Raw genomic sequence first — 52,088 nt, 5'->3', positions numbered from 1 at the left:
AGTAGTCCAGATTAGCAGGAAGAGACATGGATAGACTTGCTCAGACCTCTGCCAAATTCAGCTTTTCCTGCATTAACACCGACAGGAACAGAACAAATCCAGCTATGTTACTCCAGGTTTGTCCAACTGTAACTACAGAAGCTAGTGGATTTCATATTGCTGTATTAAGAGTTAGTCATATACCCCTATTTTTCAAGGAGGGGATAGCTGATAACTTGCATTCTTCTTGAGTTAGGAAGAAGGGACTCCCAGGTACCATGAGGCTCACACCATGCTGCAAGCTGACTGACAGGGTTCTGGGAGCCAGGAGACTTCACAGCTCATCTCAGTTCTGTCCTGTCAGCAGCCTCAGAAGTCACTTTCTCTATGCCTCTATTTTACTACATAGAGATGGCAGTAAAGAAACACTATCTTTTGTAAGATGCACTGAGGCTTGGAGGCAGGGAGCTCTATCCAGGTCACAGGAGTTATTGTCAGTCACAGAAAAGGCTTCTGAAGTAGCAAACAACCTTCACAGCCAAACTAAAGGTTATTTCTTATCTTTTTTTTCCTGTCACCCTTCTGGTCAATATTATCTTGTCGTTGTTAAAAGTAAGGACTAAGCTTGTAAGGTACGATTTTTAAATGTTTTCCATAACTAGTACAAAAGGGCTTAGATTATGTCTGGTCTTAAGGTTGGTCATTTCTGCCCACACAAATTTGTAAAATGATAAAAAAGCATTTGTTCTTATTAGCAGAGTGAAACTTGAATATTTCAGGTACGGAGTTGAAGAACAAAACATAAATGATCAGGATCCACTGTAGGACACACACTTCAGATTTCTAACTCATTCAGGAGAGCTAGGAGTTGCTATCTCCTGAAATATTTGAAGAGAACTTATATGGTAAATCACCTTTTTTGATCTGATATACCAGAAAAAGACTTAAAGACTTTTCACAGGCTTTACATAGCAGGGCAACTGCAAAAAAAAAAAAAAAAAAAAAAAAAAAAAAAAAAAAAAAAGTATGATCCAGCATCTAAACCTGGAATTCCTACATTTAAAGGAATAAGACCCAGGAAGTCCAGAGCAATAACAGATGACATCAAGCGATATGCCCTACTGGTCTGAGAGTTTGGGCACCTGGTTTGCCTGTCATCAACTTCCAGTGCTGTAGATTCTCAGCTCAGTAGAGGCCCAACATAGGAACATCACTTTGTACACTAATCCATCGCAGGGCAACAAAACAGAAGAAGTAGTAGTATATGACAAGGTTTTAAAAAGAGACAGGTGGTTTCCCATTTTGAATGGGTTCAAGTATCCCTAACCTGCAATTGAATTCCTCATAAATGCCCTCAGACTGAGGGCCAGCAAAGCTATGAAACAAGACTTGGCTACAAGTGAATCCATGCATGTTTGGCATATGCCTCTTTCTCCTTCATGCGTACCTCTTTCAGCAGGGAATGGGGGTCATAGATTTTAAAAACAAGACAGTGTTGATGACAGAAATCACCGGAAAGGCAGACGCAGACAGGGTTATTTATCAGAAACAGTATTATTTTTAGCACCAATAAGAACTGCCAGTTCAGCATCTGTCTTTTTAGAAATAAATTCTGTCAACCATTGTTTCAAAAGTGCCACAAAACGCGATGACTGTTGCCACAGGAAAAGAGTGGGAAGATTCCCTGTGAGCAGGAGTAAATAATAGAGTCTTGGAAGAGAACGCTGCAGCAGCACATCAATTTGCTTACTCAGGAAAACTTAATAACATTAATGACAGATGACAATCTGATACAAGCTCTTATATTTCAGGTCATATTCCCCTCCAAAAAAAACCCCATACATTTCCAAATGGTAATTCAGTATGTTGTTTGTAGTAGGCACACATAAAATTCACAGAATTTATTCACATGATTCCCAAGGGGAAAAAAAAAGAAAAAAAAAAGTGAGAAATTAGATGCCTTCACTAGTCACATGAGGGAAAATAATAGGCAGAAGATAGGCCAGTGAAAGCAGAAAAAGCATATCTACCCAACCTAGGAAATGCTTATGCCCTGTAGGACAGGGATTTGCAGATAGCTCTACACCATTGCATAGGAGCCTGTGGGAGCTGAGCCTAAAAAAAAAGAAAAAAAAAGAAAAAATAAAAAATGGGGAGTTCCTTGAGTAGCCTTAGAATTATGTTGTAAATCAGCCAGGATTGCATGGAAGATCAAAGCCATGTATCCTCCTGCTAACAGTGTAGCCTGCCCTTTGGGATCTGCTGCCAGCCACAAAAAGAAGCTGAAGTTTGGAGAATCATACCACTCCTTGATCTGAGTCTCTGTAAACCTTGGCAAGATCCCTGTATATCCCTCTGCCTAAAAGCTCTGCTCGAAATTGTTCACATGATGGAAGTGAGGTCAGGCTGTTGTCAGGCTGGATCTGGGGTGGGTGGAAAATTTATAGTTCACACAGCATCACTCTGTGACACTCATATGTCACTGTGTACATGAGCAAGGCAGCTGCTTCACAGTTCAGCAATCAGTTCTTCCCTACTCACAGACTGCCAGGCTGTGGTCAGAGCTCAGAAGGGAACCAATGGGGTGGAGCAAAAAGCACTGAGTACAGCTCTGTCTTGTGCGTGGTACAGAGGAGGGATGAGGGTACAGAACGTAATGCTCCCTCTCAGCTTCAAATTTCAGAAGCCATTAAAATAACTGCAAAGTTTTACCTCTGTTCTTTTTAAAGCACAGTGTTGAAGCATGACATTTCATAAAAGAACCTCATTTGATCACATTATATTCACTGTCTAGTCTTTTATACCTCACTTTCTGTTAACACAGCACTCCAGACCCCTGGAGACCTTGAAGTCAGGAGTCATTTTTTGGGTAGGCTTTTAACCCAGTATGATCTCTTGCACTCCAAGAATTTTACTTGGTATGCACCAAATAAATGAACAACTTTAGAGAACACTGTGACATCTCAGCACAAGGAAATTAACAGAATATTTTGATCTCACAGGAAGGTGTGAATACTATGATCTTCCTTCCATGCAGCACAGTAAGAAGCCTTGCACAGTAAACAAGCTGAGATGACAGTATGAGAGCCTCCTTATCAAATAGGTACATAGGCTCTCATACCAGAAGTATGGCACCAATATAGAAATATTCCTTGCTTACTCAAAGGGCTACCAGAATCTTGGCATGCTGTTGATCTTCCTTGCTCGACTTCAGGAATGAATTTTGGCTATTTAAGACAGAGGATCTGTGAAAGGCTGTGTGGATGTAATAACAGGCTGTAGCATCGGAACCCACCATAAACACCTTGCTTGCAAAAGGAATCCCATTGAAAGAGGAGGCTGTCACTTGGAAGACTACCAAAGTTGAGCATGTTCTCCTCCTTTGGTGGAAATCTGCAATTTTGCCTTGAAATCCAGAAAAGCAGAATGTAGCCTTTCATTTTCATTCACAGTTGTGAAAGCTGTTTGGCCTGGAGAAGATTCCAGGGAGAACTGATAGCGGCCTTTGAGTACTTAAAAGGCAACTTTAAGCAGAGCCTGTGGTAACAGGACAAATGGAAATCATTTCAAACTAAAGGAGGGAAGATTTAGATTGAATATAAAGAAGTTAAGTTTTTTTTGTTTGCTTTTTTGAATAAGATTTGTGGGACACTGGAACATGTTGCTGAGAGAGGCAGTGGATGCCCCATCCCTGAAAATGTTAAAGGTCAGGTTGGACAGGGCTTTGAGCAACTGTAGGTCTCCATTGCAGGAGAGTTGGACTAGATGACTTAAAAGGGTCTTCCAGCTCAAGTGATTCCATGATTTGCATTCACCAACTGAAATCCTTACTGACTTGTCTCTTTTTAGCTATTATTTCACTAATATCCTTGTGCCATAAGAAGATACATTTTGTCACCAGGAAAAACCTCACGAACTTTCCAGAACTGTTTCCAGCTATGGAGTAGCATTAAATCCAGCAAATGAAGTGAATGAAGTATTGCTCTTTCTTGGTGTAGAGAAAGGCAAACAGCAGATATAGATGCTTTAGAGCAGTCTTAAATTACCCCTTCTGGTCACACAGGTGAATTTCTTCCACCTGAGCTCCAGGGCTGGCTACATCAGGTGCTCAATCACAGGATTGGGCCATGACATAATGGTTCCCGTACATTCCACCCCCTCAAAGCAGGAACTAATGATTGAGAATATCAGAGTAAAGCTGTCTTTTTCAGTCTAGCTCATAATGCAGTCATGACAGAGGTACAATGTGTCTCAACATCATGAGATAAATAGTAGTTTTCACTTACATGTTCTTCGTTTCACAGAATCACAGAATCACAGAATGGCCAGGGTTGGAAGGGACCTCAAGGATCATGAGTCTCCAACCCCCCTGCCACATGCAGGGCCACCAATCATCCCACCTGATGCTAGACCAGTTAATACTGAACCAGGCTGCCCAGGGCCCCATCCAATCTGGCCTTGAACACCTCCAGGGATGGGGCATCCTCAACCTCTCTGGGCAGCCTGTTCCAGCACCTCACCACTCTCTCTGTAAAGAATTTCCCATGACATCCAACCTAAATCTCCCCTCCTTTAACTTAAAACCATTTCCCCTTGTCCAGCAGTTACCAACCCTTTCAAGGAGTTGATTCCCCTCCTGTTTGTAGTCTTCCTTTAGGTACTGAAAGGCTGCAATGAGGTCACCCCGCAGCCTCCTTCTCTCCAGGCTGAACAAGCCCAGCTCCCTCAGGCTGTCTTCATAGGGGAGGTGCTCCAGTCCCCTGATCATCTTCGTGGCCCTCCTCTGGACCCTCTCCAACAGCTCCAACAGCTTCCTTGTATTGGGGGCTCCAGACTTGGACGCAGTACTCCAGATGAGGCCTCACAAGAGCAGAGTAGAGGGGAACAGTCACCTCCCTGTCCCTGCTGGCCACCCCTCTTCTGATGGAGCTCAGGATACCATTTGTTTTCCGAGCTGCAAGGGCACACTGCTGGCTCATGTTAACCTTTTCATCCATTAAGACCCCCCAGGTCCTTCTCCACAGGGCTGCTCTCAAGGACCGCTCCTTCCAGTCTGTAGGGATGCCTGGGATTCCTCCGGCCCAAGTGCAAAACTCTGCACTTTGCTGTGTTGAACCTCATCAGGTTCACCCGGGCCACCTTTCTAGCCTCTCGAGGTCCCTCTGAATGGCATCCCTTCCTTCCACCGTGTCGACCGCACCGCTCAGCTTGGTGTCGTTAGTAAACTTGCTGAGGGTGCACTCAATTCCGTCATCGATGTCATTGATAAAGATGTTAAAGGGCACCGGTCCCAAGACAGACCCCTGGGGGACACCACTCATTACTGGCCTCCACCTGGACATGGAGCCATTGATGACCACCCTCTGTCTGCAGCCTTTCAACCAGTTCATGCTCAGCAGATGCAACTGGCTGTCATTCTTTTGTAATTAGTATAGCTTTATTTAGGCCATGTAGATATTCCACCACGTGGGTTGAGGACTCATAAGTATTGCCCCATCCTGCAATGGACCCCATTTTGCAATCACAGTGGCAATCCCACAATACTGGGGTCTTAGAAATCCCAGAATATGCCCAGAAAATATCTTGTGTAGAGGAGTAGTTTTCTCTCAACCAAACCAACCAGTTATGTTCTTTAGGAATGCCATTTTTAGTATTCTCCTTTCCAGGAGGACTGTCTGGCTCACCAAATATAGAGAGAGGTGATAGCACATACAGCTGCTTTAAACCTGTCTTAAATTACCCTAGAAAGGTAAAGGTCACAATCTGGTAAATGAAGAACGAGTTGCTTACCCCTTTCCAAGGATCAGGGTTTACCAAATACTACAAAGGAGAGGATATCCAAGCAGAGATTTTTCCTTTGTGGCAGCCAGCCCTTAAATGATGTTAGGGAGTGGTGGAGCCAAACTTCAGGGTGAAGCTTCTGCTTCACAGCCAGTCCTCTTTTAGTTGCAGACCTCTACTTGGCATCACAATTGTATCAACAGAGTTTCCAGCTCCAAACACTTAATGAAAATCTTTTTGCAAAAACAACATGCTTCTTGCTGGTGTATTTGTTCCCTTGGGAGGTGTTCATGTTGTACTATGGCCCTCCCTCCCCTTCTTGAATGCATCAAATTCATGTTCTATGGCAAGAGGTGGCATGAGGTGAGCTGATAACCCTGGAAACAGCAAGCTTTCACTTTTCCCCAAGCAATACTGGGTGTCACTGCTTGGAACTTCTGGTAGTGAATCTGTCAAATTGTGTACCACAAAGTGGAGAGGAAATCACACTATCAACCGTGAGAAAATGATACCGTCTGTCTGTCTATTGAGTCACAAGCATTAGATCTCAAGGGGCAAGTTGCCCTTCTATTAGCAGACTGAAACTTAAGGGGAAATGTACCTTCCATATCAAGCAAAATGTAAAACTTAAATTTGCTGATAGATCTTGAGAAGAAAATCAAGACCCAGAACTGCTCTGTTCATTTTTCACTCTAGCAACAGATTGATTTCCTTATCTTAGAATTAACTTCTGCTATTTGTATTTTGCAAATAGATATGATCAAATACTTTGACAGAGCCATCACTGCAACACAATCATCTCTTGCAGACTTCCTTCTTGTTTTACATTATGTTTCTGTGCATAGAGTATCAGACCAGCTTTGTGCAGGCAGTTCTGCTCTGAAAAACTTCCATCCCAAATAGAAAAATCAGCAAGGAGTATGCCAAGTGATTTCTATGAAGTTGCAGAGTAAGCCAGTAGCAGAAGCAGAACCAATCCTTCACCATCTGTATCTCCAGTATTCTGTGTACACTTACACATGTTAATGAGGGGAAAGAAAGAGCATGTTTCTAGCACCAAGACTATGTTATTACAGTGTTTACATGCACCAAGGCATGCAGGAGGCCTTACAGCTGGGAAGCTGCCTTGAAGAGGAGGACCTGGGTTCCTGGTGAATACCAGGCTGAATATGAGTTAGCCATGTACTGGTGCCACAAATAAGACTAAAGATATCCTGGGCTGTATTAAGTAAATAATTGCCAGCAGCTCAATGGAGGTCTTTCCTGTCTCCTCAGCACTGGTGAGGCCACACCTGTGTTTAGCTCTGGGATCCTCAGTTCAAGAGAAACATGGCACATTGGAGGGAGTCCAATGGAGAGACACAAAGATAAATGAAAAGACTGGAGTATCTCTCTGTGAAACAGCTGAGAGAGCTGGGACTGTTTTAGTCCGGATTAGAGATGATGTAAGAAGGATTTACTGATGTTTACCTACCTGAAGGAGAGTGGCAAGGGGATAGAGCCATAGTTTTATTGGTCATTCTCAGGGACACTACTAAAGGCAATGAGAACCAGATGGAGCACAGGAGGTTCCATATACACATTAAGAAGCACTTCTTTAAGGTGCGGGTAACTGAACATTGGCTCAGGCTGCCCACAGAGGACTTGGAATTTCCTCTGTGGGGATCTTTGAGAGCTGCCTAGCCATGATCTTGAGCAACCTGCTCTGGGTGTCCCTGATTGAGCAGAGGAGTTTGATTAAATGAACTCCAGAGGAAATTCCAACCTCAACCATTCTGTGATTCTGACTCCTGGGCAGCCTCTAACATACTATTGCATCACTGGAGAAGAACTTGGCCACCTGGCCTCCTCTCCAACATACTCCAAGTTTTCTGTTGGAAGAAGGCAGGCATTATTGTTGCCAGCTCTGTCCTCTGGAGTAGGCTGAAACAAATAGCTCTTACTTCTGCAATGGTGAGTCATTCCTTTGGATGGTGGTGATGAGAAGATGGCGATGATGATCTAATCCCCAATTCTTCCTGGTTCCCCATCTGCTAAGGAGAAGAAAGCAGACTTTGCGTCCTGGCAAATATAGGAACCATTTGTCTGGGAAGGTACTGTGAGGGAAATGGGTATTGATCAACCAAGAGGTTGAAAGACATGTACATAAGCCTTGGGAGAGCAGAAAGATCTACAGCTCTCCCATGCAGTCCAAGAGAAACATGGACAATCTCTGTTGTTGAAAGGACTCAAATATGATCCCACCTCTCCTTTCTCATCAGATGTAGAAAGGACAAAAATAAACCAGAGGATAATTCTTTTCCAACCCAAGAAGCCTCTTGTCTTCCAGCTTCTCCAAAATTTTGAAAATTTAAAGCCTGTGTTTATATAACCAGCATTTGTCATTCTCACAGGCTATGTTTCCAAGACCCAATTACTTCCTAAACATCTCATTCCCACTAGTAGCCAATAAGGGCCAGAGTCTGCCAAATTCATAATGCTATTCCAGCATATTTTTCTATATGTATACATTTGTATGCCTTTGTGTTGAAAAATAACATTTTTTTCCTCCAACTATCTCCAATATGGGATCACCCAAGGGTATCATGAATAGCTACCATCAGGCAAACACTCAATTTTAGTCTGCAGATATGCATGCCCTTCACAAAGACAGAATTCCATTCTCTTCATGATTTTCAAGAGAACTTGTCATATACCATAAGTGGTTCACATCCTTCAGGAACAGATTGTTCAGGCAATCTGTGCAAAGGATACAGGGAGTTGTTTGCAGAATTGGAAACGCAGCTCTTGCCGTTCTGGGCTTGGTACCTTAGCTATCATTTTTGTCTACAATCATGATAGTGAAATCAGAGGAATAAGAAAAGAAATTACTCTTTCCAGCAACTTCGATTTTTCATTCAAAACAATAAATCTGTATGTACAAGAGAACATTAGCAGCTTGCACATTCAGTGGATGACCAAAGTCAAACATAATTTGAATGCTAAAATGTAATCTGCTACTTAAATAATCCATCTGTTATTTAAATGACCTAGAGCCATTTGTTATTTATAGTAAATAAATAAAATGAAACATGTGAATTTAATATATGTTTGGGATTTAATCAACCTTGCCAAGCCTATGTTTGCCAAGAGCATTTTAAATAAAATTTATTTTTGTAAATCAGAGATTTTAACAAGTATAATTTGCTTAATGACTGGGGAGAGAATTCTGTCTCGTGGCTTCAGAAAAGATAGACAAAAATTGGTCTAAATTGTTCCTCAACAAATCCCTGAAACCTACTCACAAGCTCCTAAGCATCTCTCAGCTCATTTCAGGAAGCTGCTGAAGTAACCTGCGGAAAAAGGATATATAAATTACTAGACAATTATGGGAATGTCTTTATTTTATTCAAAATGTTCAGATTAGAGAAAGAAGAGCCCCTGAATGCTTCCTTTGGCCCAATCCACTATCCTTAATAGCACTTGCCAGGGTGGCAATAGGCAGTACATTTAACAAAATTTCCCTCTCACATCTCGGTTCTGAAGATGGGAAACAGAGAGCTTGACATTCCTCCTTGGAAAGACAACATGGGTCTGCAGGGGAGGAATGGAAACAGTGATACATCAATCTGTTCCCTCAAATAGTTTTCCAGATCAGATATCCCAAATCAGTGGCTAGGGCTGGATTTCCTAGTCTTGTTCTCTAGTGTTCTCTAGCCTTGCCATTCCATGTGTCCAGACATTACTCCGAAGTGCTATTTGCTGCTATCTTCCACATGAGATCTCTTCTCCCACCATTTGTTTCCAGACTAGGAAATACCATCCAATGTAGCTTATTTGTTCCCTGTCAAACTGTTTTCTGATGCTAGCATTCATAATTATCTTTCTACGTTATTATGCTCATGCTACCAGAGACTCCTGAGATGCTGTTACTGTCATTCCTTGTGATGAGTGCTGTTCTGGGGGTATGACATGTGCAGAATCCTTCAAAACAGTATCATAATCTAATCTTATCATTGAATAGTGTGGATTAGAAGGGACCTTAAAGATCATCTAGTTCCATCCCTCTGCTGTGAACAGGGCTGCCACCCACCAGGTCAGGCTGCTCAGGGGCTGTCCAACCTGGCCCTGGGGTGCCTCCATGCATGTGGTAACCACCACGTACCATGATGAGGCTATATCACTGACAATTTTTAATCATCTTGATTTTCCATATTGACAGTTTGATTATTCCATTAGTATTGTTTAGCCATAATCATATTAACTCATTTCAGCTTTCTTTTAAGAATGTAAGTTATGCCCAGGTATCAGAAGGGGCCTCAAGTCCTCATTCCTGTCTCCAACAGTGGCTACAAGTGGGAGTTTGAGGGAAGTATCATGTTTGTTCTGCTTTTACTCTTCACTAGAGTTGCTCCTTTGGCAGCAGCTGATGGATACTGAGCTAAACAAACAGCGTAGAAGACAGCATAGCAAAACAAGAATGCACTGATTATTTTCTTGTTGTTTTTCTGCTTACAGATTTCTGAACTAGGCTTGCATCTTGGCTGCCATTAGCAATGGCCACTGATGGCTTTTCCGTAAATAATTCCTTGTAAGGATCACTCAAATATTTGGCATTCATGGTACATATTGACACTAGATTTTCCAGTTTAATTGAATATTCCATGAGAAATCTTGGGCTTTTTTTCTGTTTTTTTTTTTTTCTAATATTCACTGTGTTCTCCCTAGACACTGAATTGAAGTACGGTACATATCTTATATATATTGTCATGCTTTCATATTCTATATAACTTTTTCTTGTTGAAGCTTTTCTTTAACCGGTGCATTTCCTCTTCTTTTTTAATCAAGTGGTCCCATGCTTCTGACCACACTTAATTTGGCCACCATAGTGTACTGGTATTTCTTCTAGTTCTCCATCTTTTTTGAGATAAAGGTATCTGAGATTCAGACAGCAGCAGAACAATGTTTGAGATTATCCTCTAATACCACAGCCATGAAATCTTTGCCTGCTCCCAGTTTTTGAATCCAAATGATGGATCTGCAATGAAGACATGGACAATGTTTTAGTGAGGTAAATTCACATTGCTCTTAGGCTTTTATCAAACTTTGTAAAAGCTGGTATCAGCGCAGTTTTATTCCCATTCCCTTGTACTATGCCCATTTATTACAACAGCCCCAAGGAACTCAAATCACTCTCCTGTCCCTTTGTGTCTTTAGAAACTTATTCATATAATATTTTTAAGACTGTATGGTCCACACATGGGTCACCAGCAGAGCTTGGGCTTTCTGCATAATTCTAAAGGGTTTCACACAGTTGCTTCAAGTTCTTGCTGTTCTTTTTCTAATATTGCACTTCCATAACCATATTCAGCCACAGCACTTCCTTCTCATTGTCAATCTAGGTGTCCCTTTTGGCATACTCCAGCTACAGAGATCTCAATTCCCATATTTTCTGATTTTTTGCACCTCGTGCGCATCTTTGTTCAGAAAGAGACAACTCAACTACACCTGTGACCTGTCTTTCATGGCTGAAATCAGGTTAATAGATAAGAATTTGAATAACATGGCAAGCCCGTGTTTTGTAGCTGCAGGATGTAAGAACATGCTTCAGGTATGCCCATTTCTAGCAATAGATGGGGCTCAGTTTTGATACTACCACTAGGTTACATGTTCTATTGATCACAGAGGACTGAGATTTCAGAGAATATGGCTATTTATCTTCTTGTCACCCACTACAAAGTCTGCTGTGCAGAAACTGGAACAAAGATGCATAAAGAAAATCCTTCCCTGGTGATTTCTGCCCTTCCTCACACATGGAGCATTACACACTGGAGATAATATTTATTTGTTAGTATGGTTTGATTTGTTGACAACAACTCCATGGTATGAACTTATCTTGTTTGATTTTGTGTGTTCTGTTTCATGTGCACTTCACAGCTGATGACAAGGAGCTGGGGAAAAAAGTGGTAAAACCAGAGAAGATTACATTGCCCAAGTAAAATGAAAAATGCACTATGATTTGCTTGAAATACTAAATGTGTTAGGGAAGTGGTTTCATGCCACAGAAGATGAATAGGAGTTGACTGTTCACTGCCTCTTCTAATACAAAATACAGGCACTTTCACCAGACTTAATATAGACTGCAGCTCTTAACAATCAAGACAACAATTTCAAGATAGAGCTAGAACATTTTTATCATCTCCTCACCTTAACTAAAATATAATAAGCTGCAGTGAGTTCAGGTGTCATTAAGAAGGTTCTGATTTAAAAACAAACAAACAAACAAGCAAACAAAAAAACAATACTGCTAAAACAAAACAAAAACAAAAACTTGAATTTGTTGAGAAATTCTCTGAAATAGGAAGAAGACAGGAAGCATGAACAGCAAAACATCTTCAGTTACTCAAAAGTTTGCTTCAGGAGTGGTCGCTTAGTATGGAAGCAGCCAGGGTACTGAAACAGATTTCCTACACTCTAAGAAAATGGAATTTTCCTTCCTTGCATGTGTACAGGTTTTCAGGAGAAAGCGTAGTGATCACCTACTAAACTGTTTCTGACAGGAAAAGATTTAAGTTCCACCTACAGCTAAGGTCCCAGACTAATGATTTTAATTGCTCTTAAGAAATTGCTTAAATGACATTTTTAACCAAAAGGTACTGTTAATATCCTCATTAAAATGATGTCCTTCAAGCTATTAATAGACACCAAAGAGGCAGTACATGTAGTTATGGAAAATCATTCAAAGCTGAGAAAATATTGCCATTTTTATTCTGTGTCAAAATTAATAGGAATCATAAAATTAGACTTGTGAATAATTCAGGTTATTCCTAATATAACACAGTCGATTTTAGCCATCTGCAAGAATAGAGGTTTGTAGTTTAGCTGGAAAACTCGCTTCTTATTTTTTTTATACTTTATATCTTTGCAATGTATGTGATAAACATACTGAAACAGACATCAAACATTCTTTTAATAAAAGCAGGTATCACATGTCCATCAATCCCAAAGACCCACGCCAAAATGTGAAAGTACGAGATCACCATTAATCTTTCACACCAAAAAATGCTGGCTTGCAGACAAAGGAGAGGGCAAGAAAAGAAGGTTCTTTAGTGAGCAAGCAGTGAGTCCAAGCTGGAGACATATCTGTCCAAACATTCCCAGAAAGGAGAGGCTGAATATTCAGCAGGAAAGTGAGAATAAGCAAGGGCATCCAGAGGCAGGAGCTTGGAGAGTCTGAAAGAAACCAAAGATTGGCATCCATAAACCCAGATCAGCACCAATCATGGTTCTGTAGTTCAAGAGGTATATCATGGGATCATAGAATCGTAAAATCATAGAATGGCCTAGGTTAAAAAGGACTCAAAGATCATCTAGTTTCAACCCTCCTGCCATGGGCAGGATCGCCAACCACTAGACTGGACGGCCCAGAGCCAGGTTACTAGGATTACCATTACCAGGATGCTCCAGATAATTTCAAGGATGACTTGTACGAAGGAAATGTTTTGAATATAGTACCAATCCTGTGTTTGTAGGTGAGAAACTTGAGTCTTCTGCTCACATGAGGGCCACCAACCTCATTAAGGAGCATATGTGACTTAACTTTGGTCTCTCAGATCAGCAGAAACAAGTTCAAATCTGTAGAAAGAAAAACTCACATCTGTGATGCAGAGTTGCAAATCCAGAACAATGATCTGAATAAGATGGCACACTGGGGAAACCACATGAAGCTGGAAGATGCTAATAAAGTGGGTATTTACTTAACGCTTTAGATTTTTTTTATTTATTTATTTATTTTTTTTTTTGCTAAAGTTTGTTAAGTATTAAGCTTTTCACAAAATTCGACATTTCTACAGGTTGTGTAACTGATTGACAACACCATTTTATTTATCATTCATCAAAGGACTATGCAATTATGGTTCCTTTAAAGAAGGGAATTCTCCAGTGTACATAGGGGTTTACACACTGACAAAAAAACATATTTTCAGAAGAAGGATCTGAACCATTCTTTCTCCCACAGTTATTTATTTTTTTCATTTTCTCAGCATTTTCTTCAGCCTATAAAACAGACACTTGTGTGGATACACAAGCAGGCATATACAATTCCTTAAATAGACAAAAATTTAGTTATCAGACTGTCTCAGCATATCTCAGTCACAGGAAAATCCAAGCTACAAAGCAATCTGGGGCTTCTTGAAAATAAGTAGTTTGGTGAGGGTTTGCAAATTAGAGTCTTCATTGCTGTAAAGCCAAAGTTCTAATTCTAACAACTATTGTTCTCTGAGCTGGCCCATCTGCCTGTGTGTGTCTGCCTGCCAGCCAGTGTACATGTTACCAGGAGCTGCCACTATTCCAGCTGGACAGAAAACCTCATTCACGCTTCTCACTGAAAAATCACTGTGGCACAGAAGGTTAGTTTCCACTGGTGATAGAAAAAGGAAAAGAAAGATGTACAGCCATTTGGAAAAAAAAAAAAAAAAAAAAGAGAATTGGGACTCTTGTTTTCCAAGGGTTTGGCTGCTGCTTGTCTATCTCTGAAAAAGTACATCCATGTAACCGAGATTGCTGGGAAATAGCTGATAAGAAAGAGCTGTGAAAAACCTCATCAGGGACTTCTACCCCTACACCTTCCACATCTTGGCTTGGTAGCTACTACTTGCCTAATCTTGTGCCTGACAATGTGTCTTGCAGACTGTGACCATCTACCTTGCTGGCTTGGCTTCAGATCTGTCTCATCTCTGTGGATGAAATGTACTCACTTTAGTAAAGCTGAACATACATGGAACACAAGGGCAAAAATGCCACTTTCATGATGCCTAGACTTGAAATTGCAATTCAGGTGTTAGTAGATGGAACATGTTGTTGTAGCATGCTGTGAGTGAAGAAAGTTGACACATACTTAAAGGAAGAATGAGCAAGTACTTGCATAAGACTTCCTAAACATAAAAAAATACCATGTTCAGAGAATCACCTGCGATAAAAATAGTGGGAATCTAGGGATTACTCAAGGGGAAGCATCAAACATACTTGTGCTTTTGTACACAAGTAGGGATAAGTCTGTCAGTTAGCTTTTCCTCTGAGATAGTACTGGTATGCCTATGTTTTTAACATTGCTGTGCTTAGATTTGCAACAGAAAATTTGAATAGGTCTGTGTCATGGTTTTGTTTTTTTGATTTTCAATATTCCACATCAAAACATCATGTACTGGAATTAAAGTGTTAATGCTCCAATTCCAGGTACCTATCCCTATACATTACGGAAGTCATGGGATCTGACCCTTCCGGGGGGGGAGGTCTCTGACCCTTCCGGGTGGGGCGGTCTCTTACTGCCTGGCAGTGGGTGCTGGAGGGTGCCTTCCTAGCCGTTCCAAGCGTTTTTCAGGTTTGACTCGGTCTCGGGAACTCTCTCTCTCATATCTTATTTGATTTATTAGTCTCAATTTCAATTAGATTGTATTATATTGTATTATTTTGCATTCCGATATCATAGTTAGTAAAATAAGTTTACCTCCGTAGATTGTTGCCGCTGTTTTTGCTTTCCCCCTTCCCTTCTTCCCATTTTGTGGGGCCAGGCGGGAGGTGGGGAGGGCAGGGGCCTACTGCCCCCTGTCATGGGCATAAACTGATCTAGTTAATTCCGTTACAGATTTTGGTGGAGAATGCGGGTATAGCTGCTTTTTGGCTCTTAGAACGAATCTCACTCTGCTCTTAGAGAGCTTCGTTAGGGAGCATTATCAGTAGTTCAGGTTTTTGTGCTGGAAAACTTGACCTTGAAAGACCAGGCGTACTGCCAGTATTCTGGGATATTTGTAAACTTTGAGCACTGCTTAGTCTGGGTAGTGCCTTTTTTTCTTTCCCCCCCTCCCCCTTGTTAGTTTCAATTAATTAACCCTTTTTGAGCAGAAACCTGCGATGAACCCACTCTTTTTCGTGGGAGCGCTGAGTAAGGGATTAAAAGCTATGGTGTTACTCTCGACCTACTGGCCAATTATCAATGTCGTAATTTCTTGTTGTAGAATTGTGTTCATATATAACCACATAAGGGCACTGTATGGTACCTGTATTGGTACCTATATGCAATGTGGTATGATATGAATTTTGACACTTGCACCCCGGATGGAATGGCTAATTTTACAAGCAACTACATCCCAAATGGAATAGCTAATTTTACAAACCTGTAGAAGTATCAGAAACGCTTGATGAAGATCAGAATAGTCAAAAGAGTCTACTGAAGGAGATGAAGGGGATGATGAAACAAATGTGGATCCAACTAACTAAAGACAATGAACCCTCCTTTTCAGGTGCATCATCAAAAATCTCAGCAAAAGCTTTCCAGCTCCAGGAAGGAATCCTACATCGCGACTTGCCTTGTGGCGTTACTTACGTGACCATGGAGAAGACATGAGGAAGTGGCACGACCAAGCTACTCATGTACTACGAGCACGGGTGAATTACTAAGCAGATCAACCGCCAGCGCAGTTGCTCCGGTTACCACAGGTAATGAATAGAGGGGCCCTGCCCCCAGCCAGGGGAGGGAAAGGGATAATAGAGTTTATTGGACTGTGTGGATCCGACGGCCTGGCACATCAGAACCACTGAAATATAAGGCATTGGTGGATACCGGTGCACAGTGCACTCTGATGCCCTCGACTTATGGAGGGACAGAATCAATCCATATTTCTGGAGTGACTGGGGGCTCTCAAGAATTGACTATGTGGGAGGCCGAGATAAGCCTCACTGGTAGGAACTGGCAAAAGCACCCTATTGTGACTGGTCCAGGGGCTCCATGTATACCTGGTATTGATTACCTCAGAAGGGGGCATTCCAAGGATCCTAAGGGGTATCAATGGGCCTTTGGAAAAGCTGCTGTAGACACAAACGACATTAAGCAGCTGTCTGTTTTGCCTGGCCTGTCAGAAGATCCGTCTGTTTTGGGGTTGCTACAAGTAAAAGAGCAACAGGTACCAATTGCTACAAAAACGGTGCACAGACGGCAGTACCGCACCAACAGGGATTCCTTGCTCCCCATTCATAAGTTGATTTGTCAACTAGAGAGTCAGGGAGTGATCAGCAAAACTCACTCGCCTTTTAACAGCCCCATATGGCCAGTGCGTAAAGCCAGCGGAGAATGGAGGCTGACGGTGGACTACCGTGGCCTGAATGAAGTCACACCCCCACTGAGTGCTGCTGTGCCGGGCATGTTAGAACTCCAGTATGAACTGGAATCAAAAGCAGCCAAATGGTATGCCACCATTGACATTGCTAATGCCTTTTTCTCCATTCCTTTGGCCAAAGAATGTAGGCCACAGTTCGCTTTCACCTGGAGGGGTGTTCAGTATACTTGGAACCGTTTGCCCCCGGGGTGGAAACACAGCCCGACCATTTGCCATGGGTTGATCCAAACTGCATTGGAACAGGGCAGTGCCCCTGAGCACTTGCAGTACATTGATTCTATCGTTGTGTGGGGTGATACAGCAGCAGAAGTATTCACAAAAAGAGAGCGAATAATCCAGATTCTTCTGTGTGCTGGTTTTGCTATTAAGTGGAGCAAAGTGAAAGGACCTGCTCAGGAGATTCAGTTCCTAGGGATAAAGTGGCAAGATGGCCGTCGTCACATCCCGACAGATGTGATCAATAAAATCACTGCTATGTCTCCACCCACTAGTAAGAAAGAGACACAATCTTTTTTGGGTGTAGTGGGCTTTTGGAGAATGCATGTTCCAAACTATACCTTCATTGTAAGCCCCTTTTATCATGTGACACGAATGAAGAATGAGTTTACATGGGGCCCCGAGCAGCAGCAGGCTTTTGAACAGATTAAACAGGAGATAGCCCGTGCCGTGGCCTTAGGGCCAGTACGGACAGGGCAGGATATAAAGAACATCCTCTACACTGCTGCTGGAGAGAAAGGTCCCACTTGGAGTTTGTGGCAAAGAGCCTCAGGAGAGACCCGAGGCCGACCCCTGGGATTCTGGAGTCGGGTCTACAGGGGGTCAGAAGAGGGCTACACTCCAACTGAAAAGGAGATCTTAGCCGCGTATGAGGGGGTTCGGGCTGCTTCTGAAGTGGTCGGTACTGAGACACAGCTCCTTCTGGCACCTAGACTGCCAGTGCTGAACTGGATGTTTAAAGGAAAGGTTCCCCTCACCCATCACGCAACTGATGCCACTTGGAGTAAGTGGATTGCGTTGATTACGCAACGAGCGCGGATGGGGAACCTCAGCCGTCCAGGAATCCTAGAGGTCATCATGGACTGGCCTGAAGGTAAAAAGTTTGGAACATCACCAGCAGAAGAAGTATCACGAGCTAAAGAGGCCCCACCATACAATGAACTACCAGAAAATGAAAGAAAGTATGCCCTGTTCACTGATGGATCGTGTCGTATTGTGGGGAAGCATCGCAGATGGAAATCTGCTGTGTGGAGCCCCACACGACAAGTTGCAGAGGTCACTGAAGGGAAAGGAGAATCAAGCCAATTTGCAGAGGTAAAGGCTGTCCAACTGGCCTTGTATGTTGCTGAATGGGAGAGGTGGCCAATACTTTATCTTTACACTGACTCATGGATGGTGGCAAATGCTCTATGGGGGTGGTTACAGCAGTGGGAGCAAAATAACTGGCAAAGAAGGGGTAAACCTATTTGGGCTGCTGAACTGTGGAAAGATATTGCTGCACGAATAAAGAATATTGTTGTAAAGGTGCGCCATGTAGATGCTCATGTGCCCAAGAGTCGGGCTACTGAAGAACAGCAAAATAACCACCAGGTGGACCGAGCTGCCAAAATTGAGGTGGCTCAGAGAGACCTGGACTGGCAGAACAAGGGTGAATTATTTTTAGCTCAGTGGGCTCATGAGACCTCGGGCCATCAGGGGAGATATGCAACATATAAGTGGGCTAGAGACCGAGGGGTGGACTTAACTGTGGATGCTATTGCACAGGTTATTCATGACTGTGAAACATGTGCCATAATCAAACAAGCCAAGGGGATGAAACCACTCTGGGAGGAAGGGCAATGGCAAAAGTATAAATATGGGGAGGCATGGCAGGTTGATTATATCACCTTGCCACGATCCCGCAGTGGTAAGTGTTATGTGCTTACCATGGTAGAGGCGACCACTGGGTGGCTTGAAACATATGCAGTACCCCATGCTACCGCCCGAAACACCATATTAGGTCTTGAGAAACAAGTCCTTTGGCGACTTGGCACCCCAGAAATAATTGAGTCAGATAATGGGATTCATTTCAAAAATTCTCTTGTAAATACTTGGGCCAAAGATCATGGCATTGAGTGGATTTACCATATTCCCTACCACGCACCAGCCTCTGGTAAAATTGAACGATACAATGGGTTGTTAAAAACAATGCTGAAAGCAATGGGTGGCGGAACATTTAAGCACTGGGAGAAGCATTTGGCAGAAGCCACCTGGTTAGTCAATACCAGAGGATCTATCAATCGTGATGGTCCTACCCAATCCAGCTCCCTACATACCGTAGAGGGAGATGAGGTCCCTGTTGTACATGTAAAGAGCATGTTGGGAAAAGCAGTTTGGGTTCTTCCAGCTTCTGGAAAGGGCAAACCTCTCCGCAGTACTGTTTTTGCCCAGGGACCTGGGTCCACTTGGTGGGTAATGCAGAAAAAAGGGGATGTTCAATGTGTACCACAAGGAAACTTGATGCTGGGGGAGTGCAGACAATAATTCTATGTATAAGTATATAGACGTGTGTGTGTGATGCATTTTTAATCATTTTGTTTGTTTGTATATGTATATATATATATTAAGCATGATGTAGTGATGTAGAATAAGGGGTGGAATGTCATGGTTTTGCTTATTTGATTTTCAATATTCCACATCAAAACATCATGTACTGGAATTAAAGTGTTAATGCTCTAATTCTACGTACCTATCCCTATACATTACGGAAGTCACGGGATCTGACCCTTCCGGGGGGGGCAGTCTCTTACTGCCTGGCAGTGGGTGCTGGAGGGTGCCTTCCTAGCTGTTCCAAGCATTTTTCAGGTTTGACTCGGTCTCGGGAACTCTCTCTCTCATATCTTATTTGATTTATTAATTTCAATTAGATTGTATTATATTGTATTAGTTTGCATTCTGATATCATAGTTAGTAAAATAAGTGTACCTCCGTAGATTGTTGCCGCTGTTTTTGCTTTCCCCCTTCCTTTCTTCCCATTTTGTGGGGCCAGGCGGGGGGTGGGGAGGGCCTACTGCCCCCTGTCATGGGCATAAACTGATTTAGTTAACTCCGTGACAGTCTGCAAAGAGTAGACACATCTACAACAGCAAATTTGGTTACAGTCACACATACATCACAGAATCACAGAATCACAGAATCACTAAGGTTGGAAAAGACCTATAAGATCATCCAGTCCAACCATCCACCTATCACCAATGGTTCTCGCTAAACCATATCCCTCAACACAACATCCAAACGTTCCTTGAACACCTCCAGGGAAGGGGACTCCACCACCTCCCTGGGCACCCCATTCCAGTGCCTAACCACCCTTTCAGAGAAGTAGTATTTCCTTTTACATGTGTGTGTGTATATATATATATATTTATTTTTATTTTTATTTTTTTTCATGAACCAGCATTCCAGTGGAAAAAATGTGATCATTTCTAACAGCTTGAAGACATGCCTCAACAGATGGCACCCAGAGCTGAGCAACCACTTGTCCTTGTCTTTCAGCTTCCCTGTGAAGATGATAATTTGCGTAAGAGAAAGGCATTAGTCATAGCTAACTTACATAAATTGCAACGAGACCACCCCATTCACCCTCCTAGAAAGGAGCAATTTCTGTTAAACTGAAAAACCTGTAAAATTAGTAACCACAGCTGGAAGGCAGGATATCTATCTGGCACTGCTTCTCTCTCATTGCTGATAAACCAAGCAGACCATGGTACATCTGATTTACAACTGAATCTCCTAAGTGTCCATGCACCTAAGAAGCTCCTGGATTTAACAGCAATATGCAGCTTCAAAGGAATAAGAATCCAGACTTGAAGTGTCAGGTAATATCCCATTTCCAGATATTTAACTTCATTTCTAAGGCACACCACACCTGCAAGCTTATGGAATAGTGAAGCGATGAAATAATTGTTTGGAAAGCTCTCATGTGAATTCATCGCAGTGTTCCTTAGCTGTGGAGAATTAGGTCAGGTTACACATCAGGAGTTGCTGTGCCACCAAGGAGCTGATCCTGGATGAGGTTCCAGGTGCTAGTTTTGTGGCTGTGGCCACAGAAACTAAAGGACATTACAGCACAGGCAGAGCTGTACATCACTAGCAGAAACGCTCATCCTTTGTCGGCTGCTCCAGAAATAAATGGCAAATGTCTCAGCACTCTCCTTCCTATGACTGAAATGCCTGCTGGGTCTGTAGCTGACCAAGGCAGGGAGGCAGGTTTAATGGGTGGTTTTCTGTCTGAGCTCCTCGTGATGGAGGAGCATTGAGGTTTCCCCAGCACATAGCCCAGCTCCATCCTGTTATGCAACATTTCTATTTCTGGCCTTGCTTCAAGATCACTTGAAAGTCAAGCAGGAAGCAGATCCTGTGATGGCATCTCCTTTGCCTCTCCACTCTGCCTTGCTCTCCTCTCCAAAAGCTGTTCTGCTTTGCTGACTCCAAATAATAGTGAAAGTATACAAAACGGAGCCTCATTTTGACTAGTAGTGTGATTCCATCTGCAGTGAGATGCCATGAGGATTAGTTCTCTGGAGGGAGCAAGCACAAAGCAGCTGCCCAGAAAAAGAAGGAGGTTAGTAGTGAGATGCCAAAGCAGAATTTAAATGTGTAGGAGTTCAACACCTGTTGCCTTGTAGGATTCCTATGACAGACTTTGTCTTCTATAATAAGAACATAAATACCCTCAAAAACCAAAAACGTGAGCAAATGAAATTACAGTAGCAACCTTTACGTCACTAAGGGTAAATGAAAAAAAATGTCCACAGTGTTACCGTAACTAGATGTTGCTGCACAATGCATAAGGTAGTTCAGTTCCTTGCTCTGCTGCAGACTTGGGCACTTTCTCTAACAGCTGGCTGTTGTTCACTCACTATGCACACATATTTGCACAAGGAAGATAGAGGAACAGAGAAACAATTTCCGTACTGAAAAAGGTACTACTAACAATCAGCTTGCTAAATAAGTTCACTCTACACATTTACAATCCAGAAAGCAGTGCATGTATGTGCTTGTGTGTTTCTGCATGTGTATACCTATATGCACACATGTACATACGCAGCTCAACTAAAAGGTTGTAGCAGCTCCGGATATGACAGTTGATGCTCAGCGGACCTATGAGCACATGCTCCCAAGGTAAAGAAAGTTTCAATGGAAAGATGTTTACTTACCATCTCCAAGTCCTAAACTGCTTTTAGAAAAAAAATAGAGAAGGGCTTAGTAAGAGCTGTTCACCTTGAAACTATCCCTTCCACAGCATCTTCCCTGCTTGAGTATCTCTTTTCACTTCCTTCCATTGGTATATCCCAAAACTCTTCTGAGAAGCACTGTCTGCTGCCCCAGGAAGCACAATTACCACTTACGTACTAGAGGCATGGCAACAGGTTGGTGCTCACACCTTGAGGCTATCCATGCACAGTCAAGGAGAAGTGTGCCAGGTGCATTATGACCCCTACTTCCTATACCCACCTGGACTTTTTTCCAACGTGTTGCTCACTGAGGGCACTTGCACACAATTCACAGTTGCCAACAGAGCTCCACCTGTACTGCACCTGAGGGACAGAGAGGCTGAGTCTGCACAAAGCTCCTTCTGCATCTCACTGAGAAAGGCCTGACAACAAATAGCTTTAAAAGCAGCTCTTTTAGTAAAATAGAGTAAAAACAGGAATAGAACATCACGTAAGTCTTACATTGTTGTTCAGAACCTTGCATTTGTGCATCACTGGGCAGACCCTGATGGATTTTCCCACTTCTCCATTTCTTTCTGATCATTTAAGATAATATATTATTTTCCTAGAAGAAAATACCTCTACTTATGAAGAACTTTTGCAGAAGAACTTCCCACTGTTCTTGTAGATAAAGGCAAGGCCATTGTGAATATCATAACTGCTGGTAGCAAGTGAGAGCTGGCAGAAGGCTCCTCTGTTACAAGGAGCTGGCTGTGTTTATTTGTGTGGATCATCCTCTTCTTGATGTGTAATGATCATCCCACTGCTTCAACTGTTTACAGTTTATATTTCTCAAAAGTGTTATAGATTATATTAGTAAGGTGTTCAGGAACTAGAAAATTTCCTGACAGGTAAGAAATATTACCTCTTTCAAAGCACCTAACTGTGGGACAAAGAAAGTCATTAACTTGCAAATGAGTAAACAAGCTTGGTAGCTACTTGCACCAGACGTAAACGTGCACGAGGCACCTGGTTGGTACGTGTGACCAAGGCGTTGTTGTGTGGGTATAAAAGGTTGTAAGCACATACAATAAAGGTCTTCTTTCTGCACCAGCAATGGAGTCCATGACTCTCCTGCCACACCTAAGCATGTGCAAGCATAGTCTGGCACAGAGCATTGCTGTATGTTCCCATACTCCTTCAAGCCATTCAGGCTCTGAGTACATGGCTTGTTTAAGATCTCTATTCTTCAGACACAGTCTCATCTGCAAGACTCCTTGTACGCTAGCTAACCCTTGAGATCAGCTCTGCAGACTCACCTGACTGTCTTTTGACTCCCAGTCCCTGACTAATGCTGCCACAATTAAATTACAGCATTACACTCATCCTCCTTTCTTTCTTTAAGCCTGCCTGCCCAATATGAAGTGCAGTCAGTGCTCATAAATCTGACAAAATAATTACATTGCCACATCTCTTTTTTGTTAGGGTTATTCTCATTGTTTCTTTCCACAGAAACATAAAACTGTCTCAGCTGTTCTGTTTTATAGCTCCTGATTGCATCTTTCTAATGTTAGATCTGTGCCACATGGGTATTCTTCATCCTTATTCAATCTCCATTGGTGAGACACCTCATCAATAATGGTATTGGTACAGCACCTCATTGCTGGAGAGGAAAAGGATCAAAAGCCTACCAGGAGAAAGATCTTGACACATTGCTGAAAGCAGTGCAGAAGGTAACTGTCAACAAGATTTATTAGTGTCCATTCAATGCCAGGGTCAAGAAAGATGACCCATACTGATGTAACTTGCTACTGGCTACCTCCAGACTTCTTCTGTTACTCCTTCTCCATGAGCTCCAACATGTCATCATTTTGTGGCAATATTCTTTAAAGCACTGTCAGAAAATGGCACTTGGGAGCATCTTTCTAACATCACCTTCTCCATACTTCTTTCTGCAGAAGGAGCTGGGCACCTGAGGAGAAGCTAAACTCCTAGACGAAAAGGCCTCAGTGTTCACAGTTTGGTTTCTTACTGGCCTTGTTCTGTCTTCAAACAGTTGCCTAGGCAAGCATGGACATTAGTAAGCAGGAGTAGAAGCATTACAACCGAAGATCCTCTTCAGACACAAAAGGTTTGTCTTGGCCAAATGAGGATTCTAAAGTAGCTGTAAGTACACTTGACTAAAGCATTTCCATCTCTCCAAGTCATACCACAATTTTCCAAAAAGCTGCTGTTTTCCTGTAAGGCGTTACTATTTATGTTAGGACATGTTATGTTAGCTAGTGGTAATTTCTAGTGCTCATGGTTGAGACGGAAAGCAAGGAGATTCTAAATGCTTCAAGAAGTGGCAAAAGCAAAAAGCAAAATAATAATAATAATAATAATAATAACAGATCCAGTGAGTTGAAGCTGCATCATGGAAGAGCTTTACTAGACATGAAAAGATATTTTTTACTGGCATTAGAAATACCTTTTAATGACAAGGAAATTCAAATCCAACCTGCTTGGGAAAGAAGGATTCTCATCACAGGAGGTGGAAAGAGAACGTTAGAAAAACAAGTGTTAGGAGTACTTTAGAAAGGATCAATTTTGCCTTGAATAGCAATAAGTTAGATTACCTCGTGGTAAATCATATGTACCCTCAGAGACTGCACATCAGCTGTCCCATCTCTGTACCTTGAATTATGACTTTTGACACCATATAGTAGACAACAATGCAGCTGTTAAATTGTTTTACATGCATTCATATAATCTAGTCCTCATATATCATAAAGGCCCAGAAATAAATGGGCTCTACACTTACTTCTGATGTAGTCTGTAATAAAGGAACCGCAGGACCTTTACACACAAGTCATACATACTCTTTTTGAGGAAAGATGTCAACAAATTGTGGCAAGAGTCATGGTGGCCCTACAGCCCAATGCAGATAAGTACACGATACAGAAGGATGCATCACACATGGCACTAGGACAAGAATTAAGAGCTTTTGCTCATGGACACCCTACCTAGTCACGGTGACCGCAGTCATAATTGAATTACTTAAGACATGTTGCTACAGGGAGGAGATTGCCAAGAGGGTGTCTTAACATCAAGACTGTCCTGTGAGAAGGTTCACCCTCTTCAGCCTGATTAGCACAATAGAAAAAAAGCTATAAGATTTTGTATCTCTCTGCAACAGACCCATTCCATAGGGATGGAGAGAGAAGGGAGAGGAGATCTGTGCTGCTCTGGGAAAAACATTCAGCACAGAGTTGCAAATGAGGCAATAAGCACATTTTCTGAGAGTGACATCAGGAACTGAGGCCTGTGACCTGGGGTCCTCCTGTCCATCAGAGACCCCTAGCTGCAAGTGCACCTGACAAGCAGAAGTAAAAAAGCCCAGGGACTATGGCACAGTCTCAAGACAACCCTGTGGCAGGATGTACATAAGCATCTCTCCATGCTTCTAATTTATGGGAATCATATGCCTGGATTCCAGGCTGCGAAGTTAAGTGTCAGACTATGGAAAGCCTCTCTTAGGTGGATTCCAATTGAAATTTAAATTGAAATCTCTACAGGAAGATGCTGTTACAAGAAAAACTTTGGGACATCCTCATATTTTTACTGTGCAATACCTGTTCCTCACCACCATAGCTGGGCAGATGAAGAAACAGAAAAAAAAGATAAAAGGACCCTTACAGAAGAAACTCCGTCAGGACAGGACAAAGGCAAGGCAAGGACCTAAGCCACCAGAAAAATCAGCTCAACTCATTTTATTACAATTCAGGCAGGCTCAAAGTGATTCTTAACAATACGTAATAAGCTGGTTGTCAGCAAACCATACATTCACAAACAGCATCAGCACAGCAATAGGTGAAAGGTGATGCAAGACCCTTACTAAGTGCTCATAAACACCCACTAGATTGCAAACACACTTCAAACTCCTGTTCCCAGCACCTCATACCCACCCACACAATCATGTGGTTATGTCCAGATCCTTCTCAGCCTCCAGGCATGGAATGTATGGATTACAGAATCACAGAATCACTCAGGTTGGAAAAGACCTTAAAGATCATGGAGTCCAACCACAACCTAACCATCCTACCCTAACTCTAACAACCCTCTGCTAAATCATTGCATGACATCCCCACTCCTAGAAAAGTGATTTCTCTGCAACACAAGTGCAGTGTTGGATACAAAGGTGCTTGAACTTTAAGTGCACCCAGACTGCTCCATACATTCTGTACACACTCACCCTGGTGGGGGGAACTGCCTTATGGTCCTTCTACACACCCAAGGCTGGTCCCTATGTGTTGCACTCATTGTGCACCCTGCAAGATGCAGTGCAGCATCTGGTGGTGGGAGACTGCTCTTCCACGCTGTGCTAGAGGAGAGACCTTCAGGGCTGCTTCCTTCACTGCCAAACCTGTTCTGAACAGCTGCCCTCCAAAGCTCCCCCACCATCACATTTTAACAGTTGTTATCTATTTCTTTTGTAGCTAAATCATCCTCCGCTGAAAAAAATGAAACTCTTTATAGTCCCCTGGTTACCATTCAAATCTGGCTGCCGGTCCTTCTTAAGCTGACTTCATCACTATTGCATTTGTTGTGGCATTGCCAGCCTTTGAGCAAGCTCCCACTCAGCACCTACGATTCTGCTCCTGTTACACTCACACCTCTGCCATATCAGCTGTCAGTATCAGGGCCACATTGTCAAGAGGAGCATTTGCTTGCCTCCTCAGATTTTTGTGTGTAAACCACCTACTGCATGGTGGAGTCAGGCTCACCACAGCCACTGCATACTGCTCATGTATTTTTATACTGGGCAAACAGTTAAAAAGTGCCCGAGGCATCTACAGTGCCTTCTGAGCTATCTTATCAAGTCCCTCTTCACTGTGCATGAAGAATAGAAACAGCTTCAATGCTGTATTGGGCCATCTTTCATCACTGAGCTCTGTTTGAGTTTAGATTTGAAAGACCTAATGTTTTGCCTTGTCTTCACGGTGCCCTGACTCCTTCTCCCTGACACTCCAGAGCTACATCTCTGACCTCTGATGTGTTATTTACTGCTGTGGCATCTCCACTCTCATCGCTGTACCCATCTCTTATCATCCCACACTTGTTGTCCTTGACACAGCATCCTCTATCTCCTTTTCTCAAGGTATATGTTGTCATAGCAAACCTGTATTTCTCTGCACTACATTATGTTAAACAGATAAAATCATGCAAAGTTTAAAAAAAAAAAAAAAAAAAGAAAGAAAGAAGAAGATGCACATCAAATCAGCCATAGGCATTTGGTCAGTTAGAGAAAATGCTGTTACAGCTGAATCATGCGAAACAAGTTGCTGGCACATCAAGATAAGTCCAGGCAGCACAATCCTGGTGGGTCCTGATCCTTACAAATTTAGCAAAAGCAAGACTGTATTATAACGCCATACAGTAAAAGAGTGCAATGTAAGACTGGCCAAAATAGCTCTTGATCAAAAGTTCACCTGGCCCAGGGTCTCACGTCAAGCTATGGCCAGAAGTAGATATCTGCAGGACAGCTCAGGAGCATGGCAAGCATGGAGCAATCCTTCCTTAGAATATTCAACCATCTTCCTAAGGCCTGCACCTCAGTGCTGCCAGAAAAGTAAAATAAGTGCTACATGCCCTAAGGCTACTGACAAGGATGCCGCTTTTCCAGTCTCTGTGCAGGAAGAAGAAATTTAAGGGTCAGTCTTGAATGTGGTACTTACATCTTCTCTGGGGGAGAGTAAATGGAAGAGTTCTCATGTCAGGGAGATCACTCCCAAAGGAGTTCGTGGGTGTTCTTCAGCTGTTGCTTTTAAGCCTGTGTAGTGCCAGGGTCTGCATACAGTGCTCTGGCTGAATTCGTCTTATGTACTCTTTAAGGACAGAGTTATCCTAACAGACAGAACAGCTCAACAGAGGAGACAGGCAGAAATATCCAGGGTTTATATTTGCTGCCTATGCATAGCTGTTTGTAGGCAGGATATTGGAGGTAAGATCTGAATTTCAAGCAATGATGTTTTGTCAGACTCACCCCAGCAGCTGAATTTGAGCTGAGGCTAAGAGGCCATTAATCATATACTGTTGCCCTTTGCTTCTTTAAACTGTGCTTTCACCACCACTCCCTATTTTGATTTCCCTACTGAAATAGATGGAGCAAGTGTATAGGTTGTTTCGGCCCCAGGAAGCTGAGGTCATAATCTCCTGTTTGGTTTTTCTTACACAAAGAACATAACTGTAAAAGCTGGAAAACTCACTATCTCAAAATTCATTTTCAGAAGGAATCTCCCTGTGTAACTGCAGTGACAAATGGAGAACGTTTTCTTCTATTTCACACCTTTGTTCTGAGGCAGGAAACAGCATGCTGTGAGAAAAGCAACTTTTAAGTCTTGCAGTAGCAGCCTGATACAGTCCATGAATGAGGTGGTTTGGATCAAAAGGAATTTCACATACCAACCAAACTATCACAAATCACAGCCATAGCAGGATTTTAATGCCCTGGATATAAAAATACAATAAGGTGTGATGGTTGTCATGGTGAATTTCCATCACACTGGGCACTAGCAGTTACTTGAGAATAATGATTCAGAAGTTGAAATGCAATATGTTGTTTCAGAAGGAGGTATTTTTAAAAGCCACTTTTTCCTGTGTTATATAAACTCTTTTTTTTTTTTTTTTTTTTTTTTTCAGATTGTGTCCCCTTATTTATCATGGGAGCTTAAAAAAATAGACTGAGTGTACATGAATACCTTACTTGTAAAGAAGCAAACCCTCTCTTTATAGACCTGCCAACAGATCTCATCTTCCTGAGCTACCAGGAAAGACTTCAGATATCTCTAGTATCCCTTTGGCATGACATAAAATTTTAATGCACAGTTATCTAAAGAACAATAAGTAATAACGGTTCCTTCTGAGAGCAGCATTGAGATTTTTTTAACTTTGAAGAGGAATCTTGAGGACAAACTACAGTTTACCTTCTGAGAGAAGGTGGGCTGGATTCATCTACAGTGATAAGAGATCAGTTGTAACCGTGACAGTTGTACTGTGATTTTGTCATTCATCCAGGCTTGTGTGATGATACATTTCCTTGAAAAATACTCAGAGTTGTTGTTTGCACTCTAGACATTGCATTGAAGACAGATGTACCCATCCATGTTATCAGGATTTGCAGAGTGCGACTTTACTTCTCAACTGGTCCCTGAAAGTGCATTAGAACTGGCATGATGAGCTGCATGCATGGAGATGTCTGCCAAATGCAAATTCTCATAGCCATAATGATAACAGCTGCATGATTCTCTAACATTTGCCAACACGGGCAAGGACACAATCCATCCACAGAGCAGACCATTGCTTTTGCCTTGCTCTGTGGCAGGGTGATGTTATCACGAACACAAATAGAACTTAAGAGTCTCTTACCAGAAATAGAAATTAGAGTCAATATTTCCAGGTGTAGCAAGCTGACACTTTATATCCCCAAAGTGTCTGCATAAACAGGTAACTCTACCGCAGTTCTCCTCTGAGTAGCATGTACTTTTCTGTAGCAAATATGCAGAACCATGCAGACTCTGCACACCCCATAATCTGTCAAAGTTCCTTAGTAAAAGATAATAATAAGGTAATAAGTCAGAAAAGGAGCCTCAACCTCTTCCACCTTCTTGCTCTTCCACCCAATTCTGGTGACCAGTGAAGAAGTGAAAAGAAAAAGGGGCTCCAATTCTGTTACTGAAGTCAGTTTCAATAGCCGTGTCCTTTCCTGGCAGAGATTTATTTGAGGATGTGTTGTTAGCATGTGTGGGAGCATCAGTTTCCCAAAATATCCTAAAAATGAAGCATTTGCTCTTGAGTTGCCTTGGAACTTATCTTGTCAATATGTGTGCATCTGGGATAATTTTTCAGGTAGCATTACACCATCCCACTGCAAAGAGAAAGCTAAGGGAAACACCCTCCCATAAACATGTGTCTCACACCAGCAACAGAATCAGACAGCAGGAAATGAAATCACCCTACAATTTCCATGCTGGCATCCGAGGATGGGGACTAGCCCACAGCCCTGTTTCACCAATGGCTGAGTCATGAGGTGGTGTCAGGATCACAGTTACTCAATGAATGATTTGCCAGGTCTAGCACTTTGCTCTAGGTGGTGTCTGGAGAAGTCAGAGGCAGTGGGGATCAGACTTGTCAGGAAGGTCTCAGTCAGAGATATCCAGACTATCACTGCAGGAAAAAAATGGAATCTTATAATACCTGAATCATCCACATGAAAGAATATGAGAAATTCTATGTGGGACAACTGCCTAAAAACCATACGTAGATCCATCCAGCACTATTGCATCTACTGGTGATGTTTCACAAGATCAAGAAAGCATTCCATGTAAATGTTTTTTGCACAGCCCTCTCTAATTACCCAAAGTACCAGCTCAGAGAAGAAATCTGGGGTTGACTAAATGAGCCCATGACCAATTCCTACTAAACTAAACAGAAGATATCTCTGAAGAAGAAAATTAAGATAAGGTAAAAAATAATGGTTTTGAAACTGAAAAGAAAAAGAAAAAAAAAAAAAAAAAAAAGAGCTTCTTGGATAAATGCACTTGAAAATACCTGGAAAAGTAAGGTAGGCATGGATGCATAGGAAGGAAAGAACTGTTTCTGATGGGTAACCACCTTATCTAGAATAACAGTTCAGAGCAACCTCATCTAGTGTGTGGCAATCCTGTCCATGGCAGGAGGGTTGGAACTGAATGATCTTACAGATGACTTACGAACTAAACCCTTCTATGATTCTATGTTCTATGAATCACGATGAAATAGAAGACAGAGTAGGAAATCATTCTCAGCAGGAGATGGAAACAAGACTTCATAGGATGAAATAACAAGGAAAGTTTTCTTTTAAAACTCAGCTCTTAATTCAGCAGAAAATCAACAATGACCAGCATTCAACGGTTTCTGGTCCTTCAGGCTAATAACTTCCCATGAAGCCAGATGTCTGAAGGACTACTTTGAAGCATAAAGTAGAGCAGAGAGAAGGACATTTCTCTGAACATCAAAACACATCCTCCTATCATAAGCAAAAATATCACTGAATCCCGTCAGTAAATCCATGGAAAGGAGAGTTGTTTACCATGTTATCTCACTATTTTCCTTTTTGTGGTCACCATATCTGACTGACAAAGTAAAGAGAACTGGTGAGCTTGGTTCAAGGTCTTTATCTTGAACAAAATCAGATGAGAGCCAGGAATGAAAACTGTGTATGAGGCAATACATTACAATTATGATCTCAAAAGGAAAGGGTTACGTCCTTCTTCCTCCTATTCCTACTGTCAGAACTGTGTCCTCTGTTGTACCAGCAAAAAGCATACTTCAGGCATATGGAGAACTGAAATAAGGATGGTGTCTGGGTTTGTGTCTGGAACAACCTCCTTAGGTTAATGTGTTTGTGAAACTACAGCCTACATCTCACAGCTGTATGTAAAACAAGGAAGTGTGTAAGATAATGCAGAAAGACAGGAAAAAATAAACACCAGTAGAATTAAAGTCTCAGTTAGAAGTGGATTGAAAAAAGCAATCAATTCACTCTGACAAATTCAGGTGCTAATTTCAGAACAAGCCAATTAGTTAACCTGTCCTGTTGCCTCAGAGGAAGACATGGGTTTTGCTGAAGCCACCCCAGTGCTGTATGGATCTGGAGATTCATACAGCTGGGGTGACGTGGGAAGACCCGGTCAAAGCCTCAGACACTGCTGCAAAGTGCCGACAGCGAACAGACACAATATAGGGAACGGAACAGACAGAGGCACTGCGGAAAACCCGGATGCCACTGCTGGGATTGGAGTTCTGCAGATGACGCTCGCCCGTTGTGACGTCACTGGCACCACTCCCCTACGTGAGGGATAGTGACATACGCAGCAGGGGATTGTGACCTCTTGGCCCTGGCTGCCTGTAGCCGGGCACAGAGTCTCTCACTCTGGCTTGTGCCCGCACTCCAGCCGAGCGTGTCCGTGAGGTTTGGAGCGAGGAGCAAGGATAGCCTTGGTGCTGGTCTCGTGCTCTGGGAGCTGCCGACAGCCGCTCTCAGTGCTCGTCCCCAGAGCCACTAGAGCTTCTTCCCCGCCCTGCCTGGCTCAGGCAGCCGGGGCACCCAGGAGCCCACAGCAGCAAAGGGAACCGGTAAGGGGACGCCTCACCGGGGGCGGCCCAGCTGGGAGGGTTTCCTTCCTGAGGGACCCAGGCACTTGTTCCTCCACTGGCGGGCTCAGCAAGTGACCGTGGCCTCTCTTCTTTTCCTAGCGTGACCCCTACTGCTGCAGCAGCGGGGTGAGGAGCAGCCCCTCATCCCCTTCGCACTCCTGTCCACCCAGCAGCTGGACAGCATGGCCACCGAGCTGGACCGTCGCTGCCCCATTTGCCTGGACACCATGGATGACGCCAGCTACGTGATGCCGTGCCTGCACCAGTTTTGCTTTGGCTGCATCCAGCGGTGGGCTGAGAGCAGGCCCACGTGCCCCCTCTGCAAACGCAGGGTGGAGTCCATCCTGCACTCGGTGCGTGCCGACGACAGCTTTCAAGAGGTTGTCGTCGGACAGCAGGAGAGGGCCAGGACAGCTCCGCACCACACAACAACAGCAGAAGAGCAGCCAGCGGCGGTGCCCGCCTGGGCGTCCATTTCCCGCCAGCCTCCAGCTGTGCTCCGGCCCCTGCTGCCCTGGCTGCACCAGGAGCTGGGGCAGCTCTTTGGGGCTGACCACAGGGCAGCCGCTGCAGCACAGCGCCGCGTCATCTCTGGCCTGTGCTTCTTAGGTCTGGATGAGGGAGCGCTGACTTTGTGGCTGCTCTGCTCCCTGCGAAGCCAGACCACCAGCTTTGTGCAACGGCTCGTCGTGCAAGCTGCATATGTGTGCAATGGGCTGGTGCCACCCACTGGCCCGGAGGCCTCCCACGCTGCCACGGGACAGGAGGGCAGCCCCGCAGCTGCCCGTGGTGCAGCTGCCTCCCAGGCACAGACACCTGTCTCCGGTCCACGGCCCTCCAGCAGCACCGGCGAAGACAACGTTCCTGTGCCCTCAACCGCTGCCCTCAGTGAGGGGCCCAGCCAGCCTCCATCCCTCCCGGCTCCATTGCGGACTAGCCAACAAGCAGCCCAGGAGGAGCCAGGGGAGGCAGTGCCGGGTCCCTCCAGCACCAACAGGGCCAGGGAGCGCTCACGCAGGGCGCCTCAGCGAGCCCCGAAGAGGAGGGCCCACGACTCTGGGGCCTCTGCACCTCCTGCCAAGAGGCCACCCCGCCGGCAGCGCTAGGACACCGCCCCAGCAGCTGGCGAGAACAGGGCCGGGCCTGCAGCTGGGGCACAACCAGCTGTCAGACCACAGAATCACAGAATGGTCTGGGTTGGAAGGGACCTCAAAGATCGGCAATCTCCAACCCCCCCGCCACAGGCAGGGCCACCAACCTCCACACGGAACACCAGACCAGGCTGCCCGAGGCCCCATCCAACCTGGCCTTGCACACCTCCAGGGACGGGGCATCCACAACTTCTCTGGGCAGCCTCACCACTCTCCCTGTAAAGAACTTCCCCCCGACATCCCACCTAAATCTTCCCTCCTTCAACTTCAAACCATCTCCCCTTGTCCTGCTGTTATCTACCCTTTCAAAGAGCTGACTCTGCAATAAAATTTCAGAAAAATCTCTGTTTTGCTACCAGTGCCTTTGTCAGCGCTGTGCACGGGGGAGGTCTGACCTCTGCTGGGCCTGGAGGCCTCCCACGCTGCTGTTACCGTTTCTTTAGAATCGGTGGGCCACAGAATCACACAGAATCACAGAATCGTAGGGGTTGGAAGGGACCTCCAGAGATCATTGAGTCCAACCCCCCTGCCAAAGCAGGTTCCCTACACCACGTCACACAAGTAGGTGTCCAGGCAGGTCTTGAATATCTCCAGAGAAGGAGACTCCACAGCCTCCCTGGGCAGCCTGTTCCACTGCTCCGTCACCCTCTCCGTCAAGAAGTTCTTGCGCACATTTGTGAGGAACTTCCTATGCTTCAGTTTCTGGCCGTTTCCCCTTGTCCTGTCTCCACACATTGCTGAAAAGAGTCTGGCCTCGCCACTCTGCCCCTCACACCTTAGATGTTTGTAGACCTGGATCAGGTCCCCTCTCAGTCTTCTTTTCTCAAGGCTAAACAGACCCAGTTCACGTAGCCTTTCTTCACAGGGGAGATACTCCAGGCCCCTCGCTATCTTTGTGGTCCCCCGCTGGACTCTTTCCAAGAGATCCCTCTCTTTTTTGTACTGGGGAGCCCAGAACTGGACACAGTCCTCCAGATGAGGCCTTACCAGGGCAGAGTAGAGGGGGAGAATCACCTCCCTCTACCTGCTGGCCACGCTCTTTTTAATGCACACCAGAATGCCATTGGCCATTGGCCAAGGGTCCATCCCTTCCGGTCACATAGGGAGCAGAACTGCCAGCAATTTGCCTGCGCTCCCTGGGCCAGCCTCACCCCTTCTCCAGGTGCTCAATCACCAGTGCAAGCCATGACCTAACAGTTCCCCTGCATGAGGATGCCTAGTCTCCACCTAGATCCGACTGGTTGGTTACTGTGCTGGAATCGCGCCCCTATTTTGAGGATGTTGCTTTTGTGATAGAGGTCTTGTGGTCAGAAGGGACATTTAGCACAGAGAAGCAATACACCTGGAAGCAACTATGAGCAAGTACCTTGACTAGGCAAAATGGCAGATATGCAAGGGCACTGCTCTTATGAAGCACTACGCCTGCAAGTCACAACTAGAATGATAACTGCGATCAAGAATGGCAAATTACTGGCTCTAACACATCGCTGTCCCAGGGCAGGAGGGCAGCCCCACAGCTGCCCCTGGCCCAGCTGCCGCCCCAGCGGAAACTCCTGCCTCTGGCCCAGAGCCCTCCTGCAGTATGGAACAGCGTCCATGAGGTCCCACCTGCAGCTTTCTCCCACTTTTTCAAGGGAGAACTTGACAAGCGTGGCTCCTTGCCTTCCAGTCTTGCAGGACCTCTTTCCCTTTGTGACTCAACAGCCACGGGGCCTGGCCATACATACTTGCTGAGGCGAGGGCCTCTCAATTGGCTTCACAGAATCATGCGAAATTAAGGCTGGAGAAGAACTCAAAGCTAACCAAACCCAACTCTCAGCTCATCCTCACCGCGCCCACTGAACCTCGTCTCTAAGCACCACATCTACGTGCTGCTCGATCTCCTTCAGGGACAGTGATTCCATCACTTCCCCGCGCAGCCTGTTCTAGCGCCTCAGCACTCTTTCAGATAAGAAATTCTTCCCCTATGCACTTCTTCATAATTTTCTCGGTCCTCTGCTATCAGCGATGGTGGAAGGTCTGCAAATCCTGATGCAGTACATCCAACTGAAACATTAACAAAGAATGTAGTACTCCTTTTGTGGAATAATTTCCTGCTGACTTCCTTACAATAAAACCATCAAATAGCTGCCTTTTCTTTCTTTGAGTTGTAGATTTGTAGAATCATTAAAGGGCCACTTCCTCTGGAAGAGTTAAAAAAATGTAAACTTTGAGCATGTTCTTTTTTTCTTGCTCAAAATTATTTCTATTGGAGCCAGAGGGCCAGGATTACCATTGATCATTACCATCTCATTGCTGATAGTCCCCAGTGTGTTTGTTGGCTGTCGCCCCAGGTAAACTAACATTCAAATATCTGATTGGAATACTTCTCCTTCTTTCCTGAATTTCGCCTACTAAATTAGGGCCAGAAAAGTCTGGTTCTCATTCTGCATGTGGACATCATCCTTCCTAGGGAGCCCACCATATATCTGACAGGGGCTGAGGATGAGCTCTGAAATATCTGTAGGGCTTCACCAGTATAGAAGCTGTTACAAATCCCTGAATATGCACAGTTCGCCGTCTCTTCTAGCTCTCAGACGCTGGCTTGGAGCAAATAGAACAGACAGCTTCTCTCCACGAGGGACCTGAGAAGAAAGACAGAGCTATGAACTTTCAGGGACTCACACTTGAAATACAATGTCACCTTCAACAGCTCCTCCATATTCTTATTAGATGGCAGTTCCCTGCTGCATTGCAGGATGCATTGCAGGATGCATTGCAGGATGCATTGCATTGCAGCAGGGATGTGTACCCTGAGAAGTGCTTTGACAAAGTGCCATCCCGAGGGACCTGGACAGGCTCGAGCAGTGGGCCCAGGTGAACCTCCAGGGTCAAAGTGGGCAGCCCCCACTATCAGTACAAGCTGGGTGTTGAAAGAATAGAGCACAGCCCTGCTGAAAAGGACCTGGAGCTATCGATAGATGCCTGGACATGAGCCAGCAATGTGCAGAAAGCCAACCGTATCCTGGGCTGCATCGAAAGAAGTGTGGTCAGCTGGGAGAGGGAAGTGCTCCTGCCCTCCTGCTGGGGAGACCTGACCTGGCGTATTGCATCCAGGTGTGGAGTTCTCAGTACAGGAGAGACATGGACCTGTTGAACCGTGTCCAGCGGAGGGCTGCAAACATGATCCAAGGGATGGAGCACCTTTCCTTTGAGGACACGCTGAGAGAGCTGGGGCCGTTCATCCTGGAGAAGAGAAGGCTCCACGGAGACCTGATTACAGCCTGTCAGTATCTCTGCGGGGGCTATCAGAAAGAAGGGGGCAGACTCTTTATCAGGGTTTGCTGTGATAGGACAAGTGGACATGGTTTCAAACTAAAAGATGGGAGATTTACATTGGTCACAAGGAAGCAATTTTTTTACCGTAAGAGTGGCGAGGCACTGGAACAGGGTGCCCACAGAGGCGGTGGGTACCACGCAGGATCTTTGGATACGTTCAAGGTCACACTGGAACAGGCTCTGAGCAACCTGATCTAGCTAAAGAAGTCCCTGTTCATTGCAGGAGAGTTGGCTAGATGACCTACAAGTGTCCCTCCCAACTGAAATGATTCTATGATTGTGCATGATGGCATCCTGGGGAAATACATTTATTAAGTAAATTCTAGAAGAAAATACATCCTGTATTTACTAAGGCATCTACCCACTTCAGTTCTTTTCCACAGGAAATACTAGGATATCGTAAGGCCACACAGGAAGAAAGTAAACTAGAGGGCCAGAGAGAGGAACTCAAACATGCAGACCAAGTGAGTAGTATCTGCTGGAGTACTTAGTACTGCCTCTTACTACTTACACTTACGTTTGAGCAGTGAACAGAAATATGACTAGGTAAAGTTTCTCAGACTCTCTCATCTTTCCTAGCCGTCACCTGGGTTTCCTCTGGCTCCAGAGTGCCAGGTGCCTTTCTGAAACAGGTGGCGTTGGTCTCAGCCTCTACCCTCCATGCTCGTTCCACCTCATGTTAACACCAGTCAGCCATGAAGAACACGCCAAATGACTTTGTCCCTCAAGAGCAGTGGTGCACAAGAATTTCTGCCCGAGGTCCTGGAAGCCTGAATTCTGCGACAGAACGAGAGGACCTGGAGTTGTTGTCCACTGTGCCTTGTGATCTGCTGGAGAAAAGTAACAGACCCGGATTGCAGATGTGCCTCTCCCAGCGGAGTGGAAGGCAAATTGCTGAGGACTTGTGGCTCAAACATACAAACAGGCTGGGAAAGATCCAGGCTTGACTTATGACAGCCCACAGATTGCAGTGATGACGCAGGTCTGAGATCCAGCTGGGATTTCAGCCGATGGGTCAGAGTCTCAGCACTCCTACAGTGCCCCTGGGGCACTGAAACAGGGCTACTGGGCCCTGACACTAAGGATTTCTAAGTTTCTTCTGGCTGGTTTTTGTGTCACGCCAGACCTTCTGCACCACATACTTTTCAAACACCACTCTGACAAGAGGTATCTTCATTTCACATTACTCGTGTGGCTCTTGCATGTGCCTTTCAGAAGAGCTGGGAGGATTTTCAAACTAATAGTTTACTTTCACACGCCTCTTGCCAAAATGAGAATTATTCCTCCCCTCTCTGCCCTTCGTTTACAGACTGTGTATTTCTTCCTGCACTTTTTTGCAAGGTAGAACTGAAGTATGGTGAGATATGAGTGAAAAGTGTCTGATTTATTCCCAAAGTCCGTTTAGAATTGTCAGAGACCAGGTATTTTTTATAATCAGTGTGTTAACTCAGCACACTTCTCCTGTTGATTTGTAGCTGCATGAATTCAGCCCTTCTATAAACTAGATCGTAATATCTTATAGCACACAGACATAAAATGAGGAATCCAAATTGGTAATCACACGTTAAGAGCCTATTTTAGTGATTTGCCCAGCATCCCCCAGCAAATCTGCAGCAAAGGCTGGGGAAATCAGCACTGACACAATTTATGGACCATCTTTTCTTTTCCACAAGGCCTTGATCACTCAGCCTCTCACCTTTTAAAACACTCCTAACATACGCACCTAAAGACAGTCATCTCCACTGCATCTGGTACAACCAGGGCAAATATTCCTTTCAGGGAGGGGAGTATATTTTGCTGACCATTCATTCTATACCAAGTAAGGTGAAAGATGCTTAAAATCAGCACCCCTTATCTTCAGCGTTTTTTACAGCCCTAAACATGTGCTTTGTGTCATCCCTTGTCATGCGCACTGCCAAATCAGAAAGCGGTGTCTCCCAGTGATACGCATAGGGATGGAACTTCTACACCTCTGCTCCATCGGCACAGGAAATAACTGAAGGAGGAGCAGACAGCTGTGCTGAAGGAAGGAGAAAATATGCCGATGGCACATCTCTGGCTAGACTCAAGATCGGTTTGATATGTGTGCTGGTGGGTCACCAGCTTTCCTACTGTGACTTTTTAGGGAAAAAAAAAATGGGAGGTAGAAGAAGGGGGGTGGGGGAGGAAAGAAAAGAAAGGAGGGGGGGGGGGGGGGGGAAATAATAAAAGAATGCTTAGCATCATCAGTCCTGTATCCTTCATTTCTCTCCTGCCTTTTTCTCATGCAGACTCCTTACTTTCAATCCCATTTGTCTCACTTTAGTCATCCCATTACAGAAGAGCACTTTGCTATTCATGACTCCTCAGCTGCACTCCTTTCACTTAGCCTCCAGCTCCCACTAGTTCCCCTGTCCCACACCCTTCAATTCAGCTTCTTGGGCTTTTCAGCTCTTTTTCTCTTCCCAGCTCTCCCTAGTCCAGTGATCCAATATCAGCCAGTTTCACTCTTCATTCTCATTTTTCCCTATTTTCTCCTTTCATTTGTTCCTATGCACTTCTGTTACCTTTACTTATTGGCTTCTAGTCACACAGTTGTCTTCTCTACACCACCCCAGCCAATGCTTCCAAAGTCTTTATCCAGTCTCAGTCTTTCTCTTCTTCCCTAGCCCACAGTAATTCAAAATTTACAGAATATTGTGACAGGGCATATCTATCCATTCCCATAATTTAACTGAGCTGCTAGCAAGCTTAGAATCACTCAAAATATGGAGGCTTGCTTTCAAACTGGCAAGAGACAGGTGCACAGAGCAAAAGGGAAATGCTGGTAATCCTGAGTAGTCAGGGTCTATGTGGAGTCTGTGTGGAGTATGTACGAAGACAGGCTGAGGGAGCTGAGCTTGTGAAGAGAAGGCTGCAGGGTGACCTCGTTGCAGCCTTTCAGTACCTGAAGGGAGCCTAAAATCAGGAGGGGAGTCAACTCCTTGAAAGGATAGATAACAGCAGGACAAGGGGGAATGGTCTGAAGTTGAAGGAGGGAAGATTTAGGTTGAATGCCAGGGAGAAGTTCTTTACTATGAGAGTGGTGAGGTGCTGGAACAGGTTGTCCAGAGCGGCTGTGGATGCCCCATCCTTGGAGGTGTTAAAGGCCAGGTTGGATGGGGCCTTGGACAGCCTGGTCTGGTATGAAATGGGAGCTTGGTGGCACTGCCTGTTGCAGGGGGTTGGAGATTCTTGAGTGGTCCTTGAGGTCCCTTCTACCCAGGCCATTCTGTGATTCTGTGAGTCTGAGGTTCAGATGCTCTGCTGTAATAAAAAATATCTGCAGAAAAAAAATAAAATTCTTGTTGTTACCACAAGCAGGTATACAGCCTGTGACTGTTGCCTGCTGTCCCAGTAAAATGGTAGTGCCACTGTTAGAAACCTCACGTTAGCTTTGCAGGAGCTTTGGTGGGCTATTAGGGTTGTTACCGTCTTGTGCAAATTTTTAGTGCAAACTGGAAGTCAATACCAGGCGTTTTTTGTTGCAATGCATGTAGGTTCAATGTGGAGCAATAGCAAAGACCTCAAAAATACATGCACAGGCTGAGAACGTAAGCTACAAGACTAAACAGCTAAACTTTGGTCAGCTTCTGCTTACTGAAGAGGTACTACCATAAGAGCTGGGAAAGAATACAGAATAGAACCAAGAAGCAGTCCAACAGCACAATAAGGGCACCTTACGTGTCCTGGGGAAGTTACATCCACCAGCACTGCACAGCATACAGTCCCAGGAGCTGAGCACAACGGCTTACAACGCAACCTGAGGGGCAGTCTGACAGAATGGCATCTGATGCAGATGAAACAAAGGTGTGTCACTGAATTCTTCCGTGTGGAAACAATGGCATCTGCTGACATTCATCGACATTTGCTGCATGTTTGCGGAGACCACAAAGTGGATGTGAGCACAGTGAGGCGGTGGGTGGTACGTTTCAGCAGTGGTGACAGCATCAAAGAGCAGAGGTGTATCGGTTCTGTGGAGCTGATGGTGACTATTTCTGTAAGAAGAACTCAGAACACCTACTGAACTTTGAGGAAAAAACAGGGGCTTCGGACCACAAGACACGTTGCTTGGTTGCAGTAATACCTGCTCATGAGCAAGCGCTGTAGGGAAAATTAAAATTCTGTGAGAACTGGTATTTTAGAGGTTTGCTTTAAGAAATGCTTCTTAACGAACTGCTTTTTCAGTCAGCTAATTTTTGGGGGGAACATTATCAATCTCCACTTGCATATACATTCTGTGCTAATGCTGCACTCACAAGTTGTGTTGTACAGCCAATAAGGGGTGTGAGGTGGCTTAATAAATGGCCGGTTAACATTTACAGCCATGAAATTCATCAGCCTACGCTACGGCTTGCATCACCATACAACTCCTCAAGACAGCAATGCACTATTCCCTTTGCAATGGGGCAGGGGGCAGTAGGTGGTGCTAAATGTGCGTAGGAAAAGTCTTGGAAATCCCATTCAGCTTCACCCTGCAAAAAAAACATGTACCACACAATCATAATAAATGCCATGTGAGCCTTCGGTTCCATTAGAACTTCACAGAGAGGCCCACCGTGTGTCTGCATGTCTGCTACGGGATGTTTTTGGAGTAAAACAGTCTCAGAGGCAGCCTTTGTCCAAACGCTGAGGTCGACATTGTTTCTCTGGCGCCTCTGTACAGCCAGTTGGAGGCACGGACTCAGGACAGGTAGCTAAACCCCTGAAGACTTTTAGGAAGCGTACAAAAGCACAGGACTATGACACAGATATTCAAGCCTTTGGAGACAGCAAACTTTATCCACAAATTTATTTCTAAGGAGAAAATTGTGTCTTTGTTCCCATTCCTATCAGTTTTCTAAACCATTCTCTTACCGCGGTGATGGCGGTCTCCTCCTTTCTTGAACCTCTTGAGATTTCTGGTATGTTTTTGCATTTGTGTAGGACGAAAGTAAATAAACTAAGTAATCTATACTTCTCTGATCCTGTCACAGAAAATCTAAATGTTAAAAACCGAACTGTGTGACCAATCAAAATATCACGATCTCAGTTTCTCCAGAAGAGAGAATTTCCAAACAAAATTACTACGCTGCAATTAGATGGATCACCAGGGGAAAGCAAGCAATACCACCATGAGCTTATCTTTAAGCAGAACATCTTCCAGTCAGAAATCCCTTAGCTTTCCAAAACGTGTGCCCCCCTTCTTAATAAAATAAAATGTTGGTAATAATAATAAAAAGAAAACTTATCTTCTGTCCTACTTCCTGAGAACGGGAATGGGGCTGTCTTTCTACAGCCTCAGAACTTGCAGCAGCGGAGCTGTTGACTGCAGTGCCACGTTTTCTCTCATCAGGATGCAGAAACTTTTCTGGTATTCTCACTGCCTCATTACCAAGTTTAACCACCAGAAGTTCACTGGCGTGGCCTAATTCCTTTTCTAAGAGCATCATACGTTCAGCAAAATCTGTGGATGTTCTTTGCTTATATGAAGGTTAATGGGTAGGGTCAACATAAATGACCCACCAGAATGTCTCTCTCTTGCAGTGATCTTGATTGCTTAAAGTCTACTCCCTTAAAGATTATTGCTTGGAGTCTGTTCCCTAAGCACCATGCTTTGAAGTTCTCCAGCAGTTTGCACTGGGTAGAACAAGCCAATTAGTTAACCTGTCCTGTTGCCTCAGAGGAAGACATGGGTTTTGCTGAAGGCAGCCCAGTGCTGTATGGATCTGGAGATTTGTCACGGCTGGGGCCATGTGGGAAGACTCGGTCAAAGCCTCAGACACTGCTGCAAAGTGCCAACAGGGAGCAGACACAATATAGGGAATGGAATGGACAAAGGCACTGCGGAAAACCCGGATGCCATTGCTGGGATTGGAGTGCTGCAGATGACGCTTGCCCGTTGTGACGTCACTGGCACCGCTCCCCTACGTGAGGGATAGTGACATACGCAGCAGGGGATTGTGACCTCTTGGCCCTGGCTGCCTGTAGCCGGGCACAGAGTCTCTCACTCTGGCTTGTGCCCGCACTCCAGCCGAGCGTGTCCGTGAGGTTTGGAGCGAGGAGCAAGGATAGCCTTGGTGCTGGTCTCGTGTTCTGGGAGCTGCCGACAGCCGCTCTCAGTGCTCGTCCCCAGAGCCACTAGAGCTTCTTCCCCGCCCTGCCTGGCTCAGGCAGCCGGGGCACCCAGGAGGCCGCAGCAGCAAAGGGAACCGGTAAGGGGACGCCTCACCGGGGGCGGCCCAGCTGGGAGGGTTTCCTTCCTGAGGGACCCGGGCACTTGTTCCTCCGCTGGCGGGCTCAGCGAGTGACCGTGGCCTCTCTTCTTCTCCTAGCGTGACCCCTGCTGCTGCAGCAGCGGGGTGAGGAGCAGCCCCTCATCCCCTTCGCACTCCTGTCCACCCAGCAGCTGGACAGCATGGCCACCGAGCTGGACCGTCGCTGTCCCATTTGCCTGGACAGCATGGATGATGCCAGCTACACGATGCCGTGCCTGCACCAGTTCTGCTTTGGCTGCATCCAGAGGTGGGCTGAGAGCAGGCCCACGTGCCCCCTCTGCAAACGCAGGGTGGAGTCCATCCTGCACTCGGTGCGTGCCGACGACAGCTTTCAAGAGGTTGTCGTCGGACAGCAGGAGAGGGCCAGAACAGCACCCCGCCAGGCAGCACCAGCACAAGAGCCACCAGCGGTGCCCATTTCCCGCCAGCCTCCAGCTGTGCTCCGGCCCCTGCTGCCCTGGCTGCGCCAGGAGCTGGGGCAGCTCTTTGGGGCTGACCACAGGGCAGCCGCTGCAGCACAGCGCCGCGTCATCTCTGGCCTGTGCTTCTTTGGTCTGGACGGGGGAGCGCTGACTTTGTGGCTGTTCGGCTCCCTGCGAAGCCAGACCGCCAGCTTTGTGCGACGGCTCGTCGTGCAAGCTGCATATGTGTGCAATGGGCTGGTGCCACCCACTGGCCGGGAGGCCTCCCGCGCTGCCACGGGACAGGAGGGCAGCCCCGCAGCTGCCCGTGGTGCAGCTGCCTCCCAGGCACAGACACCTGTCTCCGGTCCACGACCCTCCAGCAGCACCGGCGAAGACAACATTCCTGTGCCCTCAACCGCTGCCCTCAGTGAGGGGCCCAGCCAGCCTCCATCCCTCCCGGCTCCATTGCAGACCAGCCAACAAGCAGCCCAGGAGGAGCCGGGGGAGGCAGTGCCGGGTCCCTCCAGCACCAACAGGGCCAGGGAGCGCTCACGCAGGGCGCCTCAGCGAGCCCCGAAGAGGAGGGCCCACGACTCTGAGGCCCCTGCACCTCCTGCCAAGAGGCCACCCCGCCGGCAGCGCTAGGACACCGCCCCAGCAGCTGGCGAGAACAGGGCCGGGCCTGCAGCTGGGGCACAACCAGCTGTCAGACCACAGAATCACAGAATGGTCTGGGTTGGAAGGGACCTCAAAGATCGGCGATCTCCAACCCCCCGCCACAGGCAGGGCCACCAACCTCCACATGTAGCACCGGACCAGGCTGCCCAAGGCCCCATCCAACCTGGCCTTGCACACCTCCAGGGACGGGGCATCCGCAACTTCTCTGGGCAGCCTCACCACTCTCCCTGTAAAGAACTTCCCCCTGACATCCCACCTAAATCTTCCCTCCTTCAACTTCAAACCTTTTCCCCTTGTCCTGCTGTTATCTACCCTTTCAAAGAGCTGACTCTGCAATAAAATTTCAGAAAAATCTCCGTGTTGCTACCAGTGCCTTTGTCAGCGCTGTGCACGGGGGAGGTCAGACCTCTGCTGGGCCTGGAGGCCTCCCACGCTGCTGTTACCGTTTCTTTAGAATCGGTGGGCCACAGAATCACACAGAATCACAGAATCGTAGGGGTTGGAAGGGACCTCCAGAGATCATTGAGTCCAACCCCCCTGCCAAAGCAGGTTCCCTACACCACGTCACACAAGTAGGTGTCCAGGCAGGTCTTGAATATCTCCAGAGAAGGAGACTCCACAGCCTCCCTGGGCAGCCTGTTCCACTGCTCCGTCACCCTCTCCGTCAAGAAGTTCTTGCGCACATTTGTGAGGAACTTCCTATGCTTCAGTTTCTGGCCGTTTCCCCTTGTCCTGTCTCCACACATTGCTGAAAAGAGTCTGGCCTCGCCACTCTGCCCCTCACACCTTAGATGTTTGTAGACCTGGATCAGGTCCCCTCTCAGTCTTCTTTTCTCAAGGCTAAACAGACCCAGTTCACGTAGCCTTTCTTCACAGGGGAGATACTCCAGGCCCCTCGCTATCTTTGTGGTCCCCCGCTGGACTCTTTCCAAGAGATCCCTCTCTTTTTTGTACTGGGGAGCCCAGAACTGGACACGGTCCTCCAGATGAGGCCTTACCAGGGCAGAGTAGAGGGGGAGAATCACCTCCCTCTACCTGCTGGCCATGCTCTTTTTAATGCACCCCAGAATGCTGTTGGCCCTCTTGGCCACAAGGGCACACTGCTGGCTCATGGCCAACCTGTCGTCCACCAGGACACCCAGGTCCGTCTCCGCAGAGCTCCTCTCCAGCAGGTCATCCCCCAACCTGTACCGGTGCATGCAATTATTCCTCCCCAGATGCAAGACTCTACACTTGCTTTTGTTAAACCTCATCTGGTTTCTTTCTTCCAAGCTCTCCAGCCTGTCCAGGTCTCGCTGAATAGCAGCACAGCCTTCAGGTGTGTCAGTCAATCCTCCCAACTTCTTGTCATCAGCAAACTTGCTGAGGGTGGTCACTATCCCCTCATCAAGGTCACTGATGAAGATGTTGAACAAGACCGGACCCAGCACCGACCCCTGAGGAACACTGCTAGTTACAGGTCTCCAACCAGACTCTGCACCGCTAACAACAACCCTCTGTGCTCTGCCAGTCAGCCAGTTCTCAACCCATCTCACTGTCCACTCATCTCTCCCACACTTCCTCAGCTTTGTTATAAGGATGTTGTGGGAGACAGTATCAAACGCCTTGCTGAAATCAAGGTAGACCACATCCACTGCTTTTCCCCCATCAACCCAGCTAGAGACAACATCATAGAAAGCTACCAGGTTGGTCAAGCATGACCTCCCCCTGATGAACCCATGCTGACTACTCCTGATAACCTCCTTTTTTTTTTACAGGTAGTTTCTTTTTCCATTTGGAAAGTTGTCTTCATTGGGTACCTTTGAGTTATCTAAGAGCAAAGACCTTGAGAGCTTTTAAAGTGATTTCAGAGTGTAGCTTCTAGCAGGAGTTTTGAAGGAAAATGCCATATGATTTCTTTTTTTAAAGCCTGCAATTTGCTGTCTCTCTCTGTCAGGTAAGCATCTTGCAGCACAGCAGGAAAACATCTGGAATTCCAAGGGACTACTCTTACCTGAAGGATAGAACAGAATTTCTCCCAGGGACACCTTTTGCTAAGAGCCCACACTACGGTGTCAGCTCTTCCTGCTCATCTGCCTACTTTTCATTACATTTAAACCATTCTGGTAACTGTATGGCTCTGTGGCAGAAAGACATGAACTAATACTGCTGTCCTTGTGACTCAAGTACAAATATGAACAAATTAATAAGTATGCATACTGTTTGTACACCAATATGAGGAAAAAACTGTAGTGTCACTAATGAAGCTAATACTACTTACTGTTATACTGTTGCCCCTTATCCTTAACCTAGCTACGCTACATGTCAATACAAAAACAGAAAAAAATACTCTTCCAAGTCTAAAGAGCTTAACATTTAAGACATAGACAAGCAGCAGTAAGACATTTTAGGTATCGGTGTCAATATGTGTGGTCACAGCACACCACCAGTTTCGTCAGTGTCAACTGTATAGTTTTTATTTCCTCCCTAGCATGGAGAAAACTCCTCTATGAAAAGAACTAGGAGCAGAAGAAGCTATGACTCAGGAGAAAAGTAGTGATTTTGTCTGATTATGCAGGGATGGGATTAGAAAAGCCAAAGACCATTTTGGGTTAAACTTGGCAACAGAACTGAAGAGCGATGAGAAGGGATACTACAGGTAGCTAAAAAGCAAAAGGAAGGCTAGGAAAGGAGTAAGCATCAACCCATGGTGACAGAAAATATGAAGGCCAAGATAATCGATGCCCTCTCTGCTTCAGCCTGAAGTGAGGCAAAACTGGCATTCAGGAATTCCAGGCCTCGCATATCAGAAAGAAAGTCTGGAGCAGGGAAGGCTTTAGCAGAAAGGGACTTTCTGAATTTACTTATTGGCCACTGGGTGTCACTGCTACTCCACATGCACACTAATGACGGCCGGTAATTGCAGTGACGGAACAGGACGCTCAGCTTGCTCAAGGCAGGTGTTTTTGTTAAAAGAACCGGGACGGCTTGAAGAGGGGTGAAAGTAAGGTGGAAAAGAATACGGTCTTTGAAATAAAGCTTGCCCTCCGTGAAATAAGAATGGATTCAGAGAAGAGCACAGGAGTTTAAGGGGCCATAAATGCTAAGCTTAGTGTGAGGACTCTCCTCTGTGGAAAGAAGAACAGGCCTGGAAAGATGCACAGTTCAGGGGACTGTAGCTTTGCTGTGAGCATTAACCAGTATTTGCACTCCCGTGACAGGACAGGTTGAACAAACTCTCACTCATTTAAACTGCCTCCGTGGTATTGCCTTGTGTGGGTTTCTCACCATCAGTGAGATGCAGCATGACCCTATTCAAGCACAGCTCTAAGTACTGTACCAGCCTACTTAGGCCATGGAATAAACAGCCCAACTTGCTGCTCACAATTCTGCCATTCCAAGTGACTGCTGATGTACTCATGGGACACTTCTCAGCATCATCACTTCCCCATTCCTAAACTATGATTTGCCACCTTCCTCTCTCTGAGCTGTCACTCAACAGCAGCCAGTCTTCAGCTTCAGTGTCATTAGTCTGAGCCAGCCCAACCTTTCTCTCCAACACCACTTGTGTTTTATTTATGTACAGTCTCTGTTGGGATCAGCACTCTCTGACAAGAATGATTAGCAATAAAACCTAAGGTCCTGCATACTATTTGTATTCGAAAAATAAAGGAAATGGGGGGGACGGGGAAAGGTAAATCTATCATTCCATTTCAAAAGGTGGCTCAATGTATACCTATCATAGAGAAGAAGAGGAGTTAAGAAATGAGAGTTCTAGCCTAAATCCCCACCCATCTCAGCAAGCACTTCAACTGTGTTTTTTCAGCTTCTTTTCTTCCTCCAAACTAGTATTCTGTGCCTGGATCTGACTTTCCGAGAAGTTGCTGCCTGTGCCGTGGGTGGGTATGTCAGGGCGGATGCCCCTTCTGTTCCAGCTTTCTGACTGCATCAGGGAATGCGAGGCCATAAAACAAGGGCGGTGACCACAGCTTTCCTGAGGCCCAGCCTAGCTATGACATGCTTTGCTGAGGGTCACTTTGCAAGTGAAGTTCAGGCCAGGGGGCCCTACAGGATTGATCGGTGCTACCAAAATCTTGACCCTCTCTCTGATGCACCTGATGGTTTCTCCCTGTTACTCTGAGAGGTCAGACCATGCCTCATTGCCCATACCTTCCACTCCCTCCACCTTCTTCATAGCAAGTGGACAGCTTGCTGTGGGGAAGGCTGGGGACTTTCCACTGGGTTGGGCTGTCAAGTCTCTGCATACACTTTGGCTTGCTGTATATTTCCTTTGCACTTACCAATGTAAGCTGAAAGAAGCTTCCTGCTCCTCCTGTCTGCAGAAATGAGGACAGCTTTCTGGCTCCTTGCAGCAAGATAAAGGAGCTATGCCCCAGCTCCATGTGCCAAGGGAGGGCTCTGGTTGTGAGGAACATCATGACTCTTGTTTTTTCTTGAATGTCTCCAAAGCATAAAAACTCTCCCAGTGTCACATTTAATGTTCTACCTCATTCAAGAGTCAAAACAAAAACCTGTTCTAGGCAATGCTAAGATATGGAGCTGAGCTAGGGCTACAAGGGTTCCTCAGCTCCTGAAAGGTGAATCCCCAGCTGCTGCTTGTGCTCTGTTCCCTCCTTGATTTTGTAGGAGATGTGTGCAGAACAGCCATCTGCCCTTGTTGCATGGGGCCTGGAAGTAGAAAAAGCTGCCATACTGTGTAGCTGCAAGAGCATGAGAAGGTGGGCTGCAAAGATCTTGTACTCCCTGCATTCACTAGACATGTTGGTTTCTCAGCAGAATTATGGTCCCATGGCACTGGCAGAAAGGAAAAAAGCAACTAAAAAAGTAAAGATCAATTCTGCACTTGGCCTCTGCAAAAAGGGGCTAAATTCCCTCCTCTTCTTAGTGAGGAAAATACTCTAGAAAGTTCTTACAGTGTAAGTAGGGAGACCAAACTATAGGACTGTGAGAAGCATACTCATGTCCTGCCTGGTCCTCCAACACAACCACAATGTCTCTGCAAATGGTATTACAAACCCTGTGAATTTTCAGTAAATTTCCATTTTGGAAAATAAGTTTCTGAGGGTTCAGAAATATGCAGACTGAATACCATATTTGAACACTTCCGTGGATTTTGAAAAGCTGAGATGGGAGGAATGGCATTTACCAGCTAGGCAGGAAACCAGCTTTGCCAAAACAAATAAAAGTCTTCAACATAATTAAAAAAAAAAAAAAAAAAAAAAAAAACCACCTGTCCTGACTCCCAGCAGCAAACTGAAAAGCACAAGAGCAGGTTTATAGGCAGCTAAACTGTTTCATTTTGTTAGAATTGGCCTTTTAAGTTATTTTAAATGCAATGAATGGATATTTAAGTAATCTTCTTTAAAAAGGGAACTGAGACATCTGAAAATGCCATATCTCTTTGAGTAAGTTCCAGCACAGCAGTTTGCTGAGTCCATCTCTCCATCAGTCTATAATTTCTCATTGGTGATAACTGGTGACTCCCACAGCATGTGGGAGATTTTTTTGCACTGAACATAGCTGATTTCTGTCCTTTGCCTGCCCCCACACAAAGATTTGCTCACATTCCCATGATGGCAAACTGAGGAACCTAACCAACTCTACTCTCCCTGAAGCATTGCCCAACATCAGAAAACCAAATTGGCATTCAAGAACTTGTGAGTTTCTATATACTTGCCAAACTGAGATTAGATCTTGTCCACAGCCTCACTCCCCTGCAAAAAGAGTCCCACATTCCCTCATGTGTGTGTGAACAAACGTTCCTGCTGCCATGTAGGTGGCAGCCACCTTTCCTCTTCATCAATGGGAGAAATCAGCCTTGTATGCTTTTCTCACAGTTCTACCTGGATAAACCCTGTGGTCCTGCCTGCAAAGGTTAGCTTTTTTCCTTGCTCCAGATGGCTAGTCATTTTGCCTTGCAAAATTCAGTTTGATTAGATGTAATTTGGTGCTTTTCCTTGAAAAGAGGAAAAGAAAGAAGCACATGATAAAGTGTGGGTCATGTGCAGTGATTCAGTGTGCACCAAAGAGCACTGAGAACAATTAACAAATCATTCCCTTTGTGCAGGAAGAGATCTCCTTCCCATGCTCTGAGTTTAGTTTAAACCCCAAAACTCTTGTAACCTCTTGAAGAAGCCTCGCTTTAGTACACAGGTGTCAGGCACCAGAAATAACTCTTGGTATAATCAGACACCTTAGGGAGATGTCAGTGCCTCTGTCATATTAGAAATACCGCCTTGGCTCTACCAGCACAACAGATCCAACATCCACCATCTAGCTCGTCTGCTTTCAACAAGGCAGGATAACCAATGACAAACTCACCTTCTGCCTGCTAAATGCTATTGCAACATAATAGGAATGCATTTTGCCAAGGAAGGAAATACTGATGCTATGTGGACACACATAGAAAAGAAACAAAGAAAGAAACATCAAGTCTTGCTTGAGAGTTTCTGTCCTTGACAAGGAACTTTGAGCTTTTCAAGTATTAAAATGTAAATCTGTGATACATATTTCTCTCAAACTTGTAACATTTTATTATAGACTCACTGTTGGTGTACCCAAAGTGATACATGAAATGTTTTGCTGGCTCTTCATTTCTGGGAAGAGGGGTTTTCAGGGTACCCAGCTATATGGCCTCAGACCTATAGTGGAAGAAAAGCTCTGGTAAGCAAATCAAGTTTCAAGCAGAGAGCTTTCATCTCAGCTTAAGCTGAAAACATTATTTTGGAACCCAAGGATTTTTAGTTCCTGTGGATTCTAATCACCTTCTTACAATACTGTCTGACTTGTCTGTCTTGACTTGTTTCCACAAAGGACATGGTCAAATAAAAGTAACCCACAGTAGTGATCACAACTTTTAGGGACGATTTAAAAAAAAAAAAAAAAAAAAAAAAAAAAAAAATCTAAAATTGTTCTTAAAACTGTAACAATTTTATGGATCACTCCTTCAAAATTGTATTTCCCAGACGATACTACGTTGCTAAAAACATTCTAGCCAGCTCTACTCAGCGGTACAGAAAAGTATAAAAAGCCAAAGGCCAAGTTGTTTCCCTTCCTGGCTAGCAAATGCACAGGACATTCAGGTTTCCCACTACAAAAGTGGTCTGATAGAAACCAAATGTACTGATTTGATTCAGCAGCAGAACTGATTTGTAGAGATAGGTGTAATTCTTTGGTTTCAGACACAATTTTAGTACAGAGGTATTAGGAATCATAGTTCAACAGAGAAGCTGATGACTGAAATCTAGAAAAGCAGGACATGATCCTACTATGGTCACTAACTTTTGAGACAAAGAGCTTTCTCTCTCCATGGCTTTACGTACGTCCTGCCATTTCCCACCCTTTTTTTTCCTCTTTGGAAAAGAAGCAGTATATGAAAGGGCTGATTATGTGTATCTCTAGAATCTTGTACAGCAATGACAGACTTCTATTAGAGACTTCCAGTGAAATAGCACAAGTTGTGTTTGCATGATCTCATAAATTCTTCACTGGACTTGGATGGATGGGTAAGTTCCTGGAGAAATCCCAGCTCCATTGCTAATATGTTTTGGTCAAACCACACAACATGTTCACTTCATTTTAGGGACAAATTTCTTGGGTCACTATTTACTCCTCTGCAAATTCAAAGTCTTCACTTTTTTTTTTTTTACTGCAGACGCCAATCCAAACATGTTCTGGTCGATTGGGTATGATCACAACCTGCTGTGTCAGGATTGCTTGTGTTTGCCATTACAAGGGAGAAAACTGTCCCCACATATCTTCCATCACCCATTTTCTGACTGCAGAATGAAAGCAGTGGAGGCAGTCTTTCAATCTGCTGTTTGTTTGCTGCTTGCAACCTTTCTCCCTTCCAAAAGACTGGGACGGTGGTCACTGAAAGAAATAGTCTGCAGTCCCAAGCAGGTTCAGCTTTAGTGGTTGAGATTCTGCTATCCACACTCCACCTGTGTGACAATTGTAGTGGTGGCCTTAACCTACAACAGAGAGA

At 45.0% G+C, this 52,088-nt stretch overlaps 2 protein-coding genes across 4 annotated transcripts; both read left to right on the top strand.

Moving 5' to 3' along the window:
- Positions 1-15,034: 15,034 nt before the first annotated feature.
- Positions 15,035-35,039, top strand: LOC116234842 (uncharacterized). Of its 3 annotated transcripts, XM_090131752.1 has the most exons (3): positions 15,035-15,118; positions 16,038-16,233; positions 32,375-35,039. In XM_090131752.1, the coding sequence occupies exon 3, from the start codon at positions 32,458-32,460 to the stop codon at positions 33,379-33,381; it is 924 nt and encodes a 307-aa protein (XP_089987878.1). In that variant the 5' UTR covers positions 15,035-15,118; positions 16,038-16,233; positions 32,375-32,457; the 3' UTR covers positions 33,382-35,039. The 3 variants fall into 3 exon arrangements, with proteins under 3 accessions (XP_089987878.1, XP_089987877.1, XP_031458522.2); XM_090131751.1 differs by lacking the exon at positions 32,375-35,039 and having other exon boundaries at positions 16,038-19,890; XM_031602662.2 differs by lacking the exons at positions 15,035-15,118; positions 16,038-16,233 and adding an exon at positions 30,674-32,254.
- An 8,042-nt stretch (positions 35,040-43,081) lies between these two features.
- LOC149912710 (uncharacterized) lies at positions 43,082-44,429 on the top strand. The gene has a single exon (XM_090131348.1). It carries the CDS (start codon positions 43,160-43,162, stop codon positions 44,066-44,068), a length of 909 nt encoding a protein of 302 aa, XP_089987474.1. The 5' UTR covers positions 43,082-43,159; the 3' UTR covers positions 44,069-44,429.
- Positions 44,430-52,088: the final 7,659 nt, after the last annotated feature.

This window comes from Phasianus colchicus, chromosome Z (assembly GCF_987193195.1).
Source record: "Phasianus colchicus chromosome Z, bPhaCol1.hap1.1, whole genome shotgun sequence".
Classification (NCBI taxonomy): Eukaryota; Metazoa; Chordata; class Aves; order Galliformes; family Phasianidae; genus Phasianus; species Phasianus colchicus.
The sequence above is the reverse complement of the archived record's forward strand: the minus strand, read 5'-3'. Positions and strand labels throughout refer to the sequence as shown.

Bases quoted from the DNA above. Each gene is read 5' to 3' on its own strand.
- LOC116234842 (XM_090131751.1), top strand. From the start codon at position 16,377: ATGCCCTCGACTTATGGAGGGACAGAATCAATCCATATTTCTGGAGTG.
- LOC149912710 (XM_090131348.1), top strand. From the start codon at position 43,160: ATGGCCACCGAGCTGGACCGTCGCTGTCCCATTTGCCTGGACAGCATG.